This window comes from Hemitrygon akajei, chromosome 5 (genome assembly GCF_048418815.1).
Source record: "Hemitrygon akajei chromosome 5, sHemAka1.3, whole genome shotgun sequence".
Taxonomy (NCBI): Eukaryota; Metazoa; Chordata; class Chondrichthyes; order Myliobatiformes; family Dasyatidae; genus Hemitrygon; species Hemitrygon akajei.
The window spans coordinates 17,167,746-17,239,834 of NC_133128.1; the positions used below are offsets into that span (position 1 = coordinate 17,167,746).

Here is a 72,089-nt window from a genome sequence, read left to right on the forward strand (position 1 = left end):
AAGACACTGGAGAACACTCCAACCAGCTGATCGCACAGGTCTTTAGTATTCAGCCAGGTACCCCATCTGGGCTGCATTCACCCTCCTGAAGAATAGTCTCACATTAGCCTCAGAGACTGAAATCACAGAGTCTTTGGGCAATGGGAGCTCCTTAAGGTGAAAGCATCTTTGGGAGCGAAGCCTTGTTGTCACCTATGTCAGCTGGTTTCACATTGTAGGAGGTGATAGTATTTGCGTCATTCAGTGATTCAAGTTTGGTCTGAAATTGTCACTTCTTGATATTTGAGGTACTGACTCTTGGTTTAATCATATGATTTTGCAACTGTTTTATTACCACTTCATCAATAATGGATTTGAGCATTTTGCATAAACCTGGAGATGTCAAGTTGTCTGCAAATCATAAGCACAGGAGATTCTGCAAATGCTGGAAATCCAGAGTAACACATACACACACAAGATGCTGGAGGAACTCAGCAGGTCAGGCAGCATCTATGGAGAGGAATAAACAATAGACGATTCAGGCCAAGGCCCCTATTCTTCTCCATAGATGCTGCCTGATCTGCTGAGCTCTTCCAGCATGTTGAGTGTGTTATCCTTGTGAAATGGTTGCTTGGAAGATTTTAATAAACCCAAGAGATTCTGCAGAAATCCAGAACAACACATACAAAATGCTGGAGGAACTCAACAGGTCAGGTAGCATCTATGGAGAGGAATAAACAGTTGACAGTTTGCGATATTTTTGCTTTCTTTTGACCTCGTATTAAATGAACTACTTTCAAATCCATTCCAAGTTTACAAGGTTTGGAATTGCCTCACTGTAACATCTGTTGTCCTTCCTTTAAAGCTTTGTAATAGGCATCCAGATCAAACAGACATGTCAGATTTCAGCTCCTTCATTTCTCAAGAGCTTTGGCTTTTATACTGTCAGTTTAGAACCATTTACTTACTTACTGCCTGTTATGCCGCTGACATTTAGGGCAGCAATGAAGGTCCTCCATCTCTATCTGTCCATACTGTCACACACAGATATAGAAGGATTCTGCTTTGCTGTTTCCATTACAGTTTTGTTTTGAATCCCCAAACCCGGAGGACTGGTGGACCACTCTTAGTCTGGCCTTTACCCTTTGACCTTTTTGGCATGACTGACCCTACAAAGAGCTAAAGCATAAGGCCCTGACTCAAATCAACATAGCTCCCTGGGTCATTGAGGTACACAAGCCTCCAAACCCTATGGAGGTAGTTTAGAAACAGACTCAGGTTTATTATCATTAACATGCGGTAATATTTGCTGTATTGCAGTTGTAGTACAATGCACAGAAGGTGTCATGGTTATCCCCTGCAACCAAGGAAGACCCCAGTTTGTGACTCTTGTTCATACCACTGGACCCGGACTTCTGAGGTTAAGAGAGTGGAATTGTCCCAGTTGAAAAATAAGATGAATAATAAGAAAGTGTTCTGGGTTCACAGTCACATTAGAAACCTTATGATACAGGGAAAGAAGCTGTTGGTGAAACATCGAGTGTGTGCCTTCAGGCTCTTGAACCTTGGCGAGGGTCTTTAATGATGGATTGCAACTTCCTGGGGCGCACCACCTTGAAGATGTTCAAGATGGTTGGGGGCTTTGTGTCCCTGACGGAAATGGAATTTACAAACCTCATCAACCTCTTGGGATTCTGTGCATTGGAGGCTCCATACCAGGCTGTGATGCAGCCAGTCAGCGTGCTCTGCATCTTACATCTGTAGACATTTGCAAGAGCCGTTGGTGACCTAACTAATCTCCTCAAACTCCTAACAGAGCAGCTTATGTGCCTTCTTTGTGATTGCATCAAGGTGGTAGGCCCAAGAGAGATCCTCTGAGATGTTGAAGGCAAGAATTTGAAGGAGTTGGTCACTGTCATTAAATCCTCAGTCTTACTGATGGCTTTAAGTTCCTCACTGTCCATTAGTCCCCTGGTTCTTCACTATTGACTGTATATTCTAAAGTGAACATAGCTACAAATATTTCTTTCTACCTCAGCCATCTCCTGATGATCTACTGAAATTTCAGCTGCATTTACCGCTAAGATAGCCATACTTGTTTTTGCTATTGTGTTACTTTGTACACTACTGGAGAAGCTCTTAAATACATTTTATACTTCTCAATCATTAATGTATCTTCTCTTTCATCAATATTTTGAACATCAAGGGTTTCAGCCCAAAACGTCAACTGTACTTTTTTCCACAGATGCTGCCTGACCTGCTGAGTTCCTTCAGCATTTTGTGTGTGTTGCTTTGGATTTCCAACATCTGCAGATTTTCTCTTGTTTCTCCCTGCTTCCTGGAGCTCTCCAATCTTTATTTTTTAAAGAGAAATGTGCTTACTTAGTTACCTCTTTGATTTTTGTGTTTGCTACTGTATGTTATCTGGTGCCCCAGTGTTTATTGAAGAAATCTGCTCATGATTTTAAATAAACATCTAACAGCATTTATTTTTAATTTAATCCTTTGTAGGATGTATACATTACTCTTCCACAACATCTCCACAATCTCCATCAGCACAGGAGCACCACAATGCTGTGTGCTTAGCCCCCTGCTCTAATTACTTTACACTTATGACTGTGAGGCTAAGCACATATCCAATGCCATATTTAAATTTGCTGATAACACCACTGTCGTTGGCTGAATCAAAGGTGGAAACAAATCAGGAGGGAGATTATGAAAAAGCATGGCAGCACCTCAATGTGTTTAGAAGTTTATGAAGACTCGGCATGACATTCAAAATCTTGACAAACTTCTATAGATGTGTGATGGAGAGTTTATTGACTGGTTGCATTCACGGCCTTGTATGGAAACACCAACATCATCCAACAGAAAATCCTACAGAAATAGTGAAAGTGGCCCAGTCCATCATGGGTAAAGTCCTCCCTATGCTTGAGCACATCTACACAGACGATGTCACAGGAAAGCAGCATCCATCATCAAGGACCCCATCACCCATGCCATGCTTTCTTCTTGCTGCTGCCATCAGGAAGAAAATACAGGAACCTCAAGACCCACACACTAAAGTTCAAAGTCCAAGGTAAATTTTATTATCAAAGAACATGCAGTATATGTCACCATAAACAGCCATGAGATCGATTTTCTTCTGGGCATACTCAATAAATCTATAGAATAATAACTATAACAGAATCAATGAAAGGCTGCCCAACTAGGGCATTCAACCAGAGTGCAGAAGACAACAAAATGTAAAAATACAAAAAGAAGAAATCATGAAAATAAATAAATAAACAAAAAATGTCGAGAACATGAGATGAAGAGCTTTTGAAAGTGAGTCCACTGGTTATAGGAACATTTCAAGGATGGGTAAAGTAAAGTTAAGTGAAGTTATCCCCTTTGGGTTAAGAGCCTGATGGTTGACAGCTCAGGAACATTTATTACCCCTCAACCATTCAGGGTCCTGAACCAGAGGGGATAACTTCACTCAACTTCACTCACCCCATCACTGAATTGTTCTGCAATGGGGCAAGTGAAGTTGAGTGAAAACCTATGGACTTACCTTCAAGGACTGTTCATCTCATGTTCTTGATATTTATTGCTTATTTTTTTTCTCTCCTTTGTATTTGCACAGTTTGTTGTCTTTTGCACACTGATTGTCCATCCTGTTGGATGTGGTCTTTCATTGATTCTATTGGGCTTCTTGGATATACTATGCATGCCTGCAAGAAAATGAATCTCAGAGTTGTTTACAGTACTTAAATGTACTTTGATAATAAACTTACTTTGAACATTTTACTGACAATGTCCATCCATTCACCTTTGAATTGTGGAGGCAGTTACATTGGAGTCACACATCAGCCAAGACCAAATAAGGATAACTTTCCAACCCTAAACATAACTTTTTACAGCAATCTAATAGTTTCACATGCTTTTTATTGAACATATTTATTTAATGACTTAAGTTTGATAACACTAGTTGTCAAGATAGAATGGGGCACTTACCTAATTATCTCCCATCACTCTATGAGACAATCAAATATCCCTCCAGGTAAACAAAGTTGCCTCATTTCCCTTTCCAGCTCCTGTGCTAATTACTTTAAACTTTAATGAAAAGTCTGCCAGAAAAATATTTTCTCCTCAATTGGTATATCAAATGCCTCATGAAATCTGATCCAAAGGGAATTCTGCCAGCTATCCCAGCCTCTGCACAAACAGAACAGAAGAAAAACAATGTGGATGGCAAAAATCTGACATAAAAACAGGATGTACCATGAACACTCAGCAGATTAGGCAGCATGGGAACATCAATTCTTTAGGTGACCAACGGTTCTGAAGATCAAAGATCATTAATGGTAGATTAAATCTTTAATCACTCCACGGAGGCTGTAAGGCCGTCTCAGTACTTCCAGAGCAAGAGTTCCCAGCCTGGGGTAAATGGACCCCTTGAGTAATGGTAGGGGTCCAGGGAATAAAAAAAGTTGGAAACCCCAGTTCTAGATTTTTCCAGTTTCAAAATGCTTATAAGGTAATGACCTTGTTAGCAGCTGAGATATATATTTAAGATATATTTAAGACTTTTGGACTGTCCATAATAATGAGACAATAAGAAGATCTTATCATATTAAGGAATGTTCCATTGAACTTATTACGGCAAGATAAATCAAAATGAAGATAATATTATTTGACACTTTGGAGAAAGGTTATTAGGTTTTGATGGAGAGATGTGATATTCAAGGAATAATATATTAATAGCACGCTTGTTACTGCCACCAAGAAGATCCAAAACAGCATGGGAGCACCAGTTACTCACCTCCAAGTCACACAGAGTGCAATGCTATTCATGAAAATGATGCTGGAATCTTTTCATGGGATCTTTGACTCACTTCAAGAACCTTGAAGCATGTAGTGTTTTATGGTTTCTGATTAAAATGAAACACAAATGCTTTGACTAATCAGAATTTGTGAAAGTAGAAAAAAATAGTGCTACCTGTTAGTCAAGGAGCTCTAAGATTGGAAAACACATATCCAGTGGCGAAGACACTCATGGTTTCCGTAAATGAATTTCTATATTTGTCCCAATGAATGACTATCACAAAAACAGTTTCAGGTGTAACTTGAGTTTACTTTCACAATATAAGCCTCCCAAAAAACTTGGGAAACAAAAAAACATTATCTATATACTTGAAACTAAAATTAAACAAAAATATTTCAATCTATGGCCTCTTCCAAGAGGAGGGCACCCCTGGGATGGAGGAACAACACCTTATATACCATTTGGGTAGCCTCTAACCTGATGGCATGAATATTGATTTCTCCTTCCAGTAAAAACATTCTCCTCCCCACCTCCTCTGTTCCCCGCTCTGACTTTTTATCTCTTCTCACCTGCCTATCACTTCCCTCAGGGTCACCTTCTCCTTCCCTGTCTCCTATGGTCCACGCTCCTCAGCTCTTGACCTTTCCCACCCACCTGGCTTCACCTATCACCTTTCAGCAAGCCTCCTTCCCTTCTGCCCACCTTTTTATTCTGGATCATTCCCCCTTCCTTTGCAGTCCTGAAGAAGGGCCTCGGCTCAAAACAACAACTGTTTATTAATTCCCATAAATGCTGCCTGGCCTGCTAAGTTCCTCCAGCATTTTATGTGTGTTGCAAAGTGTTTATGTTATTTCCTTCTGAAAAACTGATTCATGCTGCAGTCTCATAAATGAATCAATTATACAAATGTCATGGAAATTCAGGTACAGAAGCCTGAATTCTATCAGACTATCTACTTCCTTTCAACTACTTAGATCTTGAACCAACCTAATCACTACAGGTTAGCAACATAATTATGACTTTGACCACTTTGCACTATAATGAACTTTGTTTATCTTGGTTCTAAATGTGCTTTCCTTGTAAAAATTGCATATAACTTATATTAAATTTATGTTTAATGACCATAAGTTTGACTTTGACTTTGACTGTTACTTATCAATTGTTGTCCACCTCCTCTTCTGCAGGACATTGGTTTCTATTGAAAGCCAAAGTGAAAGTTCCGTTTATTGTCATGCACAAGTACATGTATGCATAGATACATTGAAAATCTTACTTGTAGCAACAACACAGCATCAAAGACACAATAAACTGAAGAAAAACATAAATTTAACATAAAATTATACAAGAAACAACACAATTCGGACAAAAAAATAAGACCGTTGTATTGCAAAGTGGTCATAATGTTGCTATACTGAGGTAGTAATCAGGGCTGTGCTAGCTGGTTCAAGAACCAAATGGTTGAAAAGAAATAGCTATACTGAAAAAGACTTCTATACCAGCATCACTACAGGAGATGGTCTGCTGCAGAGGTTTCCAGCCTTCTTAATGCTTCGGACCCATACCATTAAATGAGGAGTCTGAGGAATCCAGGTTGGGGAACCCTGCTTTTCAGAATTCCTCAGAAATAACAGGGAATGATGATAAATGCACAAGGTCTGAAGCTACTACAAATTTATCCCAGTCACAAGATGGTTAATGGTTCCCTTGTAGTAAATGGTAATTGGTTTATCATTGTCTTTGCACTGGGATAAAGTGAAAAGCTTTTGTTTCCATGTCATCCAGGCATGTCATTCCATATAATTACACTGAGGTAGTACAAAAAAAAACCGAAATGCAGAATCTAGTGTTATAGGCACAAAGAAAGTATAGTACAGGTAGACAAGTAAAGTGCAGCCATCATGATGTGGTAAACTGAGAGATCAAGAGTTCTCCTTCATTATAGAAGAGGTCCTGCCGAGAGTCTTATAAAAGTTGTCCTTGAGCCTGATGGTACATGTTCCCAAGCTTTTGTCTCACATCACCGTCATTATGTGTTGTCTTGTATGACAAAGGTGATCATGTTCTTTCGATGACCATGATTGTTCTTGGCAAATTTTTTCTACCAAAGTGGTTTGCCATTGCCTTCTTCTGGGCAGTGTCTTTACAAGATGGCTGAATCCAGCCATTATCAATACTCTTCAGAGATTGTCTGCCTGGTGTCAGTGGTCGCATATCCAGAACTTGTGATATACACCGGCTGCTTTCACGATCATCCGCCACCTGCTGCCACGGCTTCATTTGAACCAGACCGGGGGAGTGGGGGCTAAGCAGGTGCTACACCTTGCCCAAGGGTGACCTGCAGCCTAGCAGTGGGAAGGAGAGACTTACACCTCCTTGGTAGAGACGTATCACCACGCCACCACTCTTATCTTCACGCCACCACCCTAATGCAAGGAATTGAGTGAAGGCTGAGCAGAGGCAGGAATTGTCAAAACCCAGGTTGAGAAAATGAAAATGAAATGCAAGGATATCGAGTGCAAAATGAAAATACCAAAAGAAAAGAACAAACAGCAGGTATAATAACAACATTTGAACAAGTATATGAATAGAAAAAATTTAAAGGAATGTGCATCAAATGCAGTCAGATGACCCTGTCTTAGATGGGAATTTTGGTTAGCACGAACATATTGGGCCAAGTGGTCTGTTTCTCTATGATGGCATGACTAACATAAACACAGATGTAATGGGAAAAGGAAAATGTACTGATGACCCATCGGCTTCGTTTACTGGGTACAACAACTTCTAAATATGTACCATATTTAATGATAAAATATTCCAAGGCATTGCTTACTGTACAATATTTAGCACACAAGATTTCCGGTGGAAGTTTAGTCCAGAAGAGGTGGGTGGGAATTGAGAGAAATGTTCTTTTTTTGGAACGTGATTGTGAATTCATGCCAAGTTTCCATTTCCAAGTTCACTAGAGGTCTTTAAGTACCCAACTGCAATCCACGCACAAATGCGGAAAGACAAGTACATTACATTGATTTCCCAGTTAATAGGAAGTCATTGGGATGTCTCTAACATGGCCAGCATTACTCATTTAATTCTAATTGCTCTTGCACCAAAGAGACTGTAAATAGTTCATCACATCAATTGGACAAGAGACACAAAATGCTGGAGGAACTCAACAGGCCAGACAACATCTCTGGAAAAGCAGAAAAGGCCATGGAAGAAAAGGAAGGGAGAGGAGCACCAGAGGGGGGTCATGGGCAGGTAAGAACAGAGGGAAACAACTGGGGAATGGTGAGGTGGGGGAGGCATTACCAGAAGTTTAAGGAATCGATGTTCATGCCATCAGGTTGGAGGCTACCCAGATGAAATATAAGGTGTTGCTCATTCAACCTGAACGTGGTATCATCGTTGCAATAGTGGAGACCATGGACTGACACATCAGAATGGGAATGGGAAGTACAGTTAAAATGAGTGGCCACTGGGAGATCCCACTTTTTCTGCCGGACGAGTTCCTCCAGCATTTTGTGTGTGTTGCTTGGATATCCCCTGATTTAATCCATGCCAAATCATGGAACAATTTACAATGACCAATTCACCTACCAACTGTCTTTAGACTTTGGGAGGAAACCAGAGCACTTGGAGGAAACACATGCGGTCACAGGGAGAACATACAAGCTCCTTACAGGCAGCAGGTGGAATAGAACCTGGGTCGCTGGTACGATACGGTGCTATGTTAACCACTATGCCACCATGTCACAAGGGTCTCACATATTGAATAAGGACTGGAGACTTTCTCCCCTGAAGAATATGAATGATCCAATAATCTAGCAGTGGTTATGGTCCCCATTCACAGTTCAAAGTTCAAATTAAAAATTATTACAAAGTATGTATATGTTACCATACACAGCACTGCCTTGAAATTCTTCTTTTTTCTGGGCACTTACAGGAAAATAAATACAATTGAATTTATGAAACACTATACATAAACAAAAACTGACAAACAACCAATGTGCAAAAGAAGACAAATAGAAAATTATACTGAGAACGCAAGCCATAAACTCCTTGAAAATAAGTCCATGGATTGTGGAGTCAGTTCAGAGTTGAACTGAGTGAAGTTATCCATGCTGGTTCAGGAGTCTGATGGTTGTAGAGTAATGGCTGTTTCTGAACCTGGTGGTGTGGGACTGAAGGCTTCTGTACCTCCTGCCCAATGGTAGTATGTAGCGAGAAGACAGCATAGCCTGGATGGTGGGGTCTTTGAAGATGGATTCTGCTTTCTTGTGGCAGTGTTCCTTGTAAGTGTGCTCAGTGGTGGGAGGGCTTTGCCTGTGATGGACATCGATTTCTGTTGTCTTTTCCATTCCAGGACAACTGCATTTCCATACCAAGCCATGGTGCAACCAGTTAAGATACTCTCCACTCTGTATCTATAGAAGTTTGTCAAAGTTTATGTTGATGTGCTAAAACCACGCAAACTTCTAAGAAAGTAGGGATGTTATTGTGCCTTTTATATGATGTCACTTGTGTGCTTGTGCAAGGACAGATCCTCAGATATGATAGTGCCAAGGAATTTAAAGCTACTGACCACCTTCGCCTCTGTTCCTCTAATGAAGACTGGCTCATGGATCATTTTGGTTTTGCTAACATCAAGTGACAAGTTGTCACAGCACCATTTAGCCAGATTGTCCATTTCCTTCCTAAATACTGATTCATCACCACCTTTGATTTGCCCAACAACTGTGGTGTCATCAGCAAACTTAATTACAGCGGTGGAGCTGTACTTAGCCACCCATTCATAGGTATAAAGTGAGTAGAGCAGGGAGCTAAGCACACAGCCTTGTGGCGCCCAGCTGATGGTGAACGTGGAGGAGATGTTGTTGATAATAAGTACTGACTGGGGTCTGCCAGTGAGGAAGTTGAGGATCCAGTTGCATAGGGAGGTAATGAAGCCTGGTCTTGGAACTTATTGATTAGTTTCCTGGGAATGATATATTGGATGCTGAGCTGTAGTCAATAAAGGGCATCCTAAAGGACGCTTTCACATCAGCCTCAGAGACTGAGATCATTGGGAGCTGTGGGGCTGGAGGGGGGGGGGGTGTTTGTGAAGTTGCCTCCATGTTCTGCCATTCAAAGTGAGCATAAAGGGCATTAGGCTCAGCTGGGAGCAAAACCTTATTGTCCTTTATGCTGCTTGGTTTTACTTTGTAGGAGGTGATAGTTTTCAAGTCCTGCCACAGTTGTCAAGCATCCTTCTTTGATTCAACTTTAGTCCAGAACACCTGGGCCTCGTGTACCTTCCTGGACTGCCTGGAACCATTCCTGATACCAGCTTTTCATCCTGGATTCACTCAATTACAAAGAACAATTAAATTCCTCGCTGCCCTGGTGGGATTTCAACTCACGCTTCTGGCCCAATGATTCAGGTCTCAGGATGCCACACTGATGTTACACCACTATAATTAATGTCCATGGGAGTGTGGTGAACTAGATATACCTGTCTGACTGCTCCTGTGGCTCCTCCCACAGACCCCTGCTGACTCCTCCTGTGGTTCCTCCCACAGACCCCTGCTGACTGCTCCTGTGGCTCCTCCCACAGACCCCCCCTGCTGACTGCTCCTGTGACTCCTCCCACAGACCCCCGCTGACTGCTCCTGTGGCTCCTCCCACAGACCCCCTGCTGACTGCTCCTGTGGCTCCTCCCACTGACCCCTGCTGACTGCTCCTGTGGCTCCTCCCACTGACCCCCACTGACTGCTCCTGTGGCTCCTCCCACAGACCCCTGCTGACTCCTCCCACAGACCCCCCCGCTGACTGCTCCTGTGGCTCCTCCCACAGACCCCTGCTGACTGCTCCTGTGGCTCCTCCCACAGACCCCCGCTGACTGCTCCTGTGGCTCCTCCCACAGACCCACTGCTCCTGTGGCTCCTCCCACAGACCCCTGCTGACTGCTCCTGTGGCTCCTCCCACAGACCCCTGCTGACTGCTCCTGTGGCTCCTCCCACAGACCCCCTGCTGACTGCTCCTGTGGCTCCTCCCACAGACCCCTGCTGACTGCTCCTGTGGCTCCTCCCACAGACCCCCGCTGACTGCTCCTGTGGCTCCTCCCACTGACCCCTGCTTACTGCTCCTGTGGCTCCTCCCACAGACCCCCGCTGACTGCTCCTGTGGCTCCTCCCACAGACCCCCGCTGACTGCTCCTGTGGCTCCTCCCACAGACCCCCTGCTGACTGCTCCTGTGGCTCCTCCCACAGACCCCTGTATAAAGGCGACTGTGGGCTGCTGCTCTCCCTCATTTTCCCCAGGATGTAGTGCTGTTTATTCTTCCAGTCAATAAAAGCCGATATCTCACTTCCTAAGTCTCAGCGTGAGTTATTGATGGTGCATCAGGGAGGCAATAAGGAGCTGTTTTTGAATCAAATTTTACTTAGGTTGAAACATTACATCCTCAGCACGGATTTCCCAAGGCTTGGACATTTGCCCAGAGAAGCAGAAATAAGGCTGAGTTGCACTGGATGCAATTGACTGCACATTCAATAAAGACATTTACCTTTCTTGACAAAAATCAACAGGTTCTGGTTAACTCAGGCAGTGGGAACAAGTATCTGAATTTTCCTTGAAGAAGATCTCTTGGTTTGGCAGGCACCCACCCCAATGGATGCAAGGCACGTTTACTCCTAATTAACCATAATGCAGTTGACCAACCCCACCCCGTCCCACCACTGAGCACATCAACATGGAGCACTGCCTCAAGAAAGCAGCATCGATCATCAAGGACCTCCACTATCCAGGCCATGCTCTCTTCTCACTACAACCATCAGGCTCCTGAACCAGCGTGGATAACTTCACTCCCCACTATGCTGAATTGATTCTATGACCTCAAAACTCACTTTGAAGGATGCTTTGCAACTCCTGCTCCCAGTATTTTTTTATTTGCATAATTTGTCCTTTTAAGCACAGTAGTTGTCAGTCTTCATTATCCTTTGCACATTCTATTTTATTTTCTTGTAAATTTGAGCAACACATTAGCATATCTTAGAGCAATGCTATTACAGCTCAAGGCATCAGAGTTTGGAGTTCAGTTCCAAGGCTGTCTGTGAAAAGTTTGTAAGCCTTTCCTGTGAGCGCTTGCTTTTCCTCTGGCTGCTCCGGTTTCCTCCCAGAGTCCAAAGACTAATTGTTAATTGTCCTGTGATTAGGCTGGGGTTACATAGGTGTGTTGCTAGGTAGTGCAGCTTATTGGGCCAGAAGGTGGCTGTTCTGCACTGTATTTCCAAATAAATAAACAAACACTTTCAATGAAATGAATCTCGAGCCAGCTTATGGTAATATATATGTATCTGCTTTGATAATAAAAAATTTCTTTAACTTTGATTACAGTCTTCTGCTCATAAATTGTAGGAAAGGAGATGGGGGAATTGCTTCCCAGGGCAGAATTTGTGCCAACTTTCCTTCATGATGGTAAATGGCAGAGTAATTAGAAACTCGGGTTCTTCTTCCTGGTGATGTCTCAGGGGTACCATTGGCTCCTTGCACATTACATCAGAACACCAAGCAAACTTGGCATTCATCATGATTCAAGTGAAACAGCAAGTTAACGTCCAACGCCCAGAAATGGATATAGTGTGAATGTGCGGCTGGTCGACAAACTTTATAAAAGTAGGACACCTGAGCACATGGTCAGAATCAGAAACAGGCTTCTTATCACCGGCATGCAGTGTGAAGCAACACACACGAAAAGCTGGAGGGACTCAGCAAATCGGGCAACATCTATGGAGAGGAACAAACAATGAATGATTCCGGCCAAGACTCCTCACTAGGACTGGAAAGGAAAGGGGCAGAAGCCAGATTAAGAAGACAGGGGTAGGAAGGACAACCTGGCAGGTAATAGGTGAAGCTAGGTGAAGGGAAAGGTTTATGGGTGGGGGAGGGGTGGTGAGGTAAGAAGCTGCGAGGGGATAGGCAGAAGAGATAAAGGGCTGAAGAAGAGGAAATCTGATAGGAAAGCACAATAGAGCATGGGAGAAATGGAGGAGGGGCACCACAGGGAGGCGTTGGGCAGGTGAGGAGAAGGGCTGAGAGGGGAGCCAGAACAGGGAATAGAAAAAGAGAGAAGACAAAAAGAGGGAGAGACTACTGGAAGTTGGAAAACTTGACGTTCATGCCATCAGGCTGGAGATGCAAAATGTGGTGTTGCTCCTCTGTCCTGAGAGAGACCTCACTGTGGCAGTAGAGGAGACCATGGACAGACATGTCAGAATGGGAATGGGAAATCGAATTTTTTTGTGGCAGCAGAACAATGTAAGACATCTTCCTTCGGGCTCCTGTGGCTCCTTCCCAGTGGAAGATGTCTGAGGTGCTGCAGCCTTGTCCAGAGGACAAGAAGCAAGAGCAAACTGGTGTGCAACAATCTGCCAAAACTACAGTGATTAGTACTGACCAGGAGGGCAGGAAGTACTAGGCAAAGAAATTGTAGTTTATCTCCCTGTTCCTCTTTTGCACTATCTATTTATTTTACTTCTTATCGTAACTTCTAGTAATTTTATATCTTACATTGTACTAGGGTGTTGGAGTGGAGATTCATCTTTACCAAATGAGGTGTAAGACACGCCTTCTCTCCGCTAGCCTGCAGGTCACCCTTGGGCAAGGTGTAGCACCTGCTTAGCCCCTGATCAGGGTCACGTGAAGCCATGGGAGAAGCTTGTGCAAATCACGGTTGTGCAACCACTGACACCAGACAGACAATCTCTGTCTCTGATCTCTGAAGAAGATCAGTAATGGCTGGGGTCACCCGTCTTGTAAAGACACTGCCCAGAAGAAGACAATGGCAAGCCATTTCTACTGAAGAATTTGTCAAGAACCATCATGGTCATGGAAAGACCATGATCCCAACATCACATGACACGGCACATAACGAACGAACATTGTATTGGTGCCACAAGACTTTCGATTCCCCTTTCCCATTCTAACATAGCTGTCCATGGCCTCCAAACTTCACGACATATATCAGTGATAACAAACCTGAATCTGGTCAGAACAGCATGATGAGTGAGGGAACTGTATTAATTGAACTCATATCACTGGACCGTCACTTCAGGCTGTTACAAGACGTACCCAACTGCACCAGCTTCCAGGGTTTAGACGCTCCATGTCAAGGTCTCTCGTCACACAAGCTGCAGATTCCTAGTCCAAAAGATGTAGCCATTATAATCCTGTAGCTGTAAGTTAGAACATGTGTTCAATAGTTCAATGGTTCAGTGGTTCCATTTAATATCAGAGAATGTATACAATATACAACCTAGAACTCTTACTCTCCACAGAAGAAAAACACCCAAAGAATGAATGATAGAAAAAAATGTAAGGACCCCAAAGCCCCTGCTCCCTGCCCAGACACAAGCAGCATCAACCTCCCCCCACAACTTATTCTAGCATGAAACATCAGCACTCCCACCACCCGCCATACAAGCACCAGCAAAGCCCCCAAAGAGACATCATGGTCTACGGTCCATCAAAAACCAACTGTTCACTCCAACGTTTCGACATCCCACAGGCTCACTCTCTCTCTCTCTCTCCCTCTCTCTCCCTCTCTCTCTCTCTCTCTCTCTCTCTTTCTCTCTCTCTCTCTCTTTCTCTCTCTCTCTCTCTCTCTAACAAAGGAAAGACAGATATCACTGCTTCCACAGTGACAGGGGAGACAACAGTTGCTATTTCATTGTCACAGTCAGTTTGAAGCGTTGCTTTTTCACTCTGAGTTCACCAACTCGAGAGTCAGTAAATCGATTACCGAGTGCAGGGCCTTCTGACAGTCACTCATACAGTCTTCGATGTTCCAGCTTCAGTACACGACTGATGCACCATTAATAACTCTCGGAGATGTGAGGCAAGGTATAGGCTTTTATTGGCTGGAAGAAAGAACAAGCAGCAATTGACCACCACACTACACCCTGGAGACTGAGGCCGGGGCCGTGTCTCCAATTGCCTTTATACCAGGGTTCGTGGGAGGAGCCACAGGAGCAGTCAGCAGAGGGGTGCGTGTCCAGACAGGTATATGTAGTTCACCACAATGACATCAGTGAGAAGTCATGTCCACAGGGTCGTGCAGGCCTTGAAGTCGTCCAACTTCAGACTGAACCCAGACATACCGAAATGTGGCCAATTGGCGAGTTCCAAGAACAGGAACACGCTGTCATGCAGAACTGCAGTTTTTCAGTGTCGCTGTAGATCAAAGATCTACAGTCATCCCTCAGAAACTGATTGGAAAGCTGAGCCTACTGGGCCTGAACACCTCCCTCTGCAACTGGATCCTAGACTTCCTGACTGGGAGACCTCAGTCAGTCTGGATCAGGAGCAGCATCTCCAACACCATCACACTGAGCACAGGGGCTTCCCAGGGCTGTGTGCTCAGTCCACTGCTGTTCACTCTGCTGACCCACGACTGTGCTGCAACACACAGCTCGAACCATATCATCAAGTTCACCGATGACATGACCATGGTGGGTCTCATCAGCAAGAACGATGAGTCAGCTTACAGAGAGGAGGTGCAGTGGCTAACAGACTGGTGCAGAGCCAACAACCTGTCTCTGAATGTGAACAAAGCAAAAGAGATGGTTGTTGACTTCAGGAGGGCACGGAGCAACCTCGCTCCACTGAACATCGAAGGCTCTTTGTTAGAGATTGTTAAGAGCACCAAATTCCTTGGTGTTCACCTGGCAGAAAATCTCACCTCGTCCCTCTACACCAGCTCCATAGCAAAGAAAGCCCAGTAGTGTCTCTACTTTCTGTGAAGACTGAGGAAAGTCCATCTCCCAACCCCCATCCTCATCACATTCTACAGGGGTTGTATTGAGAGTATCCTGAGCAGCTGCATCACTGCCTGGTTCAGAAGTTGCACCATTTCTGATCGCAAGACCCTGCAGCGGATAGTGAGGTCAGCTGAGAAGATCATCGGGGTCTCTCTTCCCGCCATCACGGACATTTACACCACACGCTGCATCCGCAAAGCAAACAGCTTTATGAAGGACCCCACGCACCCCTCATACAAACTCTTCTCCCTCCTGCCATCTGGGAAAAGGCACCAAAGCATTCGGGCTCTCACGACCAGACTGTGTAACAGTTTCTTCCCCCAAGCTATCAGACTCCTCAATACCCAGAGCCTGGACTGCCCTATTGTCCTGTTTATTATTTATTGTAATGCCTGCACTGTTTTGTGCACTTCATGCAGTCCTGGGTAGGTCTGTAGTCTAGTGTAGTTGTGTTTTTTTTCTCTCTTTGTAGTTTTTTACATAGTTCAGTCTAGTTTTTGTACTGTGTCATGTAACACCATGGTCCTGAAAAACGTTGTCTCATTTTTACTGTTTACTGTACATAGCAGTTATGGTTGAAATGACAATAAAAATGACTTGACTTGATCTACAAATGTTATAAATATTTGTAGTCCTTTTTTCCATCTATGTTTCCTGGTTCTTCTTCAATAATTAACAAAAGGGACAGATATATAACACATCACTATAGTGTTCCTTATTCCAAAGGCCTCCACCCCAAATCTCTCTATGCAACAAATACAGAATATAATGTAGAATCAGTAATGGACTTCTCTTGTGGCTTAGCTATGAAGCCCAGCGGAACTGTTTCTACGTACAGGAGAAGGGGAAAAGATAGGTTACAGGTGCCTTCAAACAGTCACTTTGGGTAGTTGGGGTTGGTCAGCAGTGGTTGGCAGCTCATCTATGAGAAGAAAAACTCTGCTGCCTTGCCACTATACCCACTCTTGGGGAAGGCTTCGGGAGCAGACCCCAAGGAACACTCCAGAGCTGGAGTCCCTAAGGCAGACCTATGTTGAGGTCAACACTGACTGGCAACTCCTGCGATGCCACTGGCGCTAAACTATATCGGTTTCTGCCGTTCCTTTGGGTTCATCAGATGCGCGGAGAGGGGGAGCTTGCTACATGAGCAACAGCTTGCTCTCCGTATCATACATCCTAGGCTTGAGTATCTAGACAGCTCAGAAACAACATCCATGGTTGACCTCGACCAATGGAGGGCCTCAGTTAATGGTGAGACGGTAACAAAACTAGATCATGATTAAAAGGGAAACAATGAGTTGGAAATCTGCCCTCCACACTTAACCATCTCCATATACAATTCAAAACTATTCCAGTGTTGTTGACTTTTTAAATATCACACAGTTGTGACAGACAGATATAAGAATAAATTTAGACTGGCATTGATTTAGGAGCCAAAAAAAGCAAAGGCACACCCAGCTCTGTCAACGGGACGTGATGAAATTCAATAAAGTGAAACACAAAGAAACTTTATCACCACCCCCTCTCTGTTGGTGAATCAATACCCTAGCGACTGCATTCCACTCCAAGTCCCTCAGGACCAGCCCACTTCAAAAATAGCCTGCACATCACTCAGCTTTGTGCTGACATAACTACATGTGTGTCAAGCAATTAAAACTACGCAGACACGTGTTGGCTAGCGCAACACTATTACGGCTTGGGGTGTCGGAGTTCAGAGTTCTCTGGAGGCAAGTTTGCTCGTTCCTTCCCTTGTGCATGTGGGTTTCCCCTGGGTGCTCTGGTTAGTAGGCTAATTTCATCAGCCTCTCTCACTGTCATCAATGTTCCAGCTCCCACTACGCTTCAGTAGGCGACATTGGTGACAATTCATGTCCACGGGGCTGCATGGGCAGATAGTGTTTTTCATTCCAAAGCCAACATAAAATCCAAAGAGAGAGTATATAATAGAGCAAAAACTAGTGTAACACTTACCCAACAGGCTGGTATATGTCTAGGGGAAAAGGAGATCCAGCCACTCACCAACCCCACCTCCTGTACACGCAGGTGCTGTGAGAATCTACTACAATTAGCTACTTTTCCTATAGGTCCTGATAAAAATTTACTGGACGATCTTTTAAATTTAAAACCTTTTGTTAATGGTTCTATTACCGGTATCTATAACTTGTTGATTGATTCTAGACAAGACTTTTTAGATAAAATAAAAAAAGCTTGAGAGGATGACCTAAATTGCCAGATTTCTGAAGATAGATGGAATAAAATTCTTAAACGGGTTAATAAATCATCTTTCTGTGCTCGTCATTCTCTTCTACAATTTAAAGTGGTTCATAGAGCTTACATTTCTAAACAGAAGCTCTCCAGTTTTTACTCGAATGTTTCTCCACTTTGTAATAAATGCAACTCTGCTGATGCCTCTTTAATTCATATGTTTTGGTTTTGCCCTAAAATTGAAAAGTTTTGGCAGGAAGTATTCCATACCTTCTCACAACTTTTTAGGATCCAATTTGACCCAAATCCCCTTACTGCCTTGTTTGGTATTATTGCAAATGAAGATATAACTTTAAATACTCCTAACCTACAGGTTTTAGTTTTTACCTCTCTTTTAGTAAAAAGAGCAATCTTGCTTAAATGGAAGGAGTCTACCCCTCCTACACATCTTCAATGGCTTTGTGATATTATGTCTTATTTAAATTTAGAAAAGATCCTCTTAATCAGTCTTAAATTTGAAACAATCTTTTTATGATAGTTGGGGACCTTTCCTAAATTACTTTTCCAATTTATAAAGTTTAACAGTACACAGACTTTTATGTATATTTTTATCTTCTCTTCTTAAGTGAATATGTTTTTTTTCCTAATTATCCATTATCATCCATCAGCTTTTTTCTTTGGTAGTAGGTAGGGGGTTGACTTTTTTTATATATAAATTTTTTTATGATGTATGACTTATCTTTAAATTTTTGATTACAGAGTGGTATACCTTTGTGTTATGCTATAACATTTTGATCAATTTTATTACAATATATGAATGTACACAAGTTATGTTGAGATGTATCTATGTGTTGCACTCTGTAAATCTTGTTTTTTTTCTCCTGAATAAAAATATTGTAAAAAAAAAAGTGAAACACAAAGAAACTTTATCACCACCCCCTCTCTGTTGGTGAATCAATACCCTAGCGATTGCATTCCACTCAAAGTCCCTCAGGACCAGCCCACTTCAAAAATAGCCTGCACATCACTCAGCTTTGTGCTGACATAACTACATGTGTGTCAAGCAATTAAAACTACGCAGACGCGTGTTGGCTAGCGCGATGCTATTACGGCTTGGGGTGTCGGAGTTCAGAGTACTCCGGAGGCAAGTTTGCTCGTTCCTTCCCTTGTGCATGTGGGTTTCCCCGGGTGCTCTGGTTAGTAGGCTAATTTCGACAGCCTCTCTCACTGTCATCGATGTTCCAGCTCCCACTACGCTTCAGTAGGCGACATTGGTGACAATTCATGTCCACGGGGCTGCATGGGCAGATCGTGTTTTTCATTCCAAAGCCAACATAAAATCCAAAGAGAGAGTATATAATAGAGCAAAAACTAGTAAGAAGTCAGAGGATTGGGAAGCTGTCAAATACCAACAGAAGAAGTAAAATACCAACTAAAAAGGTCATTAAGAAGGCAAAAATGGAATGCAAAAGTAAGCCAGCCAGTAATGTTAAAGAGGTCATCAAAGAAGTGATATGAGGCAGAGTGGTAGGGCTTTGGTTCATTCGGTTTTCAGTGATATCGAGTCAAGGAGAGGTAAGTTACCTGGGAGGAATAGAAACAGGAAGCATGTCTGTGAGACCGGAGTTCTGTACTGGGTCTCATATGTGGGAAGCCAGGGAGACTCCCAGCCCCCCGGACGGCCACATCTGAGCCAAATGTGTCGAGCTGCAGCTTCTTAGGGACCAGGTTAGGGATCTGGAGATCAACTCAATGACCTTCGTCTGATCAGGGAACGTGAGGAGGTGATAGAGAGGAGCCAGAGCCAAGTAGTCACACCGGAGCCTTGGGAGACAGGTAAGTGGGTAACAGTCAGGAGGGAAAGGCAAGAGTCTGATACAAGAGAGTACTGTTGGGGGGGAATAGGGGGAAAGGCCTTCCTGGCACAACATTGTGGGTCAAAGGGCCTGTATTGTGCTGTAGGTTTTCTATGTTTCTATATTTAGATGTTTCTAGGATATCAAAAGTTTCTTTAGTTACATAAAGTGTAAAAGAGAGATGGGAGTGGGTATTGGACTGCTGGAAAATGATGATGGAGAGGCAGTAACAGGGGACAAGGAAATGGCAGATGAACTGAATAAATATCTTGCACAAGTCTTCACTGTGGAAGACATTAGCAGTATACTGGAAATTCCAGGTGTCAGGAGGAATGAAGTGTGTGAAGTTACCATAACTAGCGAGAAGGTTCTTGGGAAACTGAGAGGTTTGATGGTCATTTAGTCATCTTGATCAGATGTTGTATACCCCAAAGATGTGAAAGAGGTGGCTGAAGTAATTTTGGAGACATTAGCAATGATCTTTAAAGAATCACTAGATTCTGGAATTGTCCTGGAAGACTGGAAAATTACAAATGTTGCTCCACTCTTCAAGAAGAATTCATCTGACCTCAGTGAACATGAGAACATAAGAAATAGGAGCAGGAGTAGGCCATCCGGCCTGTTGAGCCTGCTCCACCATTCAATAAGATCAAAGCAGACCTGGCCATGGACTCATCTCCACCTACCTGCATTTTTCCATTAACCCTTAATTCCTCTACTATGCAAAAATCAATCCAACTTTGTCTTAAATATATCTACTGAGGTAGCCTCCTCTGCTTCATTGGGTAGAGAGTTCCATTGATTTCAGCACTCTCTGGAAAAAGCAATTCCTCCTCATCTCCACCCTAAATCTACTCTAGTTCTAGTCTCACCCACCAGTGGAAACAACTTTTCTGCCTCTATCTTATCTATCCTTTCAAATTTTATATGTTTCTATAAGCTCTCCTCTCATTCTTCTGAATTCCAGCGAGTACATTCTCAAGCAACTCAATCTTTCCTCATAGTCTAACCCCCTCACCTCTGGAATCAACCTGGTGAACCTCCTCTGCACCATCGCCAAAGCCAGTATATCCTTCCTCAAGTAAGAAGACAAGAACTGCAAGCAGTACTTCAGGTGTGGCCTCACCAGTACCCTGTACAGTTGCATTATAGCCTCCCCGCTCTTTAGTTCAATCCAACATTGTACTCCATCTGTCAGATCCTTGCCCACTCAATTAACCTATCTATATCTCTCTGCAGACTCTCCATATCTTCCGTACAATTTTGCTTTTCCACTCAATTTAGTATCATCAGCAAACTTAGGTACACTACACGCAGTCCCCTCTTCCAGGTCGTTAATGTATATGGTGAACAGATGCGGGCCCAGCACCAACCCCTGCAGCACACCGCTCACCACTGATTGCCACCCAGAGTAACACCCATGTATCCCAACTCTCTGCTTTCCATTAGGTAACCAATCCTCTATCCATGCTAACACATCACCCCCAACTCTATGCATCTTTATCTTATGGATAAGTCTTTTTTGTGGCACCTTATCAAACACCTTCTGGAAATCCAAATAAGTAACTTCAAACTGTTCCCCTCTATCCACTGCGCTCATTATATCCTCGAAGAACTCCAGTAAGTTTGTCAAACAGGACCTGCCTCTGCTGAATCCATGCTGCGTCTGCCTGATGGATTCATATAGCCTGTGTTCCCAGTCTACACAAGCTTGGGAATATATTGGAGTTGATTATTAAGGATGAGGTTTCAGGGCACCTGGAGGCATTTGATAAAATAGGCTGTAATCAGCCTGGCTTCCTCAAGGGAAAATCTTGCCTAATAAGCAGGATAGAAAAAGGCCTTTGACAAGGTGCCACACATGAGGCTGTTTAACAAGCTACAAGCCATAGTATTACAGAAAGGAATATAGCATGGATAAAGCAGTGGCCGAATGGCAGGAGGCAAAGTGTGGGAACTTAGGAGGCTTTTTCTGGCTGGCTGCCAGTAACTAGTGGTGTCCCACAGGACTCTGTGTTGGGACTGATTCCTTTTACATTATATGTCAATGATTTGGATGATGGAATTGCTGGCTTTATTGAAAGTTTTACAGATAATATGAAGATAGGTGGAGGAGCATGTAGTTTTTGAGGAAGTAGAGAAGTTACAGAAGGACAGACAGATTAGGAGATTGAGCAAAGAACTGGCAGATGGAATACAATGTTGGGAAGTGTATGGTCATGCACTTTGGTAGAAGAATTGAAAGGGTTGACTATTTTCTAAGTGGAGAAAAATACAAAAAATTGAGGTACAAAATTACTTGAGAGTCCTTATGTAGGATTGCCAAAGGTTAATTTGCAGGTTGAGTCTGTGATGAGGAAGGCAAATGCAATGTTAGGATTCATTTCAAGAGGACTAAAATATAAAAGCAAGGATGTAATGTTAAAATATCATAAAACACTGGTGAGGCCTCACTTGGAGTATTGTGAGCAGATTTGGGCCCCTTATCTTAGAAAGGATGCATTGAAACTGGAGAGGCTTCAAAGGATGTTCACAAAAATGATTCCAGGATTGAATGGCTTGTTTTATGAAGAGCACTTGATGACTCTGGGTCTGTATGCACTAGAATTCGGAAGAATGAGGGGGAACCTCATTGAAACCTATTGAACGATGAAAGGTCTTGATAGAGTTGATGTGGAGTGGATACTTCCTGTGCTGGGAGAGTGTAAGACCAGAGAACACAGCCTCAGAACAGAGGAGTGTCCTGTTGTAACAGAGATGAGGAGGAATTTATTTGGCAAGAGAGTGGTGAATCTGTGAAATTCTTTGGCACAGACTGCTGAGCAGGCTAAGTCATTCTGCATACTTAAGGCTGAGGTTGATAGATTCTTGATTGGTCAGGGCATGAAGGGATATGAGGAGAAGGCAGGAAATTGGGGCTGAGATGAAAATTGAATCAGCCATGATGAAATTAGACTAAATGTCCTAATTCTGCTCCTATAGCTTATGGTCTTAAGGTCTTAACTGGTGTCAGTACCTTCAGTTGAACTTTGTTTTTTTGTGTGTTTTCCCCCTAGCCATCAGATGCGCTGCTGTCCCCACTCCTGCTCTACTCCGGCCCCTGTATTACTGAGTACTCCAGCCTCACCTGTTTCTCATTGTTACGTGTGTCTCATTGTGTTCCAACTATCATCTGCCTCTCTGTTTATTGCTCAGTGTATTTCAGTCCTGGGTTTTCGCCCGTTTGTTGCCAGATTGTGCCAGTGAATTTTCCTGAGTTGGTCCAGCATTCGTATCTGTATTCTCTCTGTCTGAATATCGACTCTGCCTTTTTCCCAATTCTGGTTTTTGGATTTCCCTGGATGTTTTGATCTGTATCTGAACTTTGTCGCCGACTTTGTTTGCACCTTGGGATTTGTTACTCAATTAATATCATTGTGTGCACAGTACCGGGTCTGCAATGGGATCCCTGCTCCAGCAACCTGACGACTGGTCATTGTAATTAGTTGTTTAGGCTAGGGTTAAATTGCTAAGCTGCTTGGCAGCACGGGCCAAATAACTGGATGGCCTATTCCATGCTGCATCTCTAAATAAAATATTGAAGAACACCTCCAACAAGACTAGATCTAACTAATTTTTCTATAAAACGCATTGTCATGACCATCACCAAATTTCTAAAAACTCTTTCTTAGGAAAGAGGGACCATCATTGATACAAACAATCAGGCCGACAGCACAAGTACTGTGGAGACAAGAGATAGTCAAAAGATAGATGTTTTGTCATATATGATTCACCTTCTCATTTCCCAAAGCATTTACATTATCTACATGATTCAGAAGTAATAATTGCTCTTCAGATTTATTTATTACATGTACATTGGAACATACAGTGAAATGTGTCACTTGTGTTAGCAACCAACACACCCATGGGTGTACCAGGTGCAATTCTCCCGTGTTGCTGTCTGCCTGCATTCAGCCAGCATTCCTTTTCCTCTCGCTAGCTGCTGTCAGAGGAAAGTGCAGGAGTCTTGGGATCCACATTGCCAGGGTTGAGCTACGAGCCTGTGGGACTTATTCTAGGGACTACGAGGCTCTGAATACGCTTTGTTACTGCTGCCTTTGTGTGGCTTGATCGGGGCGATCAGTGTGGACTGGAGCACTTCAGTGAAGAATTGCCAAGAGGCTTACATTGGCTAGTGGTGAGCTGCTGAAATGAACAAAACAGAACGCTACCAGTTTGATCTTTAATATTCTTTGTGTTGTTCGCTTCCTTTTCGCTATTTGCACAATCTGTTCTTTTTATACATACTGGGTGTTTGAAGTTTTCTTGAACGAGTTTCAAGGTGTTTCTTTGTTTCCAGGCTGTCTGCGGGAAGATGGATCTCAGAGCTGTATTCTGTACACGTTCTTTGATAATGAATGTACTTTGAACTTTGAACATAGCATGCCCACAATGCTTGGCAGAGCAACACAGAATGCAACAAAACAGAATGTACCAATTGACAAAGCAACAACAGGGAAACAAGTTCCCAATCACCCACCTACGCACAAACACAGCTCTCCAACCACAAGACAAGCCATCTTCTTTGGCCCACAGTGGACTCAAGGATTCTCAGACACTGAGCAGCAACATTCCCAGCGGTCTCGCAGACCCAGGCTCCAGCAACCAGGCCTCGACATCTGGACCTGACTTCGTTTTCCTGGATAAGTGTCATTCCCATAATACTCACAAATTTTAATACCAACCAGTAATATAGTAAATGGATGCGTGGAGATACGTCTATACCAAAGAGGGCCGAAGGCACTCCTTCCCTCTACTAGCCTGCTGGTCAACTTTGAGCAAGGTAGAGCACCTGCTTAGCACCACTCCCCAACCAGGGTAATGTGAAGCTGTGGAGCAGGTGGTGGATGGTCGTATGAGCAGCTGGTGCATATCGCAAGTCCTGGTTATGCGACCACTGACACCAGGCAGACAATCTCTGAAGAGTATTGATAATGGCTGGGGTCACCCGTCTTGTAAAGACACCGCCCAGAAGAAGGCAATGACAAACCACTTCTGTAGCAAAGGCATGTTGCAGTTGTATAAAACATTGGTTAGGCTGCATTTGCAATAATGTGAGCAGTTCTGGTCACCACACTATAGAAAGAATGTGGAGGCTTCAGAGAGAGTGCAGAAGAGGTTCACGAGAATGATCCCAAGAAATGAAAGGGTTAACATATGAGGAACATTTGATGGCTCTGGGCCTGTACTCACTGGAGTTTAGAAGAATGAGGGGGGATCTCATTGAAACCTATCAAATATTGAATGGTTTGGCTAGAGTGGATATGGAGAGGATGTCCTATGATGGGTGAGTCTAGGACCAGAGCGCGCACCCATAGAGAGACGTCCATTTAGAACAGAGATGAGGAAAATGTTCTTTAGCCAGAGGGTGGTGAGTCTGTGGAATTCATTGCTACAGATGGCTGAGGTGGTCAAGTCATTGGGTATATTTAGGGCAGAGGTTGCTAGGTTCTTCACAAGTAAAGATGCCAAAGGTTACTGAGAGAAGACAGGAGAATGGGTTTGAGAGGGCTAATAAATCAGTCATGATCAAATGGCTTGATGGGCTGATTGGTCTTATGTTGTCTTGCTGGAACACATTAGTTATAAGAAGAGGATGTATACAATATTGGATTGATTTCTCTGGAGCATCAGAGACTGGAGGACTACCTGATAGAAGCATACAAAATCATGAAAGGCAAGGTAGAAAGGCAGAGTCTTTTTCCTGGGTGGAAATATCAAATACTTCAAGGAGGTAGGGGGAAATTTTAAAGGAAATTTACAAGGCAAGTTTTATTTAAACACAGAAAATGATAGTTGCCTGGAATTTGCTTCCAGGGCTGGTGATGGCAATGACAGTGGCATTTAAGAGGCACTTAAACAGAATGGGCAGGGACTAGAGAGATACAGACCATGGGATGGCTTTAGATTGGCACAGTTAGCACAGACAGGGTAGGCCAAGGGGCCTGCTCCTTCTCTGTACTGTCCTATGTTATAGCTAGGGCAAAGCAATCCAATTGATTGGTACAACAACACACACAAAATGCTGGTGCAACACAGCAGGCCAGGCAGCATCTATAGGGAGAAGCGCTGTCGACATCTCGGGCAGAGACCCTTCGTCAGGACTAACTGAAAGGAAAGATAGTAAGAGATTTGAAAGTAGTGGGGGAGGGGGAAATGCGAAATGATAGGAGAAGACTGGAGGTGGTGGGATGAAGCTAAGAGCTGGAAAGGTGATTGGCTAAAGTGATACAGAGCTGGAGAAGGGAAAGGATCATGGGACGGGAGGCCTCAGGAGAAAGAAAGGAGTGTTGCATTTTCCACTTTAAGCTTTCACTCTGCTCACCATTATCGTAATGTGGTTGCAATGTCTCGTTAGTTTGGTTAAGCCCATCACTCCTACTGGAGCAGAGGCCACTGACATCTGCTCTCTGGAGTCCTCTGTCCTGGGCCAGTCATGCAACTGGTCCCCAGGTGTAGCCCATCTTCTTGGTGTCTGCTTCAAGGTCGCCTCACCAGATGTTCTTTGGTCAGCCTCTCTTCCGCTTTCCCTTGTGATGATGGTACCTGGCTCATGTAGCATGTGTCCTATTCTTCTCCAACTTCTTGTCCTTAATTCTTCGTCCACTGGTAGCTGGTGTGTTCTTTGCCATAGATCGGTGTGGCTCATGACTTCTCACCAGCAAATCCAAAGGATTTTTCTCAGACAGCTCTTAATAAAAGCCTGCACTTTCTTTTTCAATATTTTTATTAATTTCTTACAAAAAAGAATACAGAGTACAGGACGATGTATATCATATATCAATTACAATATATGTGAATCACACTTATAGTTTCATTACCCCATATTCATGTAAATTAAATTGAATCGTAATATTGAAAAGTAATAATTTTATTATTATACAAAAAAAATCTAAACCCACTACCAAAAAAAGCTGTTTGGTAAAGAAAGAAAAAGGAAAAAAAATCCTTATCATATAGTAAAACATATTATTAGCCAACATCTGTACTTGATAACAAATCAAAGATTTTGAAAGTAATTCAAAAAGGGTCCCCATGATGTTAGAAAGTCTTGTCTTGATTCAGAAATTGAACAACGAATCTTCTCTAAATTTAAGCATGACATAACATCGCTTAGCCATTGAGCATGAGTAGGCGGAGTAACATCCTTCCACCTAAGCAACTTAACCAATGATAGTTTTGTTGTCCTCCAACTCTGTCCCATATGGAATAACTGACTGCACGGTGGAGTTGAACAGCCTGATCGTCGTGCACTATGACAGCTTCTTGGAACACCAGACATTCCTGAGCTGGACGAAGGCTACCCTAGCACTGCCTCTCCTTGCCTTGACATCCATATCAGTGCTGTGGATGCAACGTGAGTGAGTGAGGCCTCCATCAGTCAGGGCCAACCATAAATTTTGTGTTCTAGCTGTCTAGATACGCAAGCTTGGGCAGTACGATATGGAGAGCCAGCTGTTGCTCATGTAGCAAACTCCCCCTCTCCACTCACCTGAAGAATCCAGAGGAACAGCAAAGACTGATAAAGCAGCGTCACAGGAGTTGCCAGTCAGCATTGAATTGAATTGAATCAAATTGAATTTATTTAAATCTTACATCCATCTCACAACATGAGGGAGTAAAAATCTTTGCATTATGACTCCGTGCAATGTACACATGTGTGAATGGTTTGTAGAACGAAGCTGTCCCATAGCCTGGTGGTCCTGGCTTTTATGCTGCAGTACTATTTGCCAGATGGAAGCAGCTGAAACAGTTTATGGTCGGGGTGACTGGTGTCCCCAATGATCTTCCAGGCCTTCTTTACGTAGGACTGCCTTCAGGACCCCAGTTCCAGATTTTTCCCTTGGGGTTTACTCCCAAACCCTTATATAGTCACAAGGTAGCACTGAGATCAGAGTTTTCCTTCTCCTAGATCCGTCAACCATGGCTGATGAGCCCCATCTGCCCAAAGCAACTGGTTTTAAGGCACCAGTAACCTGTTTTTGCCCCTTCTCCTCTCAGTAGAAACAGTTCCACCAGGCTTAGTAGCTAAGCCAAATGTGAAGGCCAAGAGCTGGACTTGGTTGTCAGAGGCTATCTGAGGCAAACACCATTGGGAGCATTTAAGAGGTAGTGGGAGCTTATCCCCATTACCACCCGCAACTATAAATGTTGCAATGTATGCAATGTACAAAATTCACTGCAGTTACCCATTTAGGCTACTTCAATTGATTCTCCCGCCAAGGTCAAGAACAAAAAGAACGTTGGATCACCAGCACCCACAATTTCTCCATCCTAGGCCATCCTAACGATAACACAAGAAGGTCTGTAGAAGCTGGAAATCCAAAGCAACCCACACAGAATGCTGGCGGAACACAGTAGGTCAGGCAGCATCTATGGAAGTGAATAAACAGTCGATGTTTCACACCAAAACCCTTCATCAGGACTGAAAAGGAAGGGAGAAGATGCCAGAATAAAAAGGTGGAGAGAGAGGAAGGAGGATAGTTGGAAAGTGTTAGGTGAAGCCAGGTGGTTGGGAAAGGTCAAAGGCTGGAGAAGAAGGAATCTGATACTGTAGGAGAAGCGAGGGGACCACAGGAGAAAGGGAAGGAGGAGGGAACCTGAGGGAAGTGATAGACAGATGAGAAAGGGCCAGAGTGGATACTAGAAGAAGAGGGGAGGGGGAGGGAAAATGTTTTTTTACTGGAAGTATAAACAGATATTCATGCCGTTTGGTTGGAGGCTACCCAAATGGTGTTGTTCCCCCAATGCGAGAGTGGCCACATTTTGGCACAAGAGGAGGTCATGGATTGACATGTTAGAATGGGAATCTAAGTTGCTGTTTCTCCATTGTCACAGAGCCGATTGACTGGAGCTTCTTGCCTGAAAGCACTGGTTGTAACTTCACTCCAAGGCCATTTCTCATCAGTCTGAACAAAACACCAAGGTGTAACCAGCAACACCCATTTCCCTTGAGGGAGTTTAAAGTGCTTGTCTGTTATCCCCACTGTTGCCTCCGCTGTATCTCGTTAACGGTATGAATGACTCAAAGATTGCCTGAGAAAATGTCTGTGTGCACTGGGTTGTAAACCCAGTGACGTGTCATTGAATCTGGATACAGCCTTTACTCCTAAATACAGCTGAAATAATGCCTAGCATAACACACACAAAATGCTGGAGGAACACAGCAGGTCAGGCAGCATCTGTGAAGTCAACGTTTTGGGCAGAGAGCTCTCATCTGATAGGAGAGGAGAATGGACCAGAAAAGGGAAGCACAAAGGGCACTAGAGGGAGGTGTTGGGCAGACGAGGAAAAGAGAAGAGGTGAGAGTGGAGTCAGAATGAGGAATGGAAAAATTACCAGAAGTTGGAGAAATCCATGTTCATGCCTTCAGATTTTGGGATATCCAGACACAATATGAGGTTTTGCCTCTCCAACCTAAGAGTGGCCACTCTGTAGAAGTAGAAATAATGTTTAAGCCTCTTAACTTATAGACACAAAATTAACTATAGATTCCAATCCCCAACCCCAATAACAACTTCTAAGTTTCATCCATTTCAATTCCTTCCTCACCACCCCCACATTTGCTGTCTAGCTTGCTGAGTTCTTCCAATAGCTTGTTTCTCTTTTGCTCCAGATTCCACCAGCTGCTGTCTCCCGAGTCTCCAGTGTTGTAGCTCTGTAAGTGCCTGATTAGACCACAATTGTGAGCAAAGTTCAAAGTAAATTCATTTTCAAAGTATGCTTATGTCACCATTTACAACCCTGAGATTCATTTTCTTGCGGGCAATCTCAGTATTGATACAAAGAAGTACTACCCAGCGCCACGGTGGTGTAGCAGTTAGCATGACGCTCATCCAGTTCGAGGCGTTGGAGTTCAAAGTTCAATTCTGGCATCCTCTGTAAGGAGTTTCAATACATACCCTCTATGGAATGCTTGGGTTTTCCCACGTGCTCTGGTTTCCTCCCACAATCCATGGACATACTAGCAGGTCAAATAGTCATTGTAAGTTGTCCCGTGATTAGATTAGAATTAAGTTGGGGTTCCTTAAAGTGCTGGAAGAACCTATACTGCACTGTGTCTCTAAATAAACTATTATTTACATATGAATCAATGAAAAACTACACACAAAGATGGACAAACAACTGATGTGCAAAAGAAGGCAAATGATGCCAATACACAAAATACAAATAATAATGATAAATAAACAATAAATAATGTTGAGAACATGAGTTGTAGAGTCTATGGATTGTGGAATCAGTTCAGTGCAGAGGTCGGTGAAGCTGTCCACGATGATTCAGGAGCCTGATGCTTCTCATTGCCTAATTAAAGGAAGGATACGGAAGCTTTAGAGAGGCTGCAGAGGAGTAGAGGCATAGGCTGAGTGGACAGCCAGAGACTTTTTCCCCAGACAGAAATGGCTGATACAAGTAGGCAATTATTAATAGTTAAGTCTGCACACTGCTAAATGTGTTTTTAAATGTTGCTGCTGTAACGAAAGAATCTCCCACTCAGGATCAATAAAGTATTATTATGATTATGATTATTTTAAGTTGACTGGAGGAAAGTATAAGGGAGGATGTCAGAGGTAAGTATTTTTTGCACAGAGTGTTGGGTGGTGCTGGGCCGCTGGCAGAGGCAGATATATTCGGGGCATTCATGAAGCTCGTAGATAGGCTCATGGATGATAGAAAAATGAAGGGCAGTGCAGGAGGGAAGGGTTAGATGATCATAGAGTAGCTTAAAAGATTGGCACAACATCGCAGGCTGAAGGGCCTGAAACGTGTTGTTCTGTTCTCTACAACACACACAAAATGCTGGTGGAACGCAGCAGGCCAGGCAGCATCTATAGGAAGAAGTACAGTCGACATCTCGGGCCGAGACCATTCGTCAGGACTAACTGAAAGAAAAGATACTAAGAGATTTGAAAGTGGGAGGGGAGGGGGAGATCCGAAATGATAGGAGAAGACGGGAGTGGGGGAGGGATGAAGCTAAGAGCTGGAGAATTGATTGGCAAAAGGGATACAGAGCTGGAGAAGGGAAAGCATCATGGGACGGGGGGCCTAGGGAGAAAGAAAGGGGGAGGGGAGCACCAGAGGGAGATGGAGAGCAGGCAAGGGGTGATTGTGAGAGGGGCAAAGAGAGAAAAAAAGGGAAAAGAAAATAGATAAATAAATAAGGGGTGGGGTAAGAAGGGGAGGGGGCATTAGCGGAAGTTAGAGAAATCAGTGTTCATGCCATCAGGTTGGAGGCTACCCAGACGGAATATAAGGTGTTGTTCCTCCAACCTGAGTGTGGCTTCATCTTGACAGTAGAGGAGGCCATGGATAGACATATCAGAATGGGAATGCGACATGGAATTAAAACGTGTGGCCACTGGGAGATCCTGTTTTCTCTGGCGGACAGAGCGTAGGTGTTCCACGAAATGGTCTCCCAGTCTGCGTCGGGTCTCACCAATATATAAAAGGCCACACCGGGAGCACCGGACGCAGTATACCACACCAGCCGACTTACAGATGAAGTGTCACCTCACCTGGAAGGACTGTCTGGAGCCCTGAATGGTGGTGAGGGAGGAAGTGTAAGGGCAGGTGTAGCACTTGTTCCACTTACAAGGATAAGTCCCTGGAGGGAGATCGGTGGGAAGGGATGGGGGGGGGGGGCAAATGGACAAGGGAGTCGCGTAGGGAACGATCCCTGCGGAAAGCAGAAAGGGGGGGAGGGAAAGATGTGCTTGGTAGTAGGATCCCGTTGGAGGTGGCAGAAGTTACGGAGAATTATATGTTGGACCTGGAGGCTGGTGGGATGGTAGGTGAGGACAAGGGGAACCCTATCCCAAGTGGGGTGGCAGGCAGATGGGGTGAGGGCAGATGTGCGTGAAATGGGAGAGATGCGTTTGAGAGCAGAGTTGATGGTGGAGGAAGGGAAGCCCCTTTGTTTAAAAAAGGAAGACATCTCCTTCATCCTGGAATGAAAAGCCTCATCCTGAGAGCAGATGCGGTGGAGACGGAGGAATTGTGAGAAGGGGATAGCATTTTTGGAAGAGACAGGGCGGGAAGAGGAATAGTCCAGGTAGCTGTGAGAGCCTGTAGACTTATAGTAGATATGAGTAGATAGGCCGTCTCCAGAGATGGAGACAGAAAGATCAAGAAAGGAGAGGGAGGTGTTGGAAATGGACACCTTTATAAATAAGGGATTACCCCATCCCTTGTTTGTTTATTTATCTCCCCCCTTTTTCTTCGCTCTGCCCCTCTCACAATCACTCCTTGCCTGTTCTCCATCTCCCTCTGGTGCTCCCCTCCACCTTCCTTTCTCCCTATGCCTCCTGTTCCATGATCCTCTCCCTCCTCCAGCTCTGTATCCCTTTTGCCAATCAACTTTCCAGCTCTTGGCTTCATCCCTCCCCCTCCTGTCTTCTATCATTTTGGATCTCCCCCTCCCTCTCTCACTTTCAAATCTCTTACTATCTTTTCTTTCAGTTAGTCCTGATGAAGGGTCTCAGCCCAAAACATCGATTGTACTTCTCCCTATAGATGCTGCCTGGCCTGCTGTGTTCCACCAGCATTTTGTGTGTGTTGCTTGAATTTCCAGCATCTGCAGATTTCCTCGTGTTTGTGTTTTGTTCTCTATACTATTTCTGTGGTAGGTTTTCAGGAAGAGAAACCATTGAAAAGAGATGTTTGAATTATTTTTAATAATTAACCCAAAAACTCTTCCCTAAATCAAGGAAAGAGGGAGCATATACATAAACAACTACTGCCAAAGGTTAACGTATAAGAAAGGAATTCTAGAAGGGTCCACACTACATTGTCAGTGATACTAATCTGAGACCTCAGCCCAGACCAGCCAAGAGTAACAGCAAACAAAACCATGGGAGGTGATAGAAGCAGATACAATTGTGACATTTAAAAGGCATTTATACACGTACACATGACTGGGTGGGTAATATTCTGCTTACTGTTCCCATGGGGAAAATAGAACAAAGTTCAGCACAGCACATTCAGGTTCTTCAGCTCAGCAAGGCTGATTAAATGCTCACCGGTCTATAATCATCTGGTTTGGACTTCTTAAATAATGTTTTAATAAGAACCACTTCATCGTAACATGCAAATTCTAACTCTGCATTTTCAAAGGTTGCTGAATGCAATTTGAAATTCCCAAGAGGTATTACATTGGTTTTAAACCCCTAATTTGCAATCAGCACCATAGTGTAGTGGTTAGCACAATGCTTTACTGCGCCATCTGTAGGATTGGGATTCATCTCCCGCCACTATCTGCAAGGAGATCATATGTTCTCCCATGGTCAATGTGAAACTCCTCTGGGTGATCCAACTTCCTCCCATATTCCAATGACATGCAGGTGAGTGGTGAGCTTGCTATGTTGACACCAAAAGCGTGGCGACACGTGCGGGCTTCCCCCAGCACAATCCTCGCTGATTTGATTTGATTCTAACCACGCATTTTACTACATGTTTCAAAGTACATATGATAAATAAAATGAGCAGTTTCAAGTTCCTAGGTGTCAAGAAATCTGGGGATCTAACCTGGTCCCAACATATTGATGCAGCTACAAAGAAGGCAAGACAGCATCTATACTTTATTAGGAGTCTGAAGATATTTGGTATGTCAACAAATACACTCAAAAACTTCTATAGTTGTACCGTGGAGAGCATTCCGACAGGCTGCATCACTGTCTGGTATGGGGGGGGGGGGGGGGGGGGAGGTGGAGAGTTACTGCACAGGACCGAAAGAAGCTGCCGGGGTTTGTAAATCTAGTCGGTTCCAACTTGGGCACTAACCTACAAAGTACCCAGGACATCTTCAAGGAGCGGTGTCTCAGATATGCGGCATCCATTATTAAGATCTCCAGCACCCGGGGCATGCCCTTTTCTCATTGTTACCATCGGGTAGGAGGTACAGAATCCTGAAGGCACATACTGAGCAACTCAGGAACAGTTTCTTCCCCTCTGCCATCCAATTCCTAAATGGACATTGAACCCGTGAGCAATACCTCACTTTTTTAGTATATATTATTTCTGTTTTTGCACAATTGTTAATCTATTCAATATACATATACTGTAATTGATTTACTTAATTTTTTAAAATTTTTTAATTTTTATTCTTCTATATTATGCATTGATTCTGATTCTGGATCTTTTAATATCATTAAATCTCTTTAAATGATCTTTGAAGTCACTAAAACAAGCAACTATAGTAGTTTCTGACATGAGATTATATTCATTATAGGTCATTAGGAGGTTCTCAGCCTATAGCCATTGCATTAACTACCATAGAGCATGCAAAAATTAAAGTAAAGGGGTTCTCCTGAGATTCAGTTGGTGAACTTAGGGTTGAACATCGTCATAATGATGGGCAAGACTCTAGTCTTGAAACTGCACCAAATTTACTGGCTTCAGGAAACTAACATATGACATTCCACATGTGTGGTGACACTTGCAGGCTGGCCCCAACACGACCTTGGAAGTGCCGGTTGTTAACGCAAATGACTCATTTCACTGTATGTTTCAATGTACATGTGATAAATAGAGTCTGAAATTGAATCTGATATTCAGAACAGTGAGTACTTCCATAAGACCATGGAAGGTATAGGAGCAGAAATAGGCCATTCGGCCCATCAAGTCTGCTCCGCTGTTCCATCATGGCTGATTTATTATCCCTCGCAACTCCATTCTTCTGCCTTCTCCATATAGCCTTTGACGCCCTGAACAATCAAGCTCTTACCATCCTCCTGTTTAAATATATCCAATGACTTGGCCTCCACAGCCTCTGTGGCCATGAATTCCACAGATCCACTGCCTTTCGGCTAAAGAAATTTCCTGCTCAGTATTTCTATCCAGTGAGTCCTGGTAACAAGAGTATTTGAGTGGGTATCAGCTATCAACAGAATCCCAATGGGAAAATATTGTAGATGGTGGAAATGTGAAATATAAACAAAAATATCTTGGATTATGCAGTAATACGTGGGGAGAGAGGAACAGAGTTAGTATTTCAGGGCAATATCTTCCAGCAGTATTGAAAAAGCAGTCCAAAACAATGCCTGCTTTAAAATTCAGAAATAGCATCATTCAGAACTTTTAGGTAACTCTAGCATTTTGTGTGTGTTACTTGGATTTCCAGCATCTGCAGACGTTCTCTTGTTTTAGAACTGCTAGGTGATTGGAGGAAAGTATAGAGATGTCAGAGGTAGATTACCTTTACACAGTTGGGTGGGTGTGTGGAATGTGTTGCTAGCGGTATTATTGTGAAACTACAGATTCTTTTCATAGACATGTTATTCAGCAGATGCTGGAAATCTGGATCAAAGCATGCAAATATAGGCAGATATATTAGGGACATTTAGACAAGTATGTGGATGATAGAAAAATGGAAGGCTTTGTGGGAGGCAAGGGTTAGATGAACTTCAGGGTCACTTAAAAGTTCAGCACAACACTGTGGGCTGAAGAATCTATACTGTGCTGTAATGTTCAATGTTCTATGTTTAAAACACTTCTCAGCCATGCAAAATATTCCTTGACATTCATTATCTGCCAGGCAGATACATTCAGAAAAAGCCAATACATTACATCGGAGGGGTTCTGTGGAAATGTGTCCCACTTAACTTTATGTTTTCAAAGAAAATCAGAACACTCAAAATAATTTTTACATTTCATTCTCAAAGTGTAGGCAGTTTATTTTGCAGACTGCGCGTGGCATTTATTAATATTTCAGCATCATTCTACTTACTCTGGTGTGTAATTATTCATTGGCATAATCTCTGAGGGAAGTTAGACTGTTTATTGCCAATAATATGATATAAAGAAGAGAAGGAGCCAAGAGTATAAAATGCCATTTGCAAATTAGAAAGCTTTTACACGAGAAACACGTTTGCTGATAACACTAATCTTTTACTTTATCCTTCTTTATATTATCCAAACAAGTACAATTCAGAGCAGTGCAGAAAAGTCTTAGCTTGACAGACAGCATCTGTTGAGAGAGATAAGAGTTAATGGTTCGTGTTGATATCCTTCAATCAGAAATGGTCCGTGTTTTCCTTTGCCCACCCCACCAAAAAGTTCCTTATTTGAATTGCACGTGTATGTATTTTTTTTCCACAATTATAATTCACATAAGAGTAGTGGGGTTAAGAGTTTATGTTTACTGACCTGTATGTTGTTCTTGATACAACACACCAGACCAACCTTGTTCCCTGTCACTCGTTCACTGCCAATGTTCCTAATTATTAATGGGAAAATTCAGTGGGAGCCAAAATGACCTGTACTGACACATATTGAACAGACAATTTTGCAATGAATCATTTGTTGCCTATTCACGAGGTACTTTAAAACAAAATCACATTATCTCCATTCCAGTTAAACCGCTGGAGGCTGATAATGTTCAGCATAGTATGCAAGTGCATTTAGTGGTGTCATGTGACTATGGTGTGATATAAACAGCCAGCTCTGGAAATTTCCATTCACCATTTTTTTTTAACTCTCCAGCAGTTTGCTTCCTGATGATAAACTGAAAAAAAAACCTCAAATAACTTGCGGTTGACAACTAACCCTGCCCATTCAGGGATTCAAGAGCTGAGAAGCTGCAAGAACCTGAAATGGAAAGTGCTAGAAGTATTCAGCAGATCAGGCTACGGCTGTGGAGAATGAAGTATTTCAGGTCAATGACCCTCCATCAGAGCTGATATAATGTTAGAGATAAAACAAGTTCTAAAGTGTGTGAGGTGGTGTGTGGGGGGAGGAAAGAACATGAAGGGAAAGCATGTGACAGGCTGGAAAGCAGAGTAGATTGGGAAAGGGCCCAAAGACAAGTGTATTCCTTTTTACTGGATTAGAGAAGGTGCAGTTTAAACTACTGAGCTAATAACCTGGAGGGCAGGACAAACAGTCCTAGAACCTGAGTTCAAATCCCGACATTTGCAGTTAATAATTTTCTAATCTTAGTAGTCATGGCCGCTACGATTGCTGAATTGTTGTTAAAATAGCAGTCTGGAGAACTAATGGCCTTCGGGGAAAGAAGTCAGCCCGCCTTATTCAGCCTGGCCATTTGCAACTGCATCCCACCACAGGAGTTTCACTCTCAAAAGGTTTAGCAAGCCACCAAGTTGTTGTTACGACTTTCTAAAGGAACAAATAAGAATACAGCACAAGGGAAGGAACAGGCCCTTCAGCCTATAACGTCTGCCCCGACCTTGATGCAAATTTAAACTCCATATCTGACTGGACATGATCTACAGTATCATGCAAAAGACACCTTAGAGATGCCTAAGATTGAGGCATATTTCTATATTGGTCAATGTGAAGCAAAGAACAAATCTGTAAATCTGATTCCGCTCTCCCTGCCCCCTTCCCACTCTCAGTCCACAATAGAGACCCGTATCAGAATCAGGCTTATCACCACTCACATACGTGATGAAATTTGTTTTTTTTTTGGCAGCAGCAATACAGTGCAAAACATAAAACTTCTGCAGTACTGTGCAAAAATCTTAGGCAGACTAGCCATACATATGTGCCTAAGACTTTTCACAGTACTGTGTGTCCCTCTATTCACTGCCTGTTCATGTACCTCTTAAATGTATTGGCTTCCCCTAAGAGCATCTTCCAGGCACTAACCATTCTGGGCAAAAACAATTGCTGTGTAAATCACCTTTAAGCTTGCCCTCCTCTTAAAACTAAGCCCTTTCGCTTTTGATTCGTCCATGCTGGGAAAAAGACTCTTGACTATTTATGTTTCTCCTGGTCTTATGTACTTTCATCAGTTTTCCCCTCAGCCACCAACACTCTGGAGAGAACAAACCAATATTGTCCGACCTCTCCTTATAAATAACATGCTCCAATCCAGGCAACATCCTTGTAGATCATTTAGAGATTTTTTTACAGTCACAAGACCATGCTGGACATTAAGAGCTTCAAGTACTGCAGGTCTACCCTATCAACGAGTTGCGCAATGGCAGCAAAGGTCAAGGAACTGGACTTGGTGCGGACTGTGTTGCTGCCTACTACACAAAGGCATCAGAGCTGGTGCGCGAAGGCAATATTCAGCAAGTGATTAGCTTGGACACTTTGCCTGCGATTGCAAGACCCTGTTGGACATTAGTAATTCAAAACGCTGCTAGTCCGTTTGCCTTGTTTATTGGTAAGACAGATGGTGGTGGAGCCATGTGGCCTCTGTTGTAGTGAGGACAAGGCCTCAAGCCGTGGGCTTGCCTGTTGCGACAATCTAGGAGAGGAGGTGCCAGAAGAGGTGTAGTGTGGCATCCATGCTGGGTTGGGGGCTGGCCTCTCCTGTCAGTGCTGCCCTCCAGTGTTTGCTCGGTGGAAGACAAGCTGGATTATTTGTGCACACGCTTGTGTTCATCTGCAGACTGCTTAGAACTGCCTGTTCTTGCCAATAAGTCCCATGCACATTCAATTTACAGGACATGTCACACAGGGACAAAGACTATATATATTTTTTGTGTGTGACTGTATGTTTACTACCATCTTATAAGTGCTATTTATCTCTTCTGCTGATAATAACTGTTGGTACTGTATTTTGCATCTTGGCCTCAGAGGAATGTTGTTTCATTTGGTTGAATTCATAGATATTCATGTATGGTTGAATGATCATTAAATTTGAACTTGAACCTGAAGCAGAGATGCTGTGTGGAACAGGCTGTTCCAACACAATGAATCGCACTGCACACCTTTTTAACTCTGGTCTAATCACAGCACAATTTCCAATGACCAATTTACCTACTAACGAGTACATCTTTGTACTGTGGGAGGAAACCCAAGCATTCATGGGAAGGAGGTACAAACTTCTTATAGGCAGCATCAGAATTGCTACCTAAACTCCAGTGTTCCAAGCTGTAATCACGTTGCACCAAAGACTACGCTACCAGGGCATTTTCAGCCCCCTCTCCAAGGCCACCACATCCTTCCTGCAATGCAGTCAAGTGCACACAATACTTCAAATGTGGCCCGACCAAAGATCAAAGTTCAAAGTAAATTTATTATCGAAGTACATTTATATCACCACATACAGCCCTAAGATTCGTTTTCTTGTGGACATTCACAGTAAATACAAAAACGCAACAGAATCTGTGAATGACCGCGCCCAACAGCACACACAACCAATGTGCAAAAAAAAAACTGTGCAAACACAAAAGAAAGAGAAGAAAATAATATTTTATAATGAAGCAATAAATATTGAGAACATGAGAAGAATAGTACTTGAAAGTAAGTCCATTGGTTGTGGTGGGGGCAGAGTGGGGAAGAGGAGGGGGATGCTGGGGAAAGTGAAGTTGAGTGTCGTTATCCCCTCTGGTTCAAGAGCCTGATGGTTAAGGGATAATAATTGTTCCTGAATCTAATGGTGTGAGTTGTGAAGCTCCTGCACCTTCTTCCTGATGGAAACACTGAGAAGAGAGCTTTGCTGTCCCCCTCCTGCAACAACGCTCCATCTAGATGTGTTCAGCCGTGGGGAGACCTTTAACAGTGATGGACTGGGGCATATCCACTACGTTTTGCAGGATTTTCTATTCAAGGGCATTAGTGTTTCCACATCAGGCAGTCAATATACTCTCCACCCCCTAACTAGAGGTTTGTCAGTTTTAGATGACATGCCCAATCTTTGCAAACTTCTAAGAAAGCTGAGGTGCTACATTGCTTTCTTCATACTTACATGCTGAACGCAGGCCAGATCCTGTGAACGGATAACACTGCGATATTTAAAGTTGCTGACCCTCTTCTCCTCTGATTTGTTGATGAGGACTTGTTCATGGATCTCCAGCTTCCTTCCCCTGAAGTCAGTCATCAGCTCCTTGGGGTTACTGACAGCACGAGAGAGGTTGGCACCACTCAGCCAGGCTTTCAGTCTCCTTCCTATATGCTGATCTGTCACCACATTTGATTCGGCCAATGACAGTGGTAAATATAGCACTGGGGCTGTGATATCCATGTCTGCAGTGAAGGGGGCTAACCACACAACCTACTAGTACACCTGTGCTCATGGGATTGTGGAGAAGATGATGTTGACAATTCAAACTGAGTGGAATCTGCAAATGAGGAAATCAAGGATCCAGTTGCACATGGAGCTACCGAGGCCTAGTATTTGAAGCTTATTGATTATTTTTTGAGGAACCAAAGTTTTATACAGCTGCAAACAAAATTTAAAGACCTTTATATTCAATGCCCCGGCCTATGAAGGCTAATAGGCCATACGCCTTCTTTACTACCTCATCTACTTGTTTTATAGACTTGTATCCCAAAATCCCTCGGAATATCATTGGACCTAAGGTTTCTGGCATTTACTTCCCTCTTAAATTTGACCTTTCAAGTTGCACCATGTTATACTTGTCCAGATTAATTTGCCATTCTGTGTCCACATTTCAAACATATCTCAGTGGCTGATTTATTAGATACACCTGTACTCCTGCTTGTTAATGTAAATATCTAATCAGCCAATCATGTGGAAGTACCTCAATGCATAAGAGAATGCAGACATAGTCAAGAGGTTCAGTTGTTGTTCAGACCAAACATCAGAATGGGGAAGAAATGTGATCTAAGTGACTTTGACTTTGATTGTTGGTGCCAGATAGGATGGTTTGAGTATCTCAGAAACTGCTGATTTCCTGGGATTTTCACACACAACCATCTTTAGAGATTACAAGGAATGATGCGATAAACTAAAAACAGCCAGCGAGTGGCAGCCCTGTGGGTGAAAATACCTTGTTAATGAGAGAGTTCAGAGGAGAACGGCCAGACTGGCTGAAGCTGACAGGAAGGCGACGGTAACTCAAATATCCTCGCATTACAAGAGTGATGCACAGAGAAGCATCTCTGTACACACAACACGTTGAACCTGGATGGACAACAGCAGCAGAAGACCACAAACATACAGTCAGTTTCCACTTTATTATGTACAGGAGGTACATAATAAAGTGACCGCCGAGTGTACTTTCACAAACGACAGAGGTTCCAGCACTGATTCTTGCAAATCACCACAGGTCAGAATAGCATACCTCCAACATTTCTGTCCTCAAGTCACTTTACAGGATAAGAATCAGGTTTATTATAACTGACATATCATGAAATTCATCATTTTGCTGCAGCAGTAGAATACTAAATTTAAAAACTGGGATGTTACATTGAAGTTGTATAAGCTGGTGAGGCCAAATTTGGAGTATAGTGTGCAGTTCTGGCCATCTACCTACAGGAAAGCTATCAATAAGATTGAAAGAGTACAGGGAAAATTTACAAGGATGTTGCCTGGGCTTGAGGATCTGAGTTCTATGGAACGGTTAGATAGGCTAGGACTTTATTCCCAGGAGTGCAAGAGAACAAGGGGAGATTTGATATACAAAATATTGAGAGGCGTAGTTAGTGTAAATGCAAGCAGTCCTTTTCCACTGAGGTTGAGCGAGACTGAAGCTAAAGGTCATGGGTTAAGGGTAAATGATGAAATATTTAAGGAGAACATAAGGAGGAACTTCTTCACTCAGAAGGTGGTGAGAGAGTGAAATGAGCTGCCAGTGGAAGTGATGGATCCAGGTTCAATTTCAACATTGGAGAGAAGTTTGGGTAGGGGAATGGTGGAAGGGGTATGGGGGGCTATGGCCCAGGTGCAGGTCAATGGGATGAGACAGATTAATAGTTTGGTCTGGACTGGTTAGGCTTAAGGGCTTGTTTCAATGTTTGAGTGTTCTATGACTACAAATTCCAAAATAGCAAGTGTAAAAGGCAAACAACAAGTTGGTTTTCATGGGTTCATGGGCCATTCAGAAATCTGATGGCAGAGGGGAAGAAGCTGTTCAGAAGTGTTGAGTGTAGGTCTTCAAGCTCCTTTATATCCTCCCTGACAGTAATAATGCAAAGAGGGAATGGACCAGATGGTGAGGGACTTTAAAGGTGGATGCTGCCCAGCTTTACTAATGGACACAAACACGAGAAAATTTGCAAGTGATAGAAATTCGAGCCACGCACACAAAATGCTAGAGGAACTCAGCAGGCCAGGCAGAAACTATGGAAAAGAGTACACAGTCAACATTTCGCGCTGAGCCCTTCATCAGGTTGGAGGCTACCCAGACAGAACTTGAGGTGTTGCTCCTCCAACCCGAATGTGGCCTCATCGTGGTAGTAGAGGAGGCCATGGACTGACATGACGGAATGGCAATGGGAACTAGAACTGAAATTGGTGGCCACTGGGAGATCTCACTCTTCCTGGTGATCGGAAGGTAAATGCTCAGCGAAGCAGTCTCACAATCTACATTGGGTCTCACTGATATGTGGTCTATAGTAGACTACTAAAGATACAGTAGTTTACTAAAGAGCATGCAGACAACATCCACTGCCTTACCCTCGTCAACCATCTCCCACAGCTTCTCAAGAAGCTGAATCAAATGTGTAATGCGGAACCTCCCTACACAAAGCATTGCTGCCTATCCCTAATATGTCTATGCTTTTCTATGTGAGTAGATCCTGTTCCTAAGGATCTTCGGCAATAATCTCCTTACCATGCACGGTAGAAGCCCTGCAGTGTAGCGGCTATTGCAATGACGTTGTAGTGCAACGTTCACTGACTGGGGTTTGGTCGTGCCACTGCTTGCAGGGAGGAAGTACTTACTCCTCCTGACCGCGTGGATTTCATCTGGGTGCTCCTGTTTCCTTCCACATTCCAAAGACATACAGGTTAGGGCTAGCAAACAATGCATTTCAAAGAACTGTATTTCCCTCCCTCCAGTACTGATGATGCCCTCAACCGCATCTCCTGCTTTTCCCAAACATCCGTGCTCTCCCCAACTTCTCGCTGCCTTAACAGTGATAGAGGTCCTCTGGTCCTTACCAATCACCCTAACATCGTCTGCATCCAACACACCAGCCTCCACAACTTCTGCCATCTCCAAAGGGATCCTACTACTAAACATTTCTTTACTTCCCCATCCCCTCTGCCCTCTGCAGGGATCGCTTCCTCCACAATTCCCTTATCCATTTTTCCCTCCCGGCACTTATCCTGCAAGAGGCCTAAGTGCTACACCTCCATTCAGGGCCCCAAACAGTCCTTCCAGGTGAGGCTACACTTCACCTGTGAATCTGCTAGTGTCATTTATTGTGTCTGGTGTTCCTGATGCAGCCTTCTCTATATTGATGAGAGCCATAAATTGGTGGACCACTTCATCAAGCGCATTCACTCCATCCGCCACAAGTGGAACTTCCCGGTTGTCAAATTTTTAATTACGATTCCCATTCTCATTCTGACATGTCAGTCCATGGCCGCCCCTTGTGCCAAGATGAGGCTGCCCTCAGGGTGGAAAAACAGCACCTTATATTACATCTGAGTAGCTTCCAACCTGCTGGCATGAATATCAATTTCTCCTTCAGGTTAAAAAAATTCCCTCCCACCTGATGCACCATCAATAACTCACGCTGAGACTTAGGAAGTGAGATATCGGCTTTTATTGACTGGAAGAATAAACAGCACTACATCCTGGGGAAAATGAGGGAGAGCAGCAGCCCACAGTCGCCTTTATACAGGGGTCTGTGGGAGGAGCCACAGGAGCAGTCAGCAGGGTCTGTGGGAGGAGCCACAGGAGCAGTCAGACAGGTATATCTAGTTCACCACACCACCACAGCGTCTTCTATTCTCCACTCTGGCCTCTTACCTCTTCTCACCTGCCTATCACCTTCCCCTGAGTCCCCTCCTCCTTCTCTCTCTCCTATGATCCACTCACCTCTGCTATCAGATTGTTTCTTCTCCAAGCCTTTACATTTCCCACCCACCTGGTTTCACCTATCACTTTCCAACTAGCCTCCCTCCCTTCCCCCACATTTTATTCTGGTGTCTTCCCCCTTCCTTCTCAGGCCTGTACAAGTGTCTTGGTCCTAGACATCGACTGTTTATTCATTTCCTTCGATGCTGCCTGACCTGCTGAGTTCCTCCAGCATTTTGTGTGTGTTGCACTGCATCTCACTGTATGCCTTGATGTTTGACAAATATAGCTTATCTAAATCTAATCTACCACTGATATAAGGCTCACTGGCCTGTAATTTCCTGCTTTAACTCTACCCTTCTTAAAAAGGAACAACACTGGCGATTCTCCAGTCCTCTGGGACCTCGCTTCTGGCTAGAAAGATGCAAAGATCTAAGTCAATGCCTCAGCCAGTTCTTCTCTGGCCTCTCCTAATAAACTGGTGTAGATCTCAACAGGCCCTGGAGACCTATCCACCTCAATGTTTTGCAAAAGACCCAATTCCTCCTTCTCCTTCATATCAACAAGCTCTACACCATGTCCTTCTTCTTAGTCAATACTAATAAGAATAATTAATTTAATATCTCACCCATTTGCTCTGGGCCCAGGCATAACTTCCTTCTTTGTCTTTGAATACTGTTTTCATTTCATTAGTTGCCTTTTTGTTTTTATTACTTAGGTTCTTTTTATGGAGTCATAGATCACTACAGCACAGAAAGAGGGCCTTCAGCCCATCTACACCATGCCAAACTATTATATTGCCATATTCCCACACCTGCATCATAACCCTCCATAGCCCTCCCATCCATGTACTTATCTAAATTTCTCTGGAATATTGAAATTAAATCCCCATCTATCACTTCCACTGGCAGCTCATTCCACACTCTGAGCAAAGAGGTTCCCTAGCATGTTTCTCTTTAAGTATTTCACCTTTCATCCTTAACCCATGATCCCTAGTTCTAGTTTCACCCAACCTTTGTGGAAAAAAGCATCCTTGCATTTACCCTATCAAAACTCCTCATAATTTTGTATGCCTCTTATCAAATCTCCCCTCATTCTCCCATGTTCTAGAGAATAAAATGTCTCAGGATTCTCTTTAATCCTACTCCCCAAGGATATTTCATGTCCTCTTTTAGTCTTCCTGATCAACTGGTTTAAGCTTTCTACTGCTTCCTTTGTATCCTTAAAGGCCTAGTCCAATTTCATCTTCTTAAATTTTATAAATATTTCCTTTCCCTTTTTTGACTATATATTCAAGGTCCACAGACCTTGCCATCCTTGTCTTTCTTCCTCAAAGGAATGTGTTGTCCTGAATTCTCACCAGCTGGTTTTTAAACAACTCCCCCCATGTCCCCAATAACAGCTGTTTCCTATCAACTCTCCCCAGATCCTGCCTAATACTATTGCAATTAGCCTTTTCCCCAAGTTAGCACTGTACCCTGAGGCATTAAATTCTGTTCTTCCACTCGCAGCAGAACTTCCCAGTGCCCAAACATTTTAATTCAGATTCCCAGTCCCATTTGGACTTGTCAGTCAATGGCCTCCTCTTGGCCAAGATGAGGCTGCCTTCAGGGTGGAAGAACAGCACCTTATACTATATCTGGGCAGCTTCCAACATGATGGCATGAATATCAATTTCTCCTTCCGGTTAAAAAAATCCCTCCCACCACCCCTTCTATTCTCCACTCTGGCCTCTTACCTCTTCTCACCTGCCTATCACCTTCCCCTGGGTCCCCTCCTCCTTCCCTTTCTGCTATGGTCCACTCTCCTCTCCTATCAGACTCCCTCCTCTCCAACCGTTTACCTTTCTCACCCACCTGCTTCACCTATCCTTCTTCCCCTCCCCCAATTTTTTTTATTCTGGCATCTTCCGCCTTCCTTTCCAGTCCTAAAGAAGGGACTTGGCCCAAAATGTCGACTATATATTCATTCCCATTGATGCTGCCTGACCTGCTGAGTTCCTTCAGCATTGTGCATGTGTTGCATTGGAAGAGGATAGTATGTCAAAAGCTGCAGATGGATCAAGAAGGTTAGTGTACAGAGTCATACAGCACTGAAAGACGTGGATAGAGTGGACATGAGGAAGATGTTTCCAGTAGTGTGAGGATTTAGGGCCAGAGAGTATTCCCTCAAAATGAAAGGATGCCCCTTTGGAACAGAGATGAAGAGGAATTTCTCTAGCGCAAACACGAGGAAATCTGCAGATGCTGGAAATTCAAACAGCATCACACACAAAATGCTGGTGGAACACAGCAGGCCAGACAGCATCTATAGGGAGAAGTGCTGTCAATGTTTCGGGCCGAGACCCTTCATCAGGAATTTTTCTAGTTAGGTTGATTAGGTTGATGCCTAATCTCTAGGGTGGTGAATCCTTTGCCACTGATGCAGTACTGATCAACAAGCTTTGAAATCTGTTCCTCAGTCTGTAAATAGATTTTTGACTTCCTCATCTGTAGGCCACAGTCGGTACAGATTGGTGATAACATCTCCTCCTTGCTGACAATCACCGCAAGCTTGTGTGCTTAGCCTGCTGTTCTGCTGTCTCTGCACTCTTGACTTGTGTGGCTGGGCACAACTCAGAGCATTGACCTAAAACATGGAACATGCTTCTGCCTCTAGCAGATGCTGTTTGACCTATTGAGCTCTTCCAGCAGATTTTTTTTTCTCCGGATTTCAGCATCCACAGACTCTTGTCTCTCCTTCCATTACGTTTTTTTTGCAATTCTTTGGTTAAATCAAGTTCAGACCATCTTCATGATTTAGTCATAGAATCCTAGAGTTATAGAACAGTACAGCAGAGAAACAGGCCCTTCTGCCCATCTTTTCCATGCCAAACTGTTATTCTGCCCAATCCCTGCCTAGATGACGAAGGAGGGGGCACGGGGTAAGTAATAGGCAGGTGAGATGAAGTAAACCATCAGAGTGGGGAATAGAGGAAGAGGGGGTCGGGGAAGTTAATTTACCAGAAGGAGAAATCGATATTCATGCCATCAGGTTCGAGGCTACCCAGACAGAATATAAGGTGTTGCTCCTCCAACCTGAGGATGGCCTCATCTTAGCCCAAAAGGAGGCCATGGACTAACATGTTGCAACAGGTGAATCATCTTCCAATGAGTCCCACCATCATTCGGTTGGATGCATTTGTTCTCCCGTGTCCACCCTTAACACATCAAACTTTTCCTCTAAGAGTTGAGAAGACTAAAGCCACTGTTTTCAATCCTTGCTATTAACCGTATTCCTTAGCCATAGGTTTCAACCCATTCCCAGATTACCGCCTTGCAACCTTGATGTCATTTTTGACCCTAAGATTAACTTTGGACTGCATACCTCTACAATTATTATCCACTTATTTAATGCTGGCCTCAGAGCTCCTATGTCAGCAGTTTAGCTGCCAAACCCTCATTCATGTCTTTTCCACCTCCAACTCCTTATCAACTCATCGTGGCCACCCCCCAATAAACAACAAGTCTTCTAACGCTTACACAGCAAATGGCAGGACCTTGGGGAGTATTGTCAAACACAGAAACTTAGGAGAACAAGTGCAACGTTTCCTGAGTGTGGTGACACAGGTAGAAAAGACACTTGGCACCCTTGTCTGAAGTTTCAAAGTTCAAAATAAATTTATTAGCAAAATACTTATATTTCACCATCTACTACCCTGAGATTCAGTACAACACAGAAATATAATATAATCAATGAAAAATTGCCTAGAAATTTATAAAGTTATGAGAGGCATAGATCAACAACTAGTATTTTTCCCCAGGTCAAAGTATCTAGAGGGCATGCATTTAAGGAGAGAGAGAGAGCAAATTCAATGTATAGGGCAAGTGTTTTTGCACAAAACGTGGTGGGTCCCTCAAATGAGCTGGCAGGTGTGGGTGTTGTCAGAGCTGTTTAAAAGGGTCTTACGCACTTGAATATGCAAAGAGTGGAGGAATATGGACTGTGATTAGGCAGAGGTGTCAGGTGCCATGAGTTTAACGGTAGCGTAGCGGTGAACATAATGCTTTACAGCGCCAACGATCAGTGATCGGGATTATTTCGATATTTTGATATGTATGTGAAAAAAACAAAGCTTTAGTTAGTTTGCAGAAGGCGAAAGGCCCTGCTCCTGTGCTGTACTGTTCTATGTTCTATGCTTTACTTTCATCATCATTCTTGTTGAGTACAAGAATTGGGACATTATGTTAAAACTGTACAAGACATTGGTGAGAGCACACTTGGCATGTTGTGTACAATTCTGGTCTCCTAGATATAGGAAGGATGTCATCTGGGTCATCTGGCTATAGAAGGGTGAAGGACGACCTTATAGAAATTTATAAAATCAAGTGAGGAATAGGTAAGTTGAATGGTCACATTCTTTCTCCAGGAGTAGAAGAGTCTTACAATAGAGAGCATAGGTTTGAGGTGAGAGGGGAAAATTCTAAAGAGGACATAAGGAGAAACATTTTCCACCCAGAGGATGGTAGATATACAATACTACCTGCTGAAGGAAGTGATAGAGGAGGATATAATGATGTTGTTTCAAAAATATTTGGACAACTACATGGATGGGAAAGGTTTGGAGGGATATTGGCCAAACTCAAGCAAGTTAGCTCAAGTTTCTAATTGGTGAGCATATACAAGAGCCTATTTCTGTGCTGTATCAATCTATGACACTCTGCAGTCCATCTGTGAAATCACATCAAGCTCCGCTCACTCAATTCTTCCTTGTTCCCGATTGTCTCCCAGTTAGGCAACACTTGAATGCTATAACTTGACCAGTGGTGTTCCACAGGGATCTGTTCTGGGACCATTCCTCTTTGTCATTTTTATAAATGACATGGATGAAGTGGTAGAGGAGTGGGTTAGTAAGTTTGCTGATGACACAAAGGTTGTGGGTGTTGTGGATAGTCTGGAGGGTTGTCAGAAGTTACAGTGGGATATTGATAGGATGCAGACCTGGGCTGAGAAGTGGCAGATGGAGTTCAACCTGGATAAACGTGAAGTGGTTCATTTTGGAAGGTCAAATTTGAAGGCAGATTATATATTAATGGTAAGACTCTCAGAAGTGTGGAGGATCAGCGAGATCTTGGGGTCCCTGTCCACAGGACACTCAAAGCTGCTGCGCAGGTTGACAGTGTTGCTAAGAAGAGGTATGGTGTGTTGGCATTAATCAACCATGGGATTGAGTTCAAGAGCTGTAAGGTAATGTTACAGTTATATAAAACCTTGGTTAGACCCCACTTGGAGTTCTGTGTTCAGTTCTAGTCACCTCACTACAGGAATGATGTGGATACTATAGAAAGAGTGCAGAGGAGATTTACAAGGATATTGCCTGGATTAGAGAGTGTGCCTTATGAAAATAGGTTGAGTGAACTTGGCCTTTTCTTTTGTAACAACAGAATATAAAAGGTGACTTTATAGAGGTGTATAAGATGATGAGAGGCATTGGTCATTTCAGCCCTTTTCCCAGGTCTGAAATGGCTAACACGAGGGAGTATGGTTTTAAGGTGCTTGGAAGTAGGTACAGAGAGGATGTCAGGGGTAAGTTTTTCACACAGAGAGTGGTGGATGTGTGGAATGCACTAGCAGTGAAGGTGGTAGAGATGGATACAATAGGATCTTTTAAGAGACTCTTAGATAGGTACATGGAACTTTGAAAAATAGTAGGAAATTCTCGGCAGTTTCTTGAGTAGGTTACATGGTCAGCACAACATTGTGGGCCAAAGGGCCTGGAGAGTGCTGTATGTTCTATGTTCTATGTTCTAATTTCTCATCCTGACCTCTTCCCCTATCTCTGCATGCTCCCCCAACCTGGAAACCTACAAGAAACCAGAAAACATTCCATCTCAGGTTCACTGATATCAATTGCTTCAACATATCGTTAATCTACAGCAACATTACCCCTGAACTCCTCTTCCTTTCTGAACTTCCAAAAAGATTATGAAATCCACATCACTTAGTAAGCAATTAGTCATCTGCCCTGTGAAACATCTCGGGACTTCTTTAATCTTTAAATGAAAGCATGCATTTATTAGCCCAATAAACGGCCCAATCACAGAATCAGAATTATTATCACTGATATACGGTACTGTGCAAAATTCTTTGGCACGTATGTAAAGTTTGGGTGCCTAAGACTTTTGCACAGTACTGTTGTAATTTTATGTATTCACTGTACTGATGCCACAAAAAAACAAATTTCATGATATATGTGAGTGATGATAAACCTGATTCTGATATGGGTCTCTATTGTGGACTGAAAGTAGGAAGGGGGACGGGAGAGGGAATCATGGTTGGGAAAAGAAGAAGGAAGAGGGGAGGGAGTGGGAAGCACCAGAGAGACATTCTGTAATGATCAATTAGCCAGTTGTCCAGAATTGATTTACCTTACTTGTTGTCTCAGGGCTGCCTGTGTCTGCACCCAGGCCACCAGAATCAGAATCAGGTTTATTATCACCGGCATCTGATGTGAAATTTGTTAACTTCACAGCAACAGTTCAATGCAATACATAATCTAGCAGGGGAAAAATAATAAATAAAATTAACAAATAATAATCATAAATAAGTAAATCAATTACATATATTGAATAGATTTTTTAAAACATGCAAAAACAGAAATACTGCATATTAAAAAAAAGTGAGGTAGTATCCAAAAGTTCAATGTCCATTTAGGAATAGATGGCAGAGGGAAAGAAGCTGTTCCCGAATCACTGAATGTGTGCCTTCAGGCTTCTGGACCTCCTACCCGATGGTAACAGTGAGAAAAGGGCATGCCGTGGGTGCTGGAGGTCCTTAATAATAGAAGCTGCCTTTCTAAGACACCGCTCCCTGAAGATGTCCTGGGTACTTTGTAGGCTACTACCCAAGATGGAGCTGACTAGATTTACAACCTTCTGCAGCAGCTTTCAGTCCTGTGCAGTAGCCCCTCCATACCAGACATTGATGCAGCCTGTCAGAATGTCCTCCACAGTGCAATTGTAGAAGTTTTTGAGTGGATTTGCTGACATACCAAATCTCTTCAAACTTATAAACTATAGCTGCTGTCTTGCCTCCTTTATAACTACATCAATATGTTGGGACCAGGTTAGATCCTCAGAGATCTTGACACCCAGGAACTTGAAGCTGCTCACTCTCTCCACTTCTGATCCCTCTATGAGGATTGCTATGTGTTCCTTTGACTTACCCTTCCTGAAGTCCACAATCAGCTCTTTCATCTTACTGATGTGGAGTGCCAGGTTGTTGTTGCAGCACCACTCCACTAGTTGTCATATTTCACTCCTCTATGTCCTTTCATCATCACCTCAGATTCTACCAACAATGGTTGAATCATCAGCAAATTTATAGATGGTATTTGAGCAATGCCTAGCCACACAGTCATGTGTATACAGAGAGTAGAGCAGTGGGCTAAGCACACACCCCTGACGGGCACCAATGTTGATCGTCAGCGAGGAGGAGATGTAATCACCAATCCGGACAGATTGTAGTCTTCCGGTTAGGAAGTTAAGGATCCAATTTCAGAGGGAGGTACAGAGGCCCAGGTTCTGCAACTTCTCAATCAGGATTGTGGGAACAATGGTATTAAATGCTGAGCTATAGTCGATGAACAGCATCCTGACATAGGTGTTTGTGTTGTCCAGGGTGGTCTAAAGCTGTGTGGAGAGCCATTGAGATTGCATATACCGTTGACCTATTGTGGCGATAGGCAAATTGCAATGGGTCCAGATCCTTGCTGAGGCAGGAGTTCAGTCTAGTCATGACCAGCCTCTCAAAGCATTTCATCACTCTCGATGTGAGTGCTACCAGGCGATAGTCATTAATGCAGCCCACATTATTCTTCTTAGGCACTGATGTAATTGTTGCCTTTTTGAAGCAAGTGGGAACTTCCGCCCGTACCAGTGAGAGGTTGAAAATGTCCTTGAGTACTCCCACTAGTTGGCTGGCACAGGTTTTCAGAGCCATACCAGGTAGTCCATCGGGACTTTCCACCTTGCGAGGGTTCACTCCCTTTAAAGACAGCCCAACATCGGCCTCTGAGACAGAGATCACAGGGTCATCAGGTGCAGCAGGGATCTTCACAGCTGTAGCCATCCCCCCCAACCCCCAGCACTCCTTCTCTGGCAACTGTCCCACGTACTTCCCACAGCGTCCCACTCTCGCCAGTCCCAATACCCTTTAACATGCTTTGCTCCTACCTGATTTACAAGCACGCTCTCCACTCCATGTTGAAAAGCATAATACTGTGCAAAAGTCTTAGGGACCCTAGTTATACTTATGTCTAAGACTTTGTGAAATTTATTTTGCAGCATAACTTACTGTAAGAAATATTTTTAAAAAGTTGTGCAAAAGAGAGTAAATGTACATGGGTTCATGGTCCGTTCAGAAATCTGATGGCAGAGGGGAAGAAGCTGCTGTTAAAACATTGTGTGTGTGTCGTCAGACTCCTCTACTTCCTCCCTGATGATAAAAATAGGAAGAGAGCATGCCCTGGGTGACATAGGTCTAGTTCTTTGCTGTCTGCTACAAGACTGCAGCAAAATCAGGTCGATCACCCTCCATTGCTTGTGCACCTGGTCCATATCTGAATCTTTTCCAGGGTTTAGCATCAGCCGATCTTTGGTAACCTGGATCAACATGTTTGTAGCTATCAGTTATCACAACGAATGGCCTCCTCCAAAGCACCACCCTGCAAGTAACAATCCGCTCTCGTCACTCCCACAGCACCTCCAGCCCCAACATCTGTGACCTGTGGTTTGTATGACATATTTAATCTGGCTGCTGCAGCCTAGAGATAGCAACCTCTCTGTACGTGATCAGATGCCAGTTCCAATTGACCAGTATTTTATCAGCTCACAGTGTTGCTAACTCAAGTAACTCTTTAGTTGCTGGATAGATCTGAGCAGGAATGACTCCTGTTGTTGTATGCATGACTGATCAGTTCGGTAATAGAGTCATTGAACACTACAGCACAGAAACAGGCCCTTTGGCCCATCTAGTCAATGCCATGCTATTATTCTGCCTAGTCCCATCGACCTGCACCTAGACCATAGCCCTGTATACAATTCCCTTTGATGTCCCTATGCAAATTTCTCTTTCACATTGAAATTGAACCTGTATCCACCACTTCCACTGGCAGCTTATTCCACCCTCTTACTACCCTCTTCCTCATGTTCTCCTTAAACCCTTAACCCATGACCTCTAGTTCTAGCCTCACCCAACCTCGATGGAAAAAGCATTTTGCATTTACCCCATCTATACCCCTCATAATTTAGTATACCTCTATAAAATCACCCCTCGTTCTCCTATGCTCCAGGGAATAAAGTCCTAGCCTTTTCAACTTTTCCTATAGTACAGGCCCCAAGTCTCAGCGACATCCTTGTAGATTTTCTCTGCACTCTTCCCATCATATTGATATCTTTCCTGCAGGTCATGTTACCAATGCTAATAACTTCTGAAAAGTAATTTTATTTATGTAATAGCTTCTTTACTAATCAACTTATCTTTGCGAATGTCTGCGAGTCTGCCGGGGAAGTCAAAGGCCAATATCTGCAAGCCTGAGTCTGCTGCTCATTGAAGGCCGAAGAAAACGACCTGTCCTGCGGGCTGCCCCAGCACACTCTCAGGTGTGTTGGTTGTTAATGCAAATAATGTTTCACTGTATATTTGAATACACACCTGATAAATAAATTTGAATCTTGAATCTTGCTACAAGGTGCCTTGCTTTGGTTTGATAATGCAGAGGACTATAGTAGGCATAAATGGAGTGAAGAGCCAACACCTTTTTCCCATGGTGGCATTGGCTAATACCAGTGGACATCCCTTTAAGATGCATGGAGGAAAGTATGGGGGGATGTGAGGGGTAAGTTTTTTTTTAAACACAGTGTATGGTGAGTGCTTGCATGCAATGCCAGAGATGCTGGTGGGGTCTACTACAGGAGAAAATCTTAGGAAGGCACAATGAAGGTCGAGGGTAGATGGTCAGAATCTCTTGCCATTTGTGCAGATTGTACCTGTCCGTACTGGTTCACCACCAGCTTCACTTGGACAGCTGAGGATGGGCGATAACTGCTGACGTGGCCATCAAAGTCCACAGCTCATATGTGACTGTGGAAAGTACACAGGGGAACTGATGTTAGAGATCAGCTTCAAATGTCACAATGACATCAAAACATACAGTGAAATGTACCGTTTTGCACCAAGGACCAACACAGTCCAAGTATGTGCTAGGGGGTAGCCTGTGAGTGTCACCACGCTTCCAGTGCCAATATAACATGCCCACAGCTTACTAACCCTAACTGTATTGTACATCTTTGGAACATAAGAGTAAACCAGAACACCCCAGAGAAACCCACATAGTCATGGAGAGAGCATACAAATTCCTTACAGACAGTGGTGGGAATCGAACCCTGAGATCAGTGATCACCTGTGGTTTGTATGACATATTTAATCTGGCTGCTGCAGCCTAGAGATAGCAACCTCTCTGTACGTGATCAGATGCCAGTTCCAAGATGCTTGGCGCTACCAAGCCACTCTATTTTTATCTTAATTACGTTTTATCTTAATAACAACATATTTAAACATGTTTTATTGGAAGAAGATTAGATTCAAACAAAGTCTCTCTGCCCTATCTGGTGGTGCCGTTCGCAAAGGTCCTTATCATGTCGGCTAGGCCATGACTGGTGGGTTGTTGAAACCCGTGATGCTGCTTTCCCAGTGATAGTTACACCCAGTGGTTTGTCCGTTTCCATGAAGTTCAAAACCATGCCTCATTTCCCCTATGAAAACCAGCACAAAGTATCACTGCAACCATACGGTGGGATGATGCAATATGACTGCATACATTCTATCTCCCAGCTCCCCCCCAGCCACAGTAAAACCACAAGTTCTGGAAAACCATCAGACAATTCAGCCCACTTGGCCAACCATATACCATGAAATAAACACTCATATGTATACATAGAAAATCTACAGCACCATACAGGCCCGTTGGCCCACAAAGCTGTGCCGAACATGTCCTTACCTGAGAAATTACCTAGGGTTACCCATAGCCCTCTATTTTTCTGAGCCCCATGTACCTGTCCAGGAGTCTCTTAAAAGACCCTATCGTATCTGCCTCCACCGGCAGCCCATTCCATGCACTCACCACTCTCTGAGTAAAACATTTCCCCTGGTATCTCCTGTGTACCTACTTCCAAGCACCTTAAAACTGTGCCTCTCGTGCTAGCCATTTCAGCCTTGGGAAAAAGCCTCTGACTACCCACACGACCAATGCCTCTCATCATCTTGTATACCTCTAGCAGGTCACTTCTCATCCTCCATCGCTCCAAGGAGAAAAGGCCGAGTTCACTCAACCTTTTCTCATAAGCCATGCTCCCCAATCCAGGCAACATCCTTGTAAATCTCCTCTGCACCCTTTCTATGGCTTCCACATCCTTCCTGTAGTGAGGTGAACAGAACTGAGCACAGTACTCTAAGTGGGGTCTGAACAGGGTCCTATGTAGCTGCAACATTACCTCTCGGCTCCTAAACTCAATCACATGATTGATGAAGACCAATGCACCCTATGCCTTCTTAACCACAGAGTCAACCTGCGCAGCAGCTTTGAGTGTCAAAAGGAAATATAGCATCAGTTTAGGAACTGCAGAAATAAAGATGGATTGTTAGAATGGAATATTGTGTGCACTTTAGTTAATCCGGGATATGACTGTAATTTGACAGAACCAAATAAAACCAAGAATCAAAGAGCTACATGTAGCGTAGTGGTTAGCACAACCCTTTACAGTATCAGCGACCTGGGTTTAATTCCCACTGCTGCCTGTAAGGAGTTTGTATTTTCTCTCCATGACGACGTAGGTTTCCTCCGGGTGCTTCGGTTTCCTCCCACGTTCCAAAGACTTATCAGTTGGTAGATTAATTCGTCATTGGAAATTGTCCCGTGACTAGGCTAGGGTTAAATTGGGGGATTGCTGAGCGGCGTGGCTCGAAGGGCCAGAAAGACCTATTCAACGCTGTAGGTCAATAAACAAATAAAGTTCAAAGTTCAAAATCCAAAAGTAAATCTATTAACAAAGTACATGTATGTCACCATATACAACATACAAGAGATTCATTTTCTTGCAGGCATTCACAGAAAATACAAAGAAACACAGAAGAATCGGTGAAAACCACACACAAGACAGGCAAACATCCAAACTGCACAAATACAAAAAGAAAAAGAAACAAAATAATAATAATAAATATATAAGCAATAAATATTGAGAACATGAGATGAATAGTCCTTCAAAGTGAGTCCATAGGTTGTAGTTATCAATCCATGTGATTATTATAAGCAGTTATCTTTTCATATTACAGAAACTGGCAAGTGTGTTAAGATTATTAAGGACGTGTATCTGTGATTTTGTCATTGGTATTGCTAGAAATATATTAAGAATGTGAATCAAATGTCACATTCTCTCAGGCAACACAAGATTAAATATTTTGTCGGTAACTAGCGTTTCCATTAGTGTTGAAATTTTCCATTCGTTTACAAGGTCTGCGTGTCTCAGGCAAGGTTAGAAAATTGTTCACCCCAAAGTACAAAGCATTCCTGTGCATCCGTGTTACACAATGCAAAGTTATCAAAGTTGATGAATCAAATTTAATACCAAAATACATATGTCACCATACACACACTGAGATTTCTTAAAGCTATTCACTGCAAAATAAAGAAGTACTTTAGAATCAGTGAAAAACTATACACAAACAAAGAGATATTCTGGATATCTCAATCATCTGTAAACATGAACACACCGTCAAACTCATTTTAGATCTTCAACCTTACACCTAATTTTGTATTTTACTTCCTGTGTTTTAACCAAGAACAATTGCAAGTTTTGCCTGAGGGGCGACATAGCCTGGGTTCAATTCTGCCACTGTCTGTGAGGAGTTTGGACTTTCTCCCCATGACTGTGTGGGTTTCCTCTGGGTGCTCGGGTTTCCTCCCACAGTCCAAAGACGTATGGGTTGGCAGGTTAATTGGTCACATGAGTGTATTTGAGCAGTGTGGGCCCATGGGCCAGAACTATGCTGTATCCCTAAATAAATAAACAATTTTGTTTTTATCAGTTTCAAATAATCATCCCACTTCAGATCAAAATTAGCTTCACCTGACAATAAAAGGATGTAAAGAACCATTTTACCAATTACTTTGAGCAGCTGGGTCGACATCAGTATCCAATAAGGTTGTGTAAAAAAAGACCAAAGCAACACTGGACTATTATTCTCAGTTTTCTGTTTATGAAATGCTATTCAGTGAGTTCATCTTGTTTACCATCTGGCAGTTTGTTGTCACACATTGGTTTCTATTAGAACTGCAAATGATCAATCACCCGTTGGTTTGCCTCTTGCAAAGTACTTGATCGGAATCCAATCATTGTCCTTGCAAAAAAAAAAGACTCCCCATACTTGCCATGTCTTATTTAGTTTCAAACTTAAAGCAAGTGTTTAGATCATTGCCGCCATGAGGCAAACAAGTTTTGTATAACAAAGGGGACCTTTGTACAACGCTGTTCAGTTCTGCACAACAGATGATATTTTATACACTTATGAGATTTTTTGATAGCTCCCAACTAGCTAGCCCTCTTTCATTTGGGCATTTCTTGCAAAAACAGAGCTGGTCACAGATTTTTTGGGTTCATGATCTAACCACATTATTTAATTACTATTCATTGCCTAATTGATCACAACCAGGCCAAGATTCCTGCAATTTATTTTGTATAAAAGCCAATTCCTGCTTCTTTATAGGGAAAATAATGCTTTCAGTAAAATATCTTAAGCCTCTTGCCCTATTAGCTTTTTAATAAACCCTTTTTTATGGACTTTTGCTTTTAAAAGTTTCCTCGCAGACTCCCCCTGCAGAGACTTCCCTCTGCAGCCTCAAAAACAGACGGCCAACAGAATTCTAGACCTTTCCAAATGCAATTCTATGAAGCAAGCCAATAAACAGTATGTTAGATATAATCAGCATGGTCAATGTTAGGCACAAAGCAACCCACTCAGGACTTTCTGAAACATTAATGTTAATGTTGTTACTGTGGCTCCAACATTCACCCACAACAGAACAGCAGTAACTGAATCTCTTCAGATCCACACCATAGCCATGCCAAGGCCAATCCACACTCACTCCAACGAAAACAGAAACAGGAGGAGAGGAGAGTCAGAGAAGAGAAAAACAAAGGCAGTGCTGGGATTGTGAGATCCATTCTGGAGAAACAAAATGTTGAGAATCCAGAAAAATAAAGTTAGATAAAAATACTGGGGGTCAGGTCAGGTCACATACACTCAGTGGCCACTTTATTAGGTACACCTGTACATCCGCTCGTTCATGCACATATCCAATCATGTGGCAGCAACTCAATGTAGAAAAGCATGCAGGGATGGTAAAGAGATAGTTGTGGCGGTAATGCACCATTAAGCTGGGTGCCAACTGCCGTAAAACAAGAAGAAGGAAGGAAAGAGATAAAGTTGTGGTTCAGACCAACCATAAGAATAAGGAATAAATGTGACCTAAGTGACTTTGACCGTGGAATGATTGTTGGTGCCAGACGGGGTGGTTTGAGTATCTCAGAAACTGCTGATCTCCTGGGATTTTCATGTACAACAGTCTCTAGGGTTTACAGAGAATGATGTAAAGAGCAAATAAAATCCAGTGAGTGAGAAAGCACCTTGTTAATGAGAGAGGTCAGAGGAGGATGGTCAGACTGGTTCAAGCTGACAGGAAGGCGACAGTAACTCAAATAACCACGTGTTACAACAGTGGTGTGCAGAACAGCATCTCTGAATGCACAACATGTTGAACCTTGAAGTAGATGGGTTAGAGCAGCAGAAAACCATGAATATATATTCAGTGGCCACTTTAATAGGTACAGGAGATACTTAAAAAAACTGGCCTCTGAGTGTGTGCATGTTCAAAGAGTCCCTTGATCTTTAGTCAGAGCTATCCAATTTTGATATACTGGAAAGGCTGATTATTGGAATTTGTTGAATTTATTAAGTTTTATGGCATGCAGAATGCTTTACCACACTTCTGAAACTCTGAAGTAAAATCTGAGAAGGCTGGGAACATTATTTTCTTCTTGCCCTTCACTTTCTCTTTTCTCTTCTGTTTTCATTCTCTTTACTGGTATCCTCTCCGGGAACGTCGTCTGCAAACAACAATCTTCCATGACCCTCGCCCAGCTGACAACACCACCACTTGCGTCAGTCAGTCTCCCTTGGTCTTCAAGTTCCCTGCAGTCCTCTCCCAATTCTGCAGCCAGCAGCAGAATCAGGTTTGTTGTCACTGATGTGGAATGTGTTGTTTTGTGGCAGCAATATGGTGCAAAATGCATAACGTTACTGTTTTGGTGCTGGAAGCATGGCAACACTTGCAGGCTGCGCCCGGCACGTCCTCGAACTGTCATGGTCGTCGATGCAAATGGCACAGTATTACTCCATGTACCTGTGACAAATAAAGATCATCTTTAAACTTAAAAACAGATTTTTAGGAACCTAAATAAGTAATGCAAAATGATTAAATAACATATTTGATATCTTTTCTCAGTTTTGACTTTTCTCAGTTCTAACTGACTTGTTAGCTCTGAGTTCTCTCTAATCTAACTGACTTTTCTCGGTTCTGACAGAGGTCATCAACCTGAAATATTGATGCAGTTTCATGGCGCAGATGCTGATTGATCCACCCAATAATTCATCATTTATTATTTTTTTTTTTTCTCCCAATTCTGTACTCAGAAGTTAGGTTTATGATCACTGAATTAGATGATGTGAAAATTGTTGCTTTGTGGCAGGAGTGCAGGTCTAGTGCAATGCAAACGTTCACAAACCATTGTATAGGATTCGCCATTTTTACTTCAGAGGTTCAACATCTGCAGTATTTTGCTTTCCCATCTTTGCTCAGTCCATGCTTGGTCGCGTCACAAAGCCTCAGGCCAGTTTGGCTGGGATCGAACTGGAATGGTCTTGGTTAGGCAGTCCCTACAAAAGATGTGTAGAATGAGGGATGATGAGATATGGAACTACCCAGAAAGTGGCTTATCTACTGCTGTCTATTCTACACTCTGGTTCCTCTCAGTGTCTTGGCTAAACCAAGCATTCACATAGCAGGGACCTTGCCCAGATGAGAAATCAAAGTAGCTGTGATTGAGGTTGGGAGATGAGCAAGGAAGAATTGGCAAGAAAATGCAATATTTAGTGAATTTTCCTATAATGTTAGTGAAGCCTAAAATAAATGCATTTGATTTAGAAGCCTACAGTGATTCTACTTTCCAAAGAAAGACATGTACTTTATAGCATGTTTTACAACCACAAAACACTGTCAAACATATTGTAACAACCTAACTCCTCTGCTGTTTTATTGTTGACACAGGGGAAAAAAATACGGTTTCAGTTTACAAAGAGGCCACTAGCGGGGGATAGTTTCCAGATCCCCTCGTTTTTCTCCATAGTTTGGCAATATTTTCCCTCCTTACCAATTCCATTTAGCACATTAATTTTATATCTATAATACTGTGCAATTGTCTTGGGCACACACAGACACACACACATATATATAAATAGATAGACGGATAGATAGAGCTGAGGTGCCTAAGACTGTTGCACTGTACCATATATGTCAATGTAAAGCAGAGCAAATTTGTAAGCCTGGCAGGGGCAAAAGATGTTGGGAATGGTGAGGATGGAGTGCCGTGGGAGGTGTGTGGGACAGGTGGCAGAGAAGGAGTGCCAGGGGCGGGGGATTGCACGGGTGTAGACCCACCCAAGCCCTGAGTCACCAGGCAAGGTCATTTGATTCCAAACAATTGGTTTATTGATGATTATAGGTGCTTCCTGATCCCTCCCCTTTCCCTTTACCTTTTCCCAACCATGATTCCCCATTCTCTGCCCCCCTTCCCACTGTCAGCGGCCACGGAGACCCATATCAGAATCAGGTTTATCATCACTCACGTAGGTCATGAAATTTGTTGTTTTTTGTACTTTTACGGTGCAATGCATAAAATTACTACAGTACTGTGCAAAAGTCATAGGCACCCCAGCTATATATATGCATGCTTCAGACTTTTGCATAGTACTGTACATCCTGCCCTGTCTGGTCATATTTCTGTACTTCACTGGAGCTTTCTCTTCTTTTGGCTCTATTGCCAATCACTTTAAAACTATTTCCTCTCACCAGCAGTCTTTCACTTACAATTACAAATTATTTATATTTATTAACTCTACTAAAAACCATTTTGAGCCTTTGAACTGCATTTAGAAGATTCTAAACGTCAAGACCCTGCCATCTCCAGCCACTTGTCCCTGAACCGATTCTCCCATCGTGGCCATCGGTGCAGTCCTGCATCAGGATGCCGAGGGAGCGTACGGTCTCTCTGAGTCCACAGGCTTGTTCCCAGATCAGCTTTGTCAGCCGATAAGGGTTAGGCCCTTCAGTATTACTAGTTGTCCAAGCTGTTACTGAATTTAGTGAATGCTGCTCATATTCACAAACATTTTTAAATATTGAGGAACAACTAAAAAAGAATACATTTTAAAAGATCATTTTTGTTTAAGCACTAAAGCAAATTGAATACTTTTATGATATTTTATATTTTTTTATTGAGATACAGCTTGGAAAAGGCTCTTCAAGCTGCACCATACGGCAGCTTCCCCCAATTCAATCCTAACCTAATCATGGGACAATTTACAATGACCATTTATCCTACCCGGTACATCTTTGGCCTGTGGGAGGAAACTGGAGCACTCGGAGGAAATCCACACGGTCATGGGGAGAACGTACAAACTCTTTACGTCGTAATTGAACTCCCAACTCTGGACCACCCTGAGCTGTAATAGTGTCACACTAACCACAGCTGCGGGAATTCAACTCAGATCACTGGTACTGTAAAGCGATGCGCTAACCACTATGCTACTGCGCCATGCTTATAAACAACTAAGTAGATTTAAACAGGTTAAATTGATTGATGTACAGTAATTAGAGTTTAATCTGGATTGTTGTGAGGTTTTGAAATTTGGGAGGTCAAATATGAACGGGAAGTATCCAGTAAATGGCAGGAACATAAGGAGCATTGAAGTCCAGAGGGAGCTGAGAAGCAAGTCCCTATTCTCAGAGAGCAGCTAAAGTGGTAGATGGGACAGTAAAGAAAACATGCAGGATACATCGAGTATAAAAGTCGAGAAATCATGTTGTAACTGTATTAAACTTTAGTTCAGCCACGTTGGGAGAATTGTGTGTAGTTCATCTCACTACATTAAAGGAAAGGTTTGGAGACCTTGGAGAGGGTTCACCAGGCCGTTGCCTGGATTAGAACGAATTAGCTAAAAGGAGAGGCTTGACGCGCATAGATTGTTTATTCTGGAACATCAGAGGCTGAAAAGAGACCTTACAGAAGTTTATAAAATTATAAGAGGGTAAGTTGATAAAATAGGATAATAAAGTAAGAAAATAAGAAAAATGAGATGAATAAAGCAGGTGAGTAGATAGTCCGAGTCTTAAAGACTCGAACATAGAACACAGAAAACCTACAGCACAATACAAACCTTTTGGCCCACAATGCTGTGCCAAACACATATTTACTTTGGAAATTACCTAGGGTTACCCATAGCCCTCTATTTTCCTAAGCTCCATGTACCTATCCAGGAGACTCTTAAGAGAGTCTATTGTACCCTCCTCCACCACCAGCTCATTCTACACACTCACCACTCTTTGCATAAAAAAACCTACCCAACATCTCCTCTGTACCTACTCCCCAGCACCTTAAAACTATGTCTTGTGTGAGCCATTTCAGCCCTGGGGAAAAGCCTCTGACTATCCACACGATCAATGCCTCTCATCATCTTGTACACCTCTATCAGGTCACCCCGCAATCTCCTTCGCTCCAAGGAGAAAAGGCCGAGTTCACTCAACCTATTCTCATAAGGCATGCTCCCCAATCCAAGCAACATCCTTGTAAATCTCCACTGCACCCTTTCTATGGTTTCCACATCCTTCCTGTAGTGAGGTGACCAGAACTGAACACAATATTCCAAGTGGGGTCTGACCAGGGTACTACATAGCTGCAAAATTACCTTACGGTTCTTGAACTCAGTCCCACGGTTGATGAAAGCCAACACACCGTATGCCTTCTTAACCACAGACAACCTGCGCAGCAGCTTTGCATGTCTATGGACTCGGACTCCAAGATCCCTCTGATCCTCCACACTGCCAAGAGTCTTACCATTAATACTGTATTCTGCCATCATATTTGACCTACCAAAATGATCTTATCTGGGTTGAACTCCATCTGTCACTTCTTAGCCCAGTTTTGCATCCTATCAATGTCCCGCTGTAACCTCTGACAGTCCTCCACACTGTCCACAACACCCCTAACCTTTGTGTCATCAGCAAATTTACTAACCCATCTCTCCACTTCCTTATCCAGGTCATTTCCAAAAATCATGAAGAGAAGGGGTCTCAGACCCCTGAGGCACACCACTGGTCACCGGCCTCCATGCAGAATATGACCCGTCTACAACCACTCTTTGCCTTCTGTGAGCAAGCCAATTCTGGATCCACAAAGCAAGGTCCCCTTGGATCCCATGCCTCCTTACTTTCTCAATAAGCCTTGCATGGGGTACCTTATCAATGACTTGCTGAAATCCATGTACACTACATCTACTGCTCTACCTTCATCAATGTGTTTAGTCACATCCTCAAAAAATTCAATCAGGCTCGTAAGGCACGACCTGCCTTTGACAAAGCCATGCTGACTATTCCTAATCATATTATGTCTCCCAAATGTTCATAAATCCTGCCTCTCAGTATCTTTTCCATTAACTTACCAACCACTGAAGAAAGACTCATTGGTCTATAATTTCCTGGGCTATCTCTACTCCCTTACTTGAATAAGGGAACAACATCCACAACCCTCCAATCCTCCAGAACCTCTCCCATCCCCATTAATGATACAAAGATCATTGCCAGAGGCTCAGCAATCTCCTCCCTCACCTCCCACAGTAGCCTGGGGTACATCTCATCTGCTCCCGGATATAAATGACAATTTATCCACGCTAGAGACTGCAAATGCTGGAAATCCAGAGCAACATACAAATTGCTGGAGTAACTCAGCATTTCAAGCAGCATCTATGGAGGCCTTCAATGCAGCGGACATCTTGGGTCAAGACTCCATCAGCAGTCCTGATCTTGGCATAAAACATTGACTGTTTATTCCTGTCCGTAGATGCTGCTGAGTTCCTCCACCACTTTGTGTGTGTTACTCTGGATTTCCAGCACCTGCAGAGTCTCTTGTGGTGATAACTGACAAATACAGTTTGAATGAAATTTATGAGGCAAGATCTTTTTTACACAAAGAGTGTGAAGTGCCTGGAACATTCTGCCAAGCCGCTATGGGAGGTGGTTGAAGCAAAGACGACAGCAACATTAAAGAGGCATTTAGATGGGCACATGGACTGGCAATAAATGGAGGGATATACATTCAGTGGCTACTTTCTTAGATAACTCCTGTGCAAAATAAAATGGCCACTGGGTGTTTGTTTGTGGTCTATTTCTGCTGTGGCCCATCCACTTCAAGGTTTGCCGTGTTGTGTGTTCAGAGATGCTATTTTGCACACCACTGTTGTAAGGTCTGGTTACCTGAGATACTGTAGCCTTCCTGTCAGCTTGAGCGTGTCTGGCCATTCTCCTCCGACCTCTTTCATTAACAAAGCATTTTCACCCACAGACCTGCCGCTCACTGGATTTTTTTTTTTGGTTTTTTTGCACCAATCTCTGTAAGCTCTAAACTCCACTATGTGTTCAAACCATTCATCTGGCACCAAAATCATTCCACTGCCGATGTCACCTAGATCACATTTCTTCCCCTGTTCTGATGCTTGGTCTGGACAACAATTGAACCTCATGACCATGTCTGCATATTCATGCATTGAGTTGCTGCCACGTGATTGGCTGATTAGATATTTGCATTAATGAGCAGGTGTACAGGTGTATCTAACTAAGTGGGCACCGAGTGTAGTGGTTGGTGTCGGAGGGTGGAGATACATCTCTACCAAAGGGAGTGTAAGGCATTTCTTCCCTGCACTAGACTGCAGGTCACTCCTAGGCAAGGTGTAGCACCTGCTTAGCACCCGCCCCACCAGTCAGGGTCGCATAAAGCCACAGAAGCAGGTGGTGAATGGTCTGTATGAGCAGCTGGTGCATATCACAAGTCCTGGTTATGCGACCACTGGCACCAGGCCGACAATTTCTGAGGAGTATTGATAATGGCTGGGGACAACCATCTTGTAAAGACACTGCCCAGAAGAAAGCAAATGGCAAACAACATCTGTAGAATAATTTGCCAAAAACAATCATGGTCAAGACCATAATCGCCCACTGCATATGGCACGTAATGATGACAATGACTGAATATAGATCATATGGTAGCAGATTGGCATCATGATTGACACAGACATCGCGAGCCACAGGGCATGCTCCTATCTATGCTCTGTTTAATCCAATAGATAAACCAATTTACTGTTCGTCATGCAAACAATTCTTCAGTTTTTTTTTCACCCTTTAAGCCAGGGGGCTGCTGTACTTGTGCCACATAACCGGCAGTACGCTAGCATAACGTTATTACAGCTCCAACGATCAGCGATCGGCAGTTCAATTCCCACCGCTGTCTGCTATGTGTTTATACGTTTTCCTCATGATGGTGTAGGTTTCATCCGGGTGCTCCAGTTACCTCTCATATCCCAAAGACAAACAGGTTAGGGTTAGTAAGTTGTGGGCATGCTAAGCTGGCACCAGAGGCATGGCGACATACCCGTGGGCTGCCCCCAGCGCACTGTGTTGCTCATTGATACAAACCGACACGTTTCACTGAATGTTTGGACATTTTTATGTACAGGGTCACTGTTTAGAATTAATGGTACTGTAGTGTCGCAGCTAGCACTTGCTTCTTAGCACCAGCAATCATCGATCGAGGTCCAATTCCCACGGCTGCTTGTAAGAAGTTTGTACGTTCTCCCCGTGAACGTGTGGATTTCCTCCGGGTGCTTTGGTTTCCTCCCACAGTCCAAAGACGTACGCATGAGGGCTATTGGGTTGTGAGCATGCTACGTCGGTGCTGGAAGCAATGTGACAGTCTCCTTGGACTGTGTTTGTTATTGGCGCAAATGACACATTTCTCTGTATGCTTCAATGTACATGTTATAAATAAAGCCAATCATAAAATCATAGAAATGCACAGCACATTACAGGCCCTTCGGCCCACAATGTTGTGCCAACCATGTAACCTACTCTAGAAACTGCCTAGAATTACCCTACCACATAGCCCTCAATTTTTAACTTTATCCCTAAGAACAGCTTCAGCAATGCTCAGAGTGCTGAACGATGGACAGGACTGCTTGATAAACAACCCCATCTACAACTGACCCCCGTATCAGAAGTTTCTACCCCCCACACGCGGCACTGCAGCAACTCACCGAGGCTCCTTACACAGCAGCTCTCAAACCCACCACCTCTACCAGTGAGAAGGTCAAGACCAGCAGGAAAGTAATGACGCCACCCCGGCTGGAAGTACCCACACCCCCTCGAGCCACACTCCTTTCTGACTCAGAAACACAACCTCGTTCCTTCAATCTCTAACAGCATTGTGGGTCTACCCGCGCCTCAAGGACCGCAGCGGTTCAAGGAGGCAGCTCACCACCACCTACTCAAGGTCATCTAGGGACGGACAATTAAATGCTGGCTCAGCCTGTGAAGCCCACATGCCATGGATGAATATAAAAACAGCTGCCGACTTTGGGGCTTCCAGAGAGGGAGGCAGGAAGGCCCATCAAAAGACCTGGTAGAGGACATCTCCCAGCTCAAATGGCTGGCTGCGTGCCTGGAAAGGGTCTGACAGGCAGAAATGTCTCCCCTTCCCCACTTCCACCCTCCGTCCGGTGATCTGACAGAAAACGACTACCTCAGTCTTTGTTAACTACTCTGTGACCCAAGGGCAATGGCACTTGAGGCGAAGGTGACCCAGATAATCAGTGTCCCAAATTCAAGATTTAAAGTAAACTTATTATCAGAGTATTTACCTGTCTCCATATCAGAATCAGAATCAGGTTTATATCACCGGCATGTGACATGAAATTTGTTAGCTTAGCAGCAGCAGTTCAATGCTATACATAATCTAGCACAGAGAGAGCAAAAATAATAATAATAAATAAAACAAAACATAATAATAAATAAACAAGTAAATCAATTACATATATTGAATAGATTATTACGAAATGTGCAAAAACAGAAATACAGTATATTAAAAAAGTGAGACAGTGTCCAAAGCTTCAATGTCCATTTAGGAATCGGATGGCAGAGGGGAAGAAGCTGTTCCTGAATCACTGAGTGTGTGCCTTCAGGCTTCTGTATCTCCTACCTGATGGTAACAGTGAGAAAAGGGCATGTCCTGGGTGCTGGAGGTCCTTAATAATGGACGTTGCATTTCTAAGACACCGCTTCCTGAAGATGTCCTGCGTACTTTGTAGGCTAGTGCCCAAGATGGAGCTGACTAGATTTACAACCTTCTGCAGCTTCTTTCAGTCCTGTGCAGTAGCCCCTCCATACCAGACAGTGATGCAGCCTGTCAGAATGCTCTCCATGGTACAACTATAGAAGTTTCTGAGCATATTTGTTGACATGCCAAATCTCTTCAAACTCTTAATAAAGTATAGCCGCTGTCTTGCCTTCTTTATGACTACGTCAATATGTAGTATCAAGAAATACAATAGAAGCAATGAAAACCTACACACAAAGACATAGAACAACCAATGTGCAAAAGAAGTCAAATTACACAAATACAAAAAATAGTAATAATACTAGTAAATAGTAAATAATATATATATAATATAATATAAATAGATAAATAGTATTGAGAACATGAGTTGTAGAATCCTTGAAAGTGAGTTTACTGGTTGTGTATTCAGTTCAGGAATGAGGTAAGTGACATTATTCATGCTGGTTCAGGAGCCTGATGATTGAGGGGTAATAATTGTTCCTGAATCTGGTGGTGTGGGGCCCAAGGCTCCTGTACCTCCTTCCCGATGGCAGCAGCGAGCAGAGAGATCAGCTGCCCTCTGCCAACACTGATCCCCAGATCAGTTGACTCTTTGTCCGTACAGATTCCCAGATGAACTGTCCCTCTGTCCTCCGTGATCCCCAGATTAACTAACCCTTTGTTTGGACTGATTCCAGATGAACCATACTGATTCCCAGATAAATTGTTCCATTGTCTGGACTTTCTGATTTTGTGAACCTTGCCAGGTGTTCCACCCGGCAGCAAACAGAGTATTTTAAAATAAAATAGCATACTGTCCCTCATATTAAATTCAAATGCTCTAAATATCATGCACAATATTCAGCAGACTGCTTCCATGTCCTTCTCTCAGCTCCATGGCAGTGAACTACAAGGAGACAAGATGGAGGGAAGTGTTAAAATGGCCCATTCCTGCTGTAGAGCTGATTACTGCGGCACACCCTTGATCAGTTCATAAAAACTCTGCTCCCGACCACATTCCTTGAAAGATTGTTTCCAACTCAGAAAGCTGGGAAGAAAAACCTTTGGTTCTTGTGGTGAACTACATATACCTGTCTGGACACGCCCCCCCGCTGACTGCTCCTGTGGCTCCTCCCACAGACCCCGGTATAAAGGCGATTGAGGCCTGAGCCCGGCCTCATTCTCCAGGATGTAGTATGGTGGTCAACCACTGCTTGTTCTTTCTTCCAGTCAATAAAAGCCGATATCTCGCCTTCACGTCTCAGAGAGTTATTGATGGTGCATCAGTTCTGCTGTTACCTAGAATAAAACTGATAGAATGCAAGCCAAGTAGATTGAAAATAATTGGAGCTGAAAAACAAGATACAAAAGTGTGGAGAGCAGACACACAAAAAGGTCAGTAACAGCTGAATTTAGAAAGTAAAACTTCTACTAACTTAATCAAAACTTGGACACTGAGCCACAACATCATTAATGATGAAGAGATCATGTGTCTATTTGTCACTTGCTTCTATTAGCAAGAGGATCATTTCCCTACTGTATGTCATGGGGTTTAGTCAGACAAAGCAACATTGGCAGAATCAGTTGGCACTGATGCTCCTGCCATGCCTGTTAAATTGAGTAGCTTAAAGTAACCCGAGTGATATCATAGTCAAATGGGTTAGGGAACACATGTGAAGATGCCTGTAGCATTGTTCAGTAGGGCAATCGCGACTGCTGTAAAGTCTCGGTTATACAGAACAAATACAAGAAGCAGTTGGCAGAAAAATTAGGAAATTCTGCCATGATTATAGAGTTCTGATTCAACTGTTTGAAAATGCACCGAAGAGTGGAAAATACTAGATCCTGAAGTCCCTTAATCCTAGCTCCCTAAGTTGCAGCTGGCTTCCTAACAAGTCTCTAGGATTTTGTTTCCAGTTCAAATCTCTGGACAACAGTAGCAGAAACACAAATAATCCTGATAACTTGCGTATGGAATGCTTGCCTTTATTAGTCAGGGCATTGAGTCCAAGGGTCATGATAATGCAGTTTCATAAACTGTGGTTAGTGCATTTGGAGCATGCCTACAGTTTGGTTCAGTTCGGAAGGACGACAAGAATCTAATTTATAACAGGAACCATTTAAAAGTCTTATAACAGTGGGGTAGAAGCTTTTCCTGGGCCTGCTGGTACATGATTTCAGGCTTTTGTATTTTTGCCAAAGGGAAGAGAGGAGAAGAAGGATTGTTGCAGCTGGGTGGGTTAAGATGCAGAGAATGGAGGTTATATAGATCTTGTATAGGCAGAAGAGACTAATTTAACCATATAACCATATAAAAATTACAGCACGGAAACAGGCCATCTCGGCCCTTCTAGTCCATGCTGACGCTTACTCTCACCTAGTCCCACTGACCCGCACTCAGACCCTAACCCTCCATTCCTTTCATGTCCATATATCTATCCAATTTTACTTTAAATGACAATACCGAACCTGCCTCTACCACTTCTACTGGAAGCTCATTCCACACAGCTACCACTCTGAGTAAAGCAATTCCCCCTCATGTTACCCTTAAACTTTTGTCCCCTAACTCTCAAATCATGTACTCTTGTTTGAATCTCCCCTACTTTCAATGGAAAAAGCCTATCCACATCAACTCGATCTATTCTCCCTCATTATTTTAAATACCTCTATCAAGTCCCCTCTCAAACTTAAACGCTCCAAAGAATAAAGACCTAACTTGTTCAACCTTTCCCTGTAACTTAGGTGCTGAAACCCAGGAAACATTCTAGTAAATCTTCTCTGTACTCTCCATATTTTTTTGATATCTTTCCTATAATTCGGTGACCAGAACTGTACACAATACTACAAATTTGGCCTCACCAATGCCTTGTGCAATTTTAACTTTACATCCCAACTCCTATACTCAATGCTCTGATTTATAAAGGCCAGCATACCAAAAGCTTTCTTCACCACCCTATCCACATGAGATTTCACCTTCAGGGAACTATACACCATTATTCCTAGATCACTCTGTTCTACTGCATTCTTCAATGCCCTACCATTTACCATGTATGTCCTATTTGAATTATTCCTACCAAAATGTAGCACCTCACACTTATCAGCATTAAACTCCATCTGCTGTCGTTCAGCCCACTCTTCTAGCTGGCCTAAATCTCTCTGCAAGCTTTGAAAATCTACTTCATTATCCACAATGTCACCTACCTTAGTATCATCTGCATATTTACTAATCCAATTTACCACCCCATCATCCAGATCATTGTTGTTGTTGTTCGTCCTTCGGAGTCGAAGACGACCAAGACTTCTGTCAGGTGGAGGGTTTGTGACTGTGGGTCTGCAGGTGACTGGTGAGGCCAATCCGGGCCCTGAAATCTCGCCCACATGAGGGACACATGAGGGTAGGTGCTGCAGTGGAAGTGGAGGTAGCTCGAACCTTGCGCGCGGCGCGTTTCCTCTGAGCCTCTGCGGTGCGTCTGATTTCTGCTGCATACGCTCCTTTAGTGGTCCTGCTCCACCAGGTTGGGCGGTCCAGAGCAAGCGATTCCCAGCTACTGGGATTGATGTTGAGGTCTTTGAGGGACACTTTGAGGCAGTCTTTGAAACGTTTCTTCTGCCCTCCAACTGAGCGCTTGCCCTGGCTCAGCTCTCCATACAGCAGCTGCTTTGGTAGTCGGCTGTCAGACATCCTGACGACATGGCCAGCCCATCTGGCTTGGGCTTTCTGTAGGAGGGTGTGGACGCTGTGGGTGCTAGCCCACTCCAGGACCTCCGTGTCTGGGACTTCGTCCTGCCACCGTACGTGGAGAAGTCTGCGGAGGCAGCTCCAGTGGAAGTGGTTGAGCTGTTTAGCGTGTCTGCTGTAGACAGTCCAGGTCTCACTGGCATAGAGGAGGGCGGTGAGAACCACTGCTCGGTAGACCTTCGGCTTGGTTGTAAGGCTGAGTCCTCTCCGCTCCCATACATTCTCACGGAGTCTCCCAAAGGCGGCGCTGGCTTTGGCAATTCTGTTGCTGATCTCTGCATCTATGTTCACCGCTCGTGATAGAGTACTGCCCAGATAAGTAAAGCTGTCGACTGCCAGTAGCTTCTGCCCCTTTACTGTGATGTATGGTTCCTGGTAGGGCTTTCCGGGTGCGGGCTGGTACATAACTTCGGTCTTTTTGGTGCTGATTGTAAGTCCGAAGTTGTCACAAGCTCATGAGAAGCAGTCCATTTCTCGCTGCATCTTCTGCTCTGTGCTGGCATTGAGGGTGCAATCATCACCGAATAAGAGGTCTCTGACGATGGTCTCCTTTACCTTTGTAACAGCCTGTAGACACCAGAGGTTGAATAGCCCACCACCAGTCCTGTATCTGACGTGTATACCATCCTGACAATCGCAGAAGGCATCATTCAGCATAGCAGAGAAGACCATACTAAAGAGTGTAGGGGCGAGAACGCATCCTTGCTTCACACCGTTCGTCACTGGGAAGGCTTCTGACTCGTCACCATCATCCAAAACTTTCACCATCATGCCATCGTGGAACTGCCGAACAATCGTGATGAACCTGCTAGGGCAGCCAAACTTCTCCATTATCTTCCATAAGCCACCTCTGCTGACCGTATCAAATGCCTTGGTCAGACCGACGAAGGTCATAAAGAGGTCGCTGTGCTGCTCTTGACATTCTTCCTGGAGTTGGCGTGCAGCAAATATCATGTCGACAGTTTCACGCTCTGCACGGAAGCCACACTGGCTTTCTGGGAGGAGACCTTGCTCAAGGTGTTGGAGAAGGCGATTAAGCAGGACGTGAGCCAAGATCTTCCCAGTTATGGACAGGAGGGAGATGCCTCGGTGATTGTCACAAGACTGGCGGTTGCCTTTCCTCTTCTAGATGTGGACTATGCTGGCATCTTTCAACTGTTGCGGGACCTTTCCTTCATTCCACATAGGCTGGAAGAGCTCAGTCAGCTTCTGCATCATGAATGGGCCTCCTGCTTTGTAGACTTCAGCAGGGATTGCATCTGATCCTGGTGCTTTGCTACAAGAAAGTTGCCTGATGGCTTTTCTGACTTCTTCTTCTGTGGGGAGGTTGTCAAGGTCCAGGTTGATCTCCACCTGAGGTAGGTGAGCAATGGCCTCATCATTGATTTCTGCAGGGCGGTTGAGGACCTGGTTGAAGTGT

General features: G+C 43.5%; 1 long non-coding RNA gene across 1 annotated transcript; it reads right to left on the bottom strand.

Annotated features, from left to right (window-relative positions):
- Window positions 1-13,731: 13,731 nt before the first annotated feature.
- LOC140727498 (uncharacterized) lies at window positions 13,732-35,873 on the bottom strand. Its single transcript, XR_012098869.1, has 3 exons — window positions 35,823-35,873; window positions 29,022-29,114; window positions 13,732-13,963 (listed from the first exon to the last, which is right to left on the bottom strand). It is a non-coding gene; the product is annotated as an uncharacterized lncRNA (long non-coding RNA).
- Window positions 35,874-72,089: the final 36,216 nt, after the last annotated feature.